The sequence below is a fragment of the Epinephelus lanceolatus genome, chromosome 7 (assembly GCF_041903045.1).
Source record: "Epinephelus lanceolatus isolate andai-2023 chromosome 7, ASM4190304v1, whole genome shotgun sequence".
Classification (NCBI taxonomy): domain Eukaryota; kingdom Metazoa; phylum Chordata; class Actinopteri; order Perciformes; family Serranidae; genus Epinephelus; species Epinephelus lanceolatus.
Window position 1 is genome coordinate 22,160,538 of NC_135740.1, and position 58,378 is coordinate 22,218,915.

A 58,378-nucleotide genomic window follows, 5' to 3' on the forward strand; every position below is an offset into this window, starting at 1 on the left:
ATGGTTAATCAAACTTATAGACTGTTTCAAACTGGACAACATAAACATTCTAAATGGGTCCCTTTGTATTTCCTGTTTGAATGTATGTTAACGCAGAAGCTGACAGGAAATAAACAGGGACCAAAGTTGTTGCCCTAGCAACAGAGAAGCAATGAAACGGTCCATACAGCTTAAACTTTTGATGATGCGAGACATAAGCAAAGGACTGTCATCTGGATGTAGGGAGCAGGGGTAAAATGACCCTATATGATAATGAAGACATAATGTGAAAGAAGGTGGAGTACAAATAAAACTGTATGACAGTGATGTTACAGGACAGAACTATTAAATCATACAAAGCATTGGAAACATGTCGCCTGGTCTGATGAGTCTGGATTTCTGCTGCCACATTCAGATGGTAGAGTCAGAATTTGGTGTAAACAACATGAAAACATGGATCCATCCTGCCTTGTATCAACAGTTCAGGCTGGTGGTGGTGGTGTAATGGTGTGGCGGATATTTTCTTGGCACACTTTGGGCCCCTTAGTACCAACTGAGCATGGTTTAAACACCACAGCCTACCTGAGTATTGTTGCTGACCGTGTCCATCCCTTTATGACCACAGTGTACCCATCTTCTGATGGCTACTTCCAGCAGGATAACGCACCATGTCACAAAGCTCAAATCATCTCAAAATGGTTTCTTGAACATGACATTGAGTTCACTGTACTCCAGTGGCCTCCACAGTCACCATATCTCAATCCAACAGAGCACCAAGAATTAAGGAAGCTCTGAAGGTAAAAGGGGGTCCAACCTGGTACTAGCAAGGTGTACCTAATAAAGTGGCCGGTCAGTGTACATCACAACACAGACGCTAATCGCCAAACAAACAATGGACACTCAGTGTTAACGAGTAGGGTAACTATACAGTGGAAATACAATAATCTGCTACTTCTTATAAATGCATTAACAGCGGCTGTGAACACAAACACGTACAGTAACGACAAAGAAATCCGTTGTGCAGGTGTAACGTTAAATCACACACACTCAGTGTCACTGTGCCCTGTAGCGCTGACCTCTCTGACCTCCTCTGAACAGTGACTTACAGCCATGACAGTTAATTTGTTTTGCACTCACCTCACGCATTTCTGGGAGTCTCGTGCACCTCAAAGTCCTCCTCCATCTGCTCCTTCAAGCTCAAAGATAAGATATACAGTTGACACAGCTTCTCTGTCCCACTGAGCTCCTCAATGTTTTCCAACCGAAGCTGAACGAGGCCCAGAAGTCCCAACTCTGACAGAGGTCACTGTCCAAAACCAGCAGAGAGGCCTCACACACCTGACTGAAGGTAAAAGTTCCTCAGTGAACACAGAAAAGTCCGCGGGAGGATTCACGGTGAGCGGCTTTTAGCATGTTAGCATGTTAGCTTGAGCAGGACGCACCTGTGGGTGTGTTTGATTTGGGTCACTCGCGTGCCAGCTGGGTGGTACCTTGGTACATTACACTGGTGATTCCTCAAAGCAGTGGCGCCCCCAAGGTGGGGCCAGGGGGGACGTGGCCCCCTAATAGGAAAATAATTAGAGGCCAACATCAGTCCAACAGCACTCTCATTAAGCTAGTGCTAAGCCTGTGGTATCTTGTGAAACTAGACATTTTAAGGCATCAATTGGTGCCAACCCTGTAACGCTCCAAACCTAGGCTACATTTTGGCTACAGAACCACTGGCAATGCCATTTTCACAGGGGCTCCTGGAACTCAAGATATCTGAATTAAAAATGGGTATGGGGACCCAAGAGTCTGCCCTAAACTTGAGGCTTGTTCTCAGTAAATGTCTTGTTACCATTGGGATATATGGACAGGGGGGTGACATTTTCCAAAGTGGGCCCCCTCCTTCACACCCATTGCACTTTTTGTGCAAAGTTTTATAGTTCCTGCAAATATAATCCAATATATTTCCACATGTCTTTATAATTCTTATTATTGTTAATAACATTATTATGCTGATAAAGCACCCTCCAGTGAATGATTCAATACCGTGCAGTGATTTTACTACACTGTAGGCCTATATAACATCAAATCATGGGTGAAAAAAGTCTACTTTAATCTAATAGTGGTCAAATTGTGTGCAGAACTGAAATAATATAAAGATTATGTGGTTGTAAACTCTCAATTTTCCAGTCAAACCCAATTTATGTACTTGCAAGACTGTTAGGGACCTGAGTGTGCAGAAATATTTAAATACACTGTTTTGAAAAATGGCAATGTTCCTTTTTCGCTTGCCAAAATTTAGTGTAAATTTGGAGCACTTTTTGGCCCCCCTTTCTGACAAGATAGCATATCATGATTGGTATAAACGGATGCCTAAGGTCCTTTAGTTTAATATGATACATGTATGTGTGTCAGCTTTAAAACTGGTTGTGTTTTAATGATAAAAATACACTTATTTATCATGTAGACCTTTTTATGGGCCCCCCTTGGCCTTGGGCCGAGGTCATCTGTACCCTTTGTAGTTATGGCTTTTGGTTTTGGTGAGCCACCTCAAGATCTTCACCCCTATGAAACATACCCAGGGGCATCACTGAGTCAAGGTAAGGTAAGATGCAACTTCTTTAACCTATGCTGAGATACAATAATGCTAACCTTAACCCATAATTTGTTATTACAATGCCTTGGTGCAATGTTCACAACTGGCCCAAGACATTCTCATCCCAAGTTGTCACATATCACTGCTTTGTCAATGGCCTTTCATGTCTGCATATTTTGTGCTAGGTATCCTCCTGCGTCTGCTGTTGACGTTCCAGGATGCTGCAACAAAGGCCGGGACATCAACAAAAGCATGTGGGTAGGTTTAGAAAAAAAAAAAATATGATTTTGCTCTACATTCATTCGGGAAGCAAACACCAGGCCCTTGGGTGAAAGTCCAGGGTTTCTTGGACCCATCCACCCTGCCCCATAGGGACTTTCCAGCTCCTTATATTACGTCATGACCAACAGCGTTTAACCTGACACCATCCAGCGGCATCATACGCCACGAAATGTGACTTTTGGCGTCAAACGAAAGTGACTGGCAAAGTGGTGGTATTTGACCACTTCGGAATAAGAACGGGCTGACTGGCCAAAGAACATTTAGCCTCCATACAGCATGTCCAGATTGTCACCTCTGGAGCTCTTACTCTGAAACTGATGCAACTTGAAATTTAGCAAAGACAAAATCCATATCTAAGTTAACGTAGAATTACTGATTCATCAAAATATTTAAAAAGTGCAAGTATACACACAAAAAACTCTTTACAGTAAAAAGAGTAAATGTAATCTGTAACTTCCATTCCTGCCATTCAGACAGAGCCAGGCTAGCAGTTTCCCCCTACTTCCAGTCTTTATGCTAAGCTAAGCTAACTGTCTACTGGCTCCAGCTTTATATTTACGGTATCAATCTTTGCATCTACCTCTTAGCATGAAAGCCATTAAACATATTTCCCAAAATGTCAAACCCATCCTTTACTAAACCACAGTACGAAGCATCACAGTGGTTGGCAGAGGTCACTGTTCTGCCATTCAGGTGAAAGCGCACCTTGGCAGACATAATGATGCTGCCTCCGACAACTGCCCACTGCTTATATCCTCCACTGATTTGCATTTTATTTTCTTTCTTTCTTGCCTGAACCGAGGCTCCCCATCACCGTCTCCTCTCACACTCATTAGGCTTTGGAAACACAACACACACACACGCACACACACACACACATAAACAGTAGCTGTCATACTCTCCTCCAGTCTTTGCCGGAGCCCGTGACCCACAGATGCGAGTGTACAGGCCTCGAGTGACAGACGAATGCTCCCCGGCCCAGAGAACAATTAGCACAGCCAGCACTGGAGACACAGAGAGACAGAGAGAGAAAGACTGTCACATGGAGGCAGCTCACTGGAGAGAGACGAGGGGTTGCGACCCCGCTCCAACGCACTGTGTTCAGTCGCCAGATGCTCCACACTACGAGACTTATTGACAAAGACGGAGGGAAACAGAGACAGTGACAAAAACGGAGCCGAGTCCAATTCTCACCTCTAATTTCTGGGCATCCGTGGAGAAGATTCAGGCCTCCCCTCGCCATTGACAACAGGTAGCCCAATCCCACAGAAGCCATGGCACACTCAAAACTGTCTCTGATAACTATGGGTCATTAGACACACACTGAGCCTGTCACCAGCTTCACATGTATATTTGCAAAAACACCCTTTAAGTAGTGCAAAGTCATTACCAGTTTTGCAACTGGCAAAAAAAAAAACAAAGAAAAAGAATTTACCATGAATAATTGTGAACTTTACCACAACACACAATCCATCAAAACAGTGACAAGAGAGCAGATCGTTGCAAGTTTGACCTCTCACACTTGGACCACAAATATACTCAGGAAACACGGCACATTGCATTGTTTTGAGAAAAATCAGGGCATGTATATTTTTTTTTCTTCCTTCTTTTTTTTCCCACAAAATAAGTGCTGTGAATTCCTGGCATGACTTCACAGGCACACGGCCTTGTTTTCCTCTGCTCTTTGTGGATAATATATGTTGGTGGTGGCAGGGGTGCTGCTGGTGTAGGGACTGCTCATGTGTGCTTGTGCAGGCAGGTGTGCTCGTCGGCTGGTGCATCCTCCATCTGAATTAGGTCTGTTTGTCTGTTTGCGCCTCGTCTGTCATCTGTCCAACATGTTAAGAGAGAAAATAAGCTGACCTCAAGTGATCCATTCTTAAAAGAAAATGCTAATATTTGTGATAAAAAATGACTAACTTTTCTCCTACCTTGATCATACAACCAGAGTTATGTAAGTCAAGGCTGCATCACTTTCTTCTGCTCGTATCAGCCTACTAATCTTAAAATTTCTTCAAACAGGTCTAGGAAAGCCTCATTAATTTTGAACCCCTTTGCATAGTTTATTGCTGTGATCACACTGGTTTTGTTTGTGTGGCATAAAGGAGCTACTTTCTTCCTTTCAGATAATCATTTTAATCAGGAGGAGCCACGATGGCATCTGAATTAGTGCATTCAGCACAACAGCGTTATTTACAGCGGGGATGACTGCTGAAAACATTAATTTCAGGAATACTGCACACCAAAGCAAGTCTGCAGGAAACATACTTACGTTTACAGTCTGTCTGCCTGGCACAGACATTTTATGATGTTCCTTTATGACCTATGACATAAACAGCACATGACATTTTAAAATATGTTAAAGGGAGCTCATCCTAAATCACAGCAATAAAAGTCTGCAATGGGAAATGGCCTTTGGATGAGTCAGAATAAAGGAACTGGCGAAAGGAAGTGGACCAAACAACAAATTGTTATTATTATTTTCTATTAAGCCCTAACTTTTTGTCACAAGTGAACACAACACTGCTCAATAAGAAGGCAGCAGTTGGATAATAGCTCAAGCTATGTTTCAGTTTCCTGGTCTAGTAAGTTTAACCTCGCTGCGCCCCTGACAGCAGGTGACTTCAGTTAATGCATCACATCTGGCCACCTGGCCACCCTGCTCTGACAGGAAGAAAGCCCTAAAAGTCACACACACACACACACACACACACACACACACACTCAAACACTGTAAAACATCAGACAGGAATCTAGTTTAGTAGAATCAACTACTTGTATCTTTAACTTAAATATCCATTTCATTCATTTTAAGTTAATGAAATGGATATTGGATATAAGTAAGCTTATTATTTATTTCTGTTCTGCCACCAACACCAGTTTTTAGTTTGTTCCAGGGTGTTGTCATGCACCTTTTCCTGTACCACCTTACAAAAACAATATGGTCAGAGATTATTTTGTCACACTTACACTAAGATCTGGAACGACATAGAGCAACAACCTGTATTACACATTTCAAATACGCATATAAACCCTCTCTGATTTTTTGTTGCATAACAGGAATCTGCTGAAAACCAGTTATTAACTGAGTCAGACCAGTTTTAACTGTAACACACAATGATACTTTTAATTCCTTTCCTGGACAAATGAATAAAATGAAATATTAGGTGAGGTTGATTGGTACCGAATGTAAATGACATAGGGGCAGACGTTTCTAGTTGCCTCTCTTTGTGCTGTAATTCGTGCTCTTATGTCTATTATGCAAGTGCTGGTGGTGCGGTTTGTGCTTGGCTTTGGAGGGTGGTGGTGGTGTTTGGGTCTGTCAAAGTCCAACCCCACGTCCATGTTGTGAGAGGCGGAAACAGCTAGAAGTACGGGATTGCCAGGCAGGGTGAAGTATGGAGGGTGGCCACTGAGGCCACCTGGGCCGCTATGGTAGCCATGAAGGCCTGCCTGGACCCACCCAGAAACACGCTGGCCAACGCGGCACTGGTGAAGCTAGGTGAGCCAATCATCCGCTTAGTGGATAAACATGATTACAGAAACATTCATGGAAAACATTCAGCAAGGTTTGGAAGTGGAAGGTGTCTCCCCCCAGACAGTGAACATCCTGGAATGAAGCAGAGAAGATCGCCCAACACCGAACCAGCTGGAGGAAGTTCATGAATGACCTATGTTCCCCAAAGAGCAAAAGGGTTTAAGTCAAGGTGGTGTGTGACTGCGAGTCACTCATCGGGATGAGGAAACAAGTCACCAGTCTGGAAACTCTCCTCCTGTTGACTTCTGCTAGCTAGCCAGCTCGAGGTTATCAATTGTAAATGTCACGGACAACATGGGCACCAGCTGAACTATCATCCTGCTAGCCATTGTACAGGCAGTGGAAAATAAACTGTAATTGCATCAGTTTCCGAAGGGGTATCAAGAACTGTAATGTCCTCTGATTCACTGAAATTTGGCTAAATCTCAGACAGCGCCATTCCGAAAGGAGGCTCTTTTTTACATGCTTATTCATGCTTTATGGTGAATCAGGACTGGTGTGACGGTGACAGTGTGAGGTGCTGTCCTGTTCCTGCTGTACAGCATTCAGAGGCGACTGCAGGGCCATGTGGGCGACCATCTTGTTGGGGTCAGGATGTGTTGACAGTTAAGTCATTCCACAATCATAACCATCTAGAAACATGAACACTTATAAAGCAGCAGCCAACAATGTAAGAAGAAACAAAAAAGGACATAATTACAGGACACAGGTTAAAGGAGATGATGGGATCACATTTAACTGGAGATGTACCTTGTATAACTACATGTGACAAATAAATGATTGATTGATTATTGCCTCCCCCTTTGCTTCTGCCGCTCAGCCTTCACATTTGTATTATTGTTCCATACCCGAGTGCACTTGCGTCAACATGTATGTGACATTTTTGTTGTACTCAACTAAACTCAACTTAACTTACAGACACGCAGCCCAAAGTGCTTCACATAAAGGATAACACAAACAACTGAATATAACGTTTTGCAAGACTAGAAAATTACCATAATAAGACAATAAAATATTAAAAAAGCAAACCAAACAAAACACAACAAACTAACAAAAAAGATGATTGAAACTCTAGAATAAAAAGAAAATAAATGAATAAAATTGCTTAAAAATAAACAGGATGGATAAAATAAGGTAAAAACCAATGGTTAAAAATCAAGACTGGAATTTTACCCCACATTAAAAAGCCAGATTAAAAAATATATGTGCTGCCTCGTGGACCGTCATCAAGGCAGTAGGGAACTTTCGTCTTTAAGTTAAACTAACTTGCAATGTTTTACAGTGCACGCCCTCTGTCCAAAGCTGCTCCTGGCCTTTACACATAACTCTCAGGTCTGCACCTTCCTCTCTAATAGAGCACAACCACACCCCTCGGTTTAACAAGAGCAATAAAATACACACACAAGCACTGACACAAGCATGTGTTGTTTTACAGACCAGCAAATGCTCAGGTGTTAGCCCCTCCACAGTAAAAGCTGTTGCCAAGCAATCATCATTTATTTCGGTCAAATTTATTCCAAATTGTTTCACACACCACAGGTTCACTGTTCTGAGGTGATCTCCACCGAGGAAAAAACATCTCAGGGTATTTCAGGTTGGAGCACAGGCCTGCTGTTTTGGCTGTGTGTCTGGTCTGGCAGGTCCATTCTCAGCTAGACACACACAGCTATATTTCATGTGCTCATTTCTGGAGCTTAACAACTTGAATCCACAACCATGGAGCCCAAAGAAGTACTCTGAGAGCATGTTAGGAGAAGTTGGCGGAACATCACACAGGCAACTGGCCTAGTAGTCATGCGCTCACACACACACACACACACACACACATACTTAGACACACTAGTGGGAATTTCAGAGGAAAAGGATAAAAAAGAGGATGGTAGAGTAGGGGAGGAGGAATAAAGGAGGATATAGAGAAGGACAAAAACAAGCAGGAACAAGAGAGGAGAGATAGAGGGAGTCTACATCTGCAAAGGACTTTACGGGCTTTGCAATCATGCTGCCACGTCAACACAAGACAGATAGTCCGCAAACATTGGGGTGAAGTAGAGAGGAATCTGTCTCTTCTCTCCACCTCCCCCTTCTCTCTTTCCACATGAACAACAAACTCTCTCGTTCCCTCTAATGTCACACAAACACACATTTTGACAGCTGTTCCTGCAAGAAAGTTCCATTTAAAACAAGAAGTAGTTCACGGCCTTAAGAAGGAAAATTGCCTCTTGGACAACCTTTGATATTCCCGTCCAACTTCCTAACTCTCATTTTAAACAGATTAACTGCACCGAATTAAGGCAGCATGTTTAAAAAGCCCTTGGTTTCCATGTGAGCACAATCAGGTTAGAATTATATTTACTGTCACAGTCCATTTCAGGATAATAACAGGAAGCCTTGTGGCTCTTTGCACACAACTTCTGCTGCATTGGCAGCATTACTGACTCTATGTATAGAAGTGCGTGCGTGTGTGTGCGCTACAATCCGACTGTGGATGTATTGATGGTTATTGTCCTGCAGAACTTCACATCTTTTATCTTTTACGATTATTTCTCAAAGGTTCGCTTTCACTTGTGCGTGAGTCTCAGGTTTCGTCTGCAACCACTTCATCATGTCCCGCATTTTTATGAAGGTGAGACGGTGGCTCACATCCCCGCAGGTCCGTTAACTGGTATTAATTTCATCGACACAGCTGCAGCAACTTATCGAGGAAGTCCACTGTGTTCTGCAAAAAGTGCCAGCCCAAGAGTTTGAAGAAAATGTTAATTAGTTTGCACAGTCAACAAACACAACCGATAGACTTCAGTGAATAAAGGCTGGACGTACAGCAATCCGACCTTTCATGGCAGGCTGAGCATGATGAAGACAGACAAGTGAAGTGTTGACAAACTTTCTGTTTCTGTTCAGATTTGGGCTGGAAATAATGGCCATTTACACTCTTAATTAATTATCTTAAGGGTCAAAAATGACCTGTTTAAGGGTTAACCAGCAGAGACACCTCCCCTCGATATATTTAATTCTTTTCAGCCAAAAAATGTGAAGAGTTTCCCTGAGGTGACTTTTAGGAAAAATGAATCACTACTATTTTTTTCACAAGCTCTACACCACACTACTTCTTACACCTGGTATTTATTTAAATGGTTTATAGACTGATCAAGTGTTTATATAGGATTTATAGCAGCTATAAAGCATAGCAAACAACACAATCAACCCGTGCCCCTTTTGTTGTTCAGCCATTTTTGTTTGATTTAAATAAACAGAATATGAAAATCTTGCCACCAAATTCAGACGACAAATACAATTCGGAAGCTTGTAAAGGTGTGATGACAAGACATGACACTTGTCCATTGCACTTTTATTAAATTATAAATGAAAGGCTTCATGCTATGTTAACAAAGCAGGGTCCAGGACAGTGGGTTTTCGTTGGATTTCAAGTAATAATAAAATGCTCTGTCGCCCCAGGTGCGGTGCCTGGTCCTGGGTGTTGGAGTCAGGAGGTTGGCATCAGAGGAGTGGAAGCTGCAGGAAGGAGTTTGGTGGTGGAGCAGGTCAGTGAGGTAGGAAGGGGCCTGGTTATGGAGGGCTTTGTAAGTAAGGAGGAAGGACTTTGAATTGGATGTGCTGTGGAACAGGGAGCCAGTGGAGGTCTGAAGGACAGGTGATGTGATCACGGGAGCAGGAATGGGTGAGCAACTGGCAGCAGAGTTCTGGAGCCCACCAGATCACCACTGCTGACCAGCTTGAGCTAGTTCTAAGCAGCTTAGCACTGTGCACCAACATATAATGTTAAATAATTTGTCAATAGGGACATGCTACATATTGTTAGCTTGGTTGGATTCTCCGCAATTCATTCTTTAAATTCATGAGCACCAAAGTATAATTCGTACAGATTTACCAACATGGTTAACAAGAGAGACAGAAACAGGTGCTGAAAATTAATTCAAGTTGTCAATACTTTCATGTGAAGTCCATTGCTAACTGTGTATAATATTTTCATTCATCAAATGGGCTGCAGTTCTTCTGATAGGGGAGGATGATATGGTCCTAAAACAATATCACCATATTTCAAGGTATTTTTGCGATAACAATATTCTTGAAGATTTGACAAGTTATTAAATTATTCTAAGTTTGCCTTCAAATATTAAGTAAAAATACCCTGGGATCTATATATAATCTATAAATCAACAGGTGATTTCCTTCTTTTAGTAAATACATAAATGACTGAGTTGTTTTGTTTTTTCCACCGGGACCTTTATGCTCTGCCATTTCTCCTCTGAACATCACGCTGTAACCTGTGACAGGCTGTTAGGCTACCACAGCTATCAAACATTTACATATATGTAGTTTTTTTTTGTTGAGCCGCAAGCGTCACATAGGTTTACATTACCAAAGGTTTATGACAAAATCACTTGACAACACTGACTCCTGTGTGCAAACGGTGAGAGAGGAGACAGAGAGACGCCGTGCTGCTGCCAGAGGAGCCGCTGAATGAGTTCCCTCTGGGCACTAAGTCAGGTTATTCAGGATGCGACATTTTATTCCACACTGCTGGAGCTGCTCATCTTTTTGGAACCATCGCGGAGTTTGTAATAATTTTGCTTTCAGCTGTGGTTGTTGTTGCCATGGGTGACAGTATGATGTCAACAAGTTATTAAAAAAAAGGTATTAAAGATTATACCAGTGTTATCATGAACAATATGAGATGGCACACTCCTATCTTCTGACTTATTTTCTTGTCTTCCTGCACCGTGATGCTTGTTTTGTTATATTGCTGACTAAAAAATAAAAGTGTCCCCAATCCTCTCTGTGTATTTTTCACAGTTCCTGGAGTACAGCATGCACTCCCTGTTTAAAAGGCCAGTGGGTCATGTATCTCTGCAGCCGCTGTACTGCAAACTTTGAAAGCCCTTTTCCTCTAAACCACCGCCCGGTGACAGTTATTATGTAATGTAATTTGGTCAATATTTGGAGTACAAAAACAACACTGATATCATTACAAAGCTAAGAATCTCTTCTTTCCATCACTGCCCAACCAGACCCGGATGTAGAGCTACAAGAGGTTAACGAGGGGGATGCATTTTGGTCATTTTGCGAACAAAGTGGAAGGCGTCCGCCCTCAAATTGCATACTGGTGAAGAACACATGCACACACACTGAGGAAAAGAAAATGTGTGTGCTTACGCTTGAGAAATCAAAACACATTCATGTGCATGTGCAGCATTGTCACCACCACACATGAGTATGAAAATTCTCCAACTTGTTGAATGGCAGGGTTTTTTCTTGACGCAAAATTGATTTCTGATTTGAAATTAAATTAATGGGCTTTATCAGAGGGGAGTGGCAAAGGCGTGTCAGTCTGCAGAATACAAGACATTGGGAGTGTCAGTTATGGTTTTGACTAACCTAGAAATCGTTTGTCTATAAACGGTGAAAAGAAAAAATAGTAAAGGATAAAAAGCCACTTACAATTTCCCAGAATTCTAGAAAAGTGTTGACAGAGGTTTTAAACAACATGCACTGTATACACAAACTCCTTGTAATCAGCATTTCTAGTTAGAATATCCAAGGGTGTAGGTTTTGTTTCAACATTTGGGCAGAGGGGACACATGTGAAACAGGGGCTTTGGGGGTCCTCCACCAAAAAAATTTTAAATGCTCTAATTTGTGCATTTCCATGATCAATTAATGGTGTTTTGTTGTGGTAAAAGGCCTCTGCTACATTTATGTTTTTATTGCAGGGGACAAGTGCATGCTCTAAATATTGACAGGGACACATGCCCTGAGTCCCCCTGACATCTACACCTAATGGAAAACAGTTATTTACTCCACTGCAACAAATGTTACACAATATTACATCCTACATACTCTATTGGCATGTGATAAAACCTTGGAGAATGATTACTGTTCTCCCACTGTGCTCTAACTCAACTTTCCTGCTCAGCTTTCTGTCTCACACTGTTCCTCTTTTCTCTAAATTCACTCCAGCTGATGAAATGAGCCACCGGTGACTCGTTCAGACCTGGCAACACCGCAACTCCTTCAGTAGATGACATGGACGGGTCAGTTTTCAGTGCCTGTTCGCAGCTGATCCTTTGGCTCCACCGTGTGTCCGCACATGATACCACACAAGCTGTCATCCCTGGGCTATTTTAGGTATTAAATGTTAATGTTAAACTTTATTGATCCCCAATGGGAAATTCTCTTTTCATTTGCCCTCCTGGAGGAAAATCAAAAGGTCAGGCTTGGCTACAGAACAGCACCCGTGCTGCTGATAATGGTTCAGTGTCTTACTAAAGGACACTTCAGGGGGGTGAGTGTAGCTGCTGACACAGAGGCTTCAACTGAGATGGTCTCTCTGACCCACTGGACGAATGTGTCACAGTGAGTTGTGAGTGTGCAGGTTTTAATTCCAACAGAACACCCACTGATATTCATATAATGCAATTAAACTGCTGCACAAGTGGGACAAAGACGGGCGTGATCTTGGGCCTCATTGCCCAGCCTCCATCACCTGTTTGACACAGTTGTATCTTCAACATCACCCACCACACAATGCTCAGAATTATAGTTTAGATCAGTGATTCCCAACTGGTGGGTCATGGGGCCATTCCGTATTGATCGCATTAGAACTCACGAACGTGTCACCTTTTTCTTTTAGATCAGTGAATTTCGAGCACAGAACTTTTATTTTCAAGTACCATTTCCTGCTGTAGAGTGAGTGACTCCAGCTTCCTGACAGAGATGGCAAACTAGCTCAGTGGCATGGCCAGTATGATGCTGAATATATTTAAGAGCCTGGACCTTGAGCTAATGACCAAGGAGAAATCTGGACCCCGTGGCCAGACCAGCTGGGAACCACTGGTTTTGATTGTGTCAGATGTGAGTCACTGAGCGGTGGGAACGAGTAGCTGGTTTGCTCTCACTTCATGTCTTCTACATTTGAAATGTCTGATGAGGTCACTGGACTGCATGTGGTGTCAAATCAAGTCTGAAAAAGACTGGAAAGAATCTGAGAAAAAAAACAAGGAAGCAAAAGGAGGCGATACAAGGAGAACAGATATAGAATTTATTTTCAATATCCATTGCAAAGAATAAGAGGTGACACAGCTTGAAACAGATAATATAGAATTTATTTTCAACCAGAAGTAGGAAAATACATAGGTAGGTGTAAAGGAAACAAGCAGAACCTGTAGTCAAAACAGAAAAAAATAAAAGAACAAAACTAGTCCAAAGAGAATCGAGAGGACGGCTAAGGGGTACAACAGAAAGCATTGTTTACCATTCAGTTTCTTTTTAAAACAGTATGTGTTGATTTGAAAACAGCTGCCTTGATTTCTCATCTGGATTAATGGACATTCTACAACATTGTGCAAGTGTTTTGTCATTATTCTTTTTTTTTTTCTTTTTTTTTTGCTGGTATTCCATGAATGGTAAACAATAGTTGGTCCAGTGCATAAACACAGTGACACAGATCAATATATGTACTCAGCTGACTACAGATAGACAATCCTGATCATTGAACAACTACTACTAGATCAGCAGGGAAGAAGGAGATGAGCAAATATACAAGATGGGTGATTAAAAAAGGGGGAAAGAAAGGGAACAAAAACAGTCTAGGAAGTTGAAGATGGAGAGTTCGAAAGCAAAAAAAAAATAAACGACCACAGTTGGAAAGATGAAAGAGCTACATTTTCCACATGAAATATTTAAAAACCCATTCTGAACGTTTCTGGGTATTATTGCCAAGTTTTTCTTGTTATTTTTTTTTTTGGAAAAGGATGCATTTTAAAATGAGTTGATGGATTGAGAAACCAAACCCCGACAAGAATATGAACATGGATGCGATGGGTTGATGTGATTCAAGGAAAAAAGGACAAAAGTACCTTGCTTTCCTTACAGCCCTACATTTCATGAAGACTATGATTCGGATAAAAATGCGACTGGTCGGTGAAAGAACTCACTCTACAACAGAGAACTGGACTACAAGCAGCTTTGGTGTGCACCATTACAAAGAGATGCAGCCTGGGAAATTACTCTATGCCTAAACAAGCCAACTATGAAACACAATGCAACAGTGGAAAAGCACAAAGCCAACAATGTGATCACTCGCCGAAGCTTACAGGATGACATAACTCAGCTCTGTGATTTGCCAGATTTTCAGTCAGAAGCCTTAGTCTGTGGTTTAACGAGAGGGTGATGAGGAGGGGATGGGGACGGGGGAACGGGAGGGCAGTCAACAACCAAAAAGACATGAGTCAAATCAGTGACTATCAATAGTAGCTAGCTAGTGTAACAGGTTTAACCACTGTGATGCACAAGAACAGAGTGAAATGGACTAGTAGTACTCAAAATCATCACAGGACCAGTCTAGCGACCAGCGGCGCTCCATTAGCTTAGTCTTACAAACACGTTTTACACCAGTCAGAACAGTGTTCTCTAGTACTGAACTGCAGCCACTAAGTAAGACAGCTCTGCTGCCCTAAACTACAGGCACTAGCACTCTCCAGCTAGTGCCATGCAACATCCAAAATAAAGCTGAAAAGCAAAATAAGACAGAAAGAAAAAACAAAAAACAAATTGAATATCCCTGTGCTGAAAGTTTTAACTGACACCAATGATGCAGGTACTTTTCCTTCGATAAGCTCTCAATAATTCCTTCCACGAGGCATCATCAGGAACATTCGACCCCTCTAAATCAACCCACCAAGACAACGTCTCATGATTTCTACAGAGGATTTGGTTTGTGATGGGAATAAGAGTATAGGTGGGGGGAGGAAAAAACATAAAAAAAATTAAAAAGTAAAAGTAAAAACAATGTAGCAAACATAACACCGTCATAGAATTCATGATTTACACATCAACAACACAATTCAATATCTTTTAGAAAGGAAACATGAGATACATCTTTTATTCACACTTTACAAAAAAAGCTAGCCTTTAAATCTACTACAATACTAATGCCATTCAGAAAAAAAAAATAATGTGGGGGGAGAGGGGGGGACAAATGGGACAAGAAATCTTGATCTGAGGACTAAACTTCCTATTTACTTGCTTCCCTCTTGCTTTAAAAAAAAAAAAAATCAACATATACATTGAAGTAAATTAGGTCTGTATTTGCTAATATGATGGGCCAGGGGGTGAGGGGAGCTGCATCTGGATCTACTAAGTGCTCATCATCTGGTGTATCTTGTTTGTTGAGATGTAACAAATTTGATCCGTAGCCACGCGCTTTGCCTGGTGCTCAGAAAGAATAGCTGAGCTCACTGCCCCTCATCCCTTGTTCATCCAAAAGCAGAGCAAAGTGGGCCTTCCACCTTTTTCCAATACAGAGGAAGGGGGTCCACAGATGGCACTATAGCTGCAGTGACAAGGGTAAGAGAACTATACAAAGTGGTTGAGCAAAGGGGTTTAAAAGACACAGCTTGAGTAATATAGTGGGTCGGGAAAGTCCGGGGTTTGGGCGGTTGAGGTTGAGTGGGGTGTAGGGTGATGGACAGGCTTAAGGACATTTCAGATTTATGGCCAGGGGAGAAGCTAAGGGCTAGTTATTTTGGGTGTCTGGGCATGGAGCTGTGCTAAGGTAAAAACAGGGAGCAAAACAATCTGAGAGTGGATTTAATAAAGATAAGACATCCTACTCATGTTCCATAAGGAGAGGACAAAGGGTCAGTGGAGAAAGCATACCTGATTACTAGAGAGCTCAATGAATAGGAAGGATATACACATCGTCATAACATTGTCACAGCTCATAAAAAAGGAAATCAACATTTATTGGTTTTGTTAAAGGACATAAAATCATCACAAATGTCAACAGTATTTAAAAATAAAAGGAGAAAAGGTTGTTCAGGCGTTCAAATCAACAGCGGGGGGGCGGGGGGAGGAAAAAAAATAAAAATACTGATACATTAATTACAGTTAATCTCTAAGGAGTGCAAAGTAGTGACAGTGAACGCCTCGAACAACCTCTTCTTACGTCTTTTGTACAAGCTGGTAATATCAATTCATCTTAACATTAACTGGATAAAAATTTAGCCATAGTTTACAATACAATCCTTTTTTTTTTTCAAATCTGATCATAATTTACTCTTCGTACAAAAAACGCCAGAAAACAGGTCTTTTGTGGTTCATATACAATCATGTAAAGACTGAGTCTAGATTTCTATTCTGTACAAACACTTGTGAAAAAAACCACTGCTTTTGTGTATGGAATTTATGGCTGGGGAAAGTCACTACTGGCCTCGGAGACAGTGCTACAGATCTGTCTGCAGATTACCTGTGTTGTGTGTGTGTGTGTGTGCGTGTGTGTGTGTGTGCATGTGTGTCTAAGCTTGCATGTGTGGAGTTGGATGGCAACTCCAGACAGTGAGAGGAATGCTGGTTTTACTCCTGTGTATCAGCCATTACTCACTCTCGCTGCCTAAAAGCAATCGAGACAAAGAAAAGATTCGTGAAAGCCCCTCATCGCTTTGCCCATCAGCCTAAATCCCTTCCCCCTTGCCCAAAAATGGGGGTGCGTGGGCCACATGAGCTCCTAAGCACAAGACTAGCCTAACAACTATACAAGCTGGGGTGAAAACAGTCCGCAAACAGAGTGGTAGCTGCCTTCAGTTTCTCACCACATCCTTCCTTCACATATTAACACTACACACAGCCCACGTGAAACTGGGCAACTGTAGTTCTCGGACGTCTGGTTCTCGAGGCATCTGTGGGTTTGGTAGCTAATGCACCAGGGCCGGGGTCAGAGGTGTAGACTATCTTGTAGCACCACGGGAGGCCGTGACCACGCAAAAAGGCCTCAGCACCACAGAATGACAGCAGGAAATCTCACCTCGTACGAGCTGCGCTACATCCACCTCGAGGGACGCTTAACTACCAGCTAAAAGCTGCTCTAACCCAACATCTGACTCGACAAATGCCTGCATCCTGGAAAGACTGAGAAAGTACGCCGGCTGCCCAGGGTACAGGGGAAGACAAGCACAAGCCAATGATGGAGGTCTGAGACTGACAAGTCTGCTGTCTTTGCTGGTTTCAGATTTATACAGGACAGACAGACAGGCAGACCATCAGCTATGGAGCTTTTCAGGTGAATGTCTTCCCCTCAGCCACTTCTCTAAGTTTCCCCCCTTGCTCTAAAACCAAACTGTGCCCCATACGACAAATCTGAATGAGCTACCATCCCCTCTAGTTTGAAAGACAGAAAGCAAAGTGGGTGGGTGGATTTGAGGAGGAAAGGGAGTCCAAAACACAAAATGATACACGGACAGGACTGAATCGAGCAGTTAAAAAAAGAACAAAAAAGAAAAACGGAGAAAGAAAAAAGAAAAATATAGAATATCTATAACATTATACGAAATCCCTGTCGGCCAGACCTCACTGTACGAATATTTTACAGGTTGTGTATTTGTCTTCCTCCTCCGGTGCGGTGGAGGGAAGAGCTGGTAGTGGGAGGGAGGAGGGTTTGAAAGGGAGAGGCTGTGGTTGCAGCTCCCCCTGGTGGTGTGGCAGGGACTCACTACCTGCGTGCAGGCAGATGGAGCCCGTTGACCTGGGGGGGCACGTTGGGCAGGAGCAGCTCCAGCTGGCCGAAGAGGGAGAAGTGGTCGGAGGGGATGTGGGGATGTGGGCAGCCGGTGACATTGTTCTCTACGAGCCAGTGGGGGTCCAGGGGCCCCAAGATACCCAGCACGTTCAGGTGAGGCTTGGAGTAGAAAATATAGTCGATGACACCCTGCGGAGAGAAGAAGAGCGGGGTCACCTCAGATGAATACATCCTTGATATCGCTTATAAACAAGCTTATATAACTACAACCACGTGCACACAATACAATTATCTGTGCTGTCAGTTTAATCACCTTGAAGTCAAAGGTGTAGTTGGTGTAAGGCATCAGGCCATTCTCGTAGGCGCTCTTCAGCTTGAAGCCATGCGTGATCCTGCCATTGGACGTGCTGTTCTTGCCATTGCAGTTGAATTTGGTTAGGCTGTCGCTATAACGAAGCTCCTTGAAGTCCTTGTGGGTGCAGTCCACCCCACCAGTACTGAGATACTCCACTACGCCTGCACAGAGGGGAGAGATTAGAAGCTGTCATTGGAAGAGTTACGGCTGTGACGGTATGGATTTTTTCTTACCGCCATGAAAAAGCAACACATCGCTCATTCGTGTACCCCCCACAAAAAAGAAGAAATTACGTCCTCATTTATTACTGCAGTTTATGGTCCACTTATGCCATTTAGAATCAGTTGATAATGGTCGGACACACACAAAGAAATCCCCCACGTTTAATGGACTGTCCTGTCTTTGCACCCCAAGCTGGATTGTCTAAACCGCAAATGTCACACCAGCGTCATGCTTGTATGATGAAGGTGTACATGCATCACTAAAGCAGCTGTCTTGTCTGTGAATTTCAAAGTGTCAGGCAGCAATGGAGCAGCTGAACTCTCTGCTCACTTTGCAATTTTCCTTTGATATGAGTGAGTATTCCTTTTCTAATTTCCCATCAACACTAGTTCACATGACTGCGTTGTAAGAGTAGCGTGAGCGTGTGGTTGCATTCAGAGCAGAAGAGTGCTGGCGATGGGAGCAGAAAGGTTTACGGTGATGCCGTCTAGTGGCAGTTAATGTACAGTGTCCATGAATTAACACTGCAGCTCCTCAATACACAAGAGGTTCCCAAGTCTTGCTCCCCAGCTGCTGGGCAAAACTGAACCACTTCACCTTCAACAGAGAGACTGACATGTAAAGAGAACAAAGTCACGGTGATTAAAAAGGAGCAAATCTCTCACGATAATGGACTGATGAATTAAATGCATGCAGGTGAGGTGGGTACAGCTGTTCTATCCATCTTAAGATGTCTGCACTACCACCTATTATTGGCTGCAGCTGAACTGATATTTACAAGATTTTGAGATTAAATGTATGCAAGAAGAGGGCTTTATCCCATGCTAACAAACTACAAAAACCATTACCACTGCAAATAATACTTGCATTATTGATTCATCTGCAGATTATTTTCTCCATTAGCTGATTGTTTGGCCCAAAAAAGTGAGAATGTAATGTTCCACCACAAAAGACTTACCTAATGTGTTGTTGGCATTTTAACCTTTAATCAACTGTAAAAAAAAAACTGTTGCAATTATGCCAATTAATATTCTGTCCATCGCCTAAACAACTGACAATCATGAACATTTTTTGCAATAAGGCTACAATACAGTCGTTTAAAAACAGTTGTTTGGGTACATTATTTGGGTGATACTCATTCCTTTTTTCTTGTTAAATTAACAAAGCAGCCGAGAGAGACACAATCCTGCTCATCCTGAGAAGTCTGAGATACAGTTTTCCTCAAGAGCATCTCAACACATTCTTAGGAGACGCTAGGAAACAAACTGTCACGGTAACAGGGGTCGTGGTCTGGTGCACCAAGTCTCACATAGAATACAGTTTGTAGATTAATGCGTAAAATGTGGAAAGAAAGTTCACAAGCGCAAGTTCCGCCTGGAAATTTTAGCTGTACGCTGTTAGCGAGCAGACCGGCGTGCCAGTCAGTCACACTATGGCGAGCAAAAATGAAAGGGCAGCGCTGGAAGACCTGCCTGCAGGGTCAGGGTCAGCTACGACAGCACTAGAGAGAGAGTTGAGTATGAGCTGAAGACGGTGCGTCAGTGTAGCACCACTGTTTTAGGGTCTCTGAATGGAAACACATCCAACATGCTAATGCATCATCCAGATGTGCAGATCACTGGGATAAGTACAAAAGCAACCCTTATTTTGTATTTTCAATTTCATAGCACAGCAGAGGGTTTTCAGTTTTATAGCCCGTTGTGACCTGTTGCCTTTAAAGTGTTTGTTCAGTGTCTGTACAGTGTATACAGATGTGTTCCACTTGCACTAAGTCTGATCCAAATAAATGAAAGGAAACATATCTTTATGCGTTTGGGTTTTTTCCCAGCTGTGACAAATTCGCATCAAACCTGTGCACCGTTACACCACTACCCACTGTTGTAGTGTCTTCAACATATGTACAACTTTTTATATTCATTCAAACTCTCTGTGGTCAGATAAAGCACAGCTCTGTTAGCCTTTTTGCCAACTTACCAGAGTCGGGCAAGGAGTTGAGGTCAGCGCACAGCACCAGTGGAATGGCATTGGTCTCACCAGAGACAGAGGCCAGCTTGAGGCTGCGTGTGGCCTTGTCCACTATGTTCTTCACTTCCGAAAGGAACATCATGGTCTGGACCAGCTTGACGTCAGAGTACTCTGGGTCCCAGTGCATGTGGGCATTAGCTACCAGGAGCAGCTGCTTCTCCATACCATGGAGTGACTTTCCAGCTATAAGGAGCGGGGGAAAAAAGTAGGGAGAAGTGATACAAAAATAAATTATGACTAATGAAATACAGCACTATGATAACAGTTATTTATGCACCACGGGCAGCTGCAACACCAGCTTCTCAGTAAAATGCAAACAAAAGTCAATCTTATTTAGGTGCCTTGCATCTCAAAAATTAGAATAGGGTCTACTCACAGGAGGCCTCCATCATCTCTTTGCGGACCTCGAGCAGTACAGCTACCCCGATGTTGTCCTTGGTCATTACCCTGTTCAGCATAGCCTCTGAGCCCTCGGAGTTAGCCATGGCCAGCTGGTTGAACTCCACTGTGTGCTTCTGAACTGCACTGAACCTGGAGATAAACAGAAGGAGACGAGGGGAGAGGACTTAACACAAGTTTTGCAAGCAGTGCTGGCAATAAATGAATGAAGACAAGCACATAATTTATGAGGTGCTGGAAATAGGTCCTGGATTCTAGCAGTTGCACTCCAGATTAAATCCTGAACTTCTGCATGGCAAAACAAAACATACAAACTGAGTAATGCAATCATCAGGCTTAAAATTGCTCAACAGCAACACTTTAATTATGTATCCCAAACCATTGAGATAGCTCCCCAGACTGAGTCACATTTGGTTAATTTGCCAAAACTCGATGCCTCTCAATATCAGAGCAAAAGGGACAGAGCAGCACGATTATTTGCCAATACAGGGCACAAATTCAATTTTCCTACTTGCCAATAAAATTGGGCATCTCTTTCATCTTTTCATCAAACTTTTACATAATAAATTTTCTTCATTTACTGTTTTTATGGATGTGTGGACATTTGATGAGGCTGATAGTGTCCCCGCAGCTTACTGGGGACTTATCCTGCTTCAGCAAAACAGAGATCAGTACTGCCAGCTGCTTTATGGACGAAGCTTCAACCTTCTGTGGGTTTTTAACTAATGTCAGAACCATGCTCTTGTATTTATTGCCGTCTATTTGCATTGCTTTTACTTCACCATAGGGCTGCCACTAACAATTATTTTCATTGTCGACTAATCTGTCGATTATTTCTTTGATTAGTCGACTAATCATTTCATCGAAAAATGTGTTAAAATGTTGAAAAATGACGGTCTGTCTCGCCCAAACCCCAAAATTCCATCATCTAATGTCTTGTTTCGTACTCACGCCAAAGGGTTTTAGTTCACTGTCATGGGAGAGTGTGTAAAGCTGCCAATATCTGAACATAAGAAGCTGCAGTAAGAGTATTTTGGGGTACTTTTGTAGTACTTTTCTATGAAAAATTACTAAAATAGTCACTGATTATTTTAATAGTCGATTAGTCATCGATTAGTTGACTAATAGTGGCAGCCCTACTTCACCAACACTTAAAGCTCCAGTCTCAGAACAATACTGCTATGGACTAATCAAAACTATACAATTAGGAAAACACTAGTATCAAATTTGAAGTCCTTCACACTGAACTGAACTTCTAACAGCCAAAATACATGGTGCACGGAGATGCAATATATGACATAGGTGGGGAGATTTATTTTAACCTGCCACACAAGCCCTTTTTACAGAGATTGCATTATGGGGCCGCTACAGAGTCCCTTATTTACACTATCTTTGCATTTTTACACTGAACCAAACAAGAAAGGAATGATGTCGCCCTCTTGTGATTTTAGATAGCATGCCAACATCCCAGCAGCAAAAGAGGCATGACGGGCGTGACATGCAACACAACAGTGGTGGCCTCTAGTGCGACATAAAATATGGGTCGACAACGCTTTCCAAACAGTAACAAAACATGGCAATAAGAATCATTTACAACCTTTGTATTATGGCAGCTGATCTTGTTATTCAGTAAAAATTAGTATTGGGCAAAAATAAAATTGCAGTGTTCTCATGATGTATTCAGTGTAATCTTGTAGAAGATTTTTTTGGGGTAAGAAAGTTAAATAAATACAGTTGTTAAAAAAAGGAGAAATTTATTAGTATGTTCACAGCAATATAAAGTAGGTGGTTAAAGGGAATTTATGATTTATATATATTTTTTTAAACAAGACTTTTTCATGGGAACGTTTATATTACAGTTACATTACATGTTTCTTCTCTTTCATTCTGAGAAAAGTTTTTATGGTTTGTTTTCACTGAGACTACGAACAAAACAGGAAACATCAACCAATAGGGCGCGTTCTGTGAGAAGTAAAACATCATCGGGTCATCATCTGCATGACTCAATACAGCGTCAATCAGTAGCACCATCACATTACCACAATGTTGCCTTATCAGGGGAAAAAATACGCAGCGTGCCCCCTAGATGGTAAATCACCATCTTCACTGACATGAGTGACTGCAGTATCTGCTGTCACAGCCGACATTAAGACAACAGGAATGTCTGTAGTAATATCCTACATATTTGTGATTTTGGGTGTATTTTATGAACCTTAAAATACAAGGTTATTTTCTAGTGCTGCTCCCCAGAAACCCTCTGTGCCATCCTGCCATCTTTACGAGGCAACGGCAGTACACCTAGCTAGAGAGCCGGGGATGACAGCAGGTGGGCGGATGGACAGGTGTCAGATCTGTCCAGGGCACCAGAACAAACACACCAACAAGAACAAGAACCAAGAACATCCACAACACCAGTTTCACTCTCTCTGTGCCATGAGAAATACTTAAAAAAAAAAAACTAACAGGTCTCAAGTTACCCCACGTTTGTTTCAACATGAATTAGTTGTTACAATCAGTCCCTCGTATCTACATCCAGGCACCTAGGGCTCCATCTGATTGGCCAAATATATACTGACATGCAGCATGTAAATGCTGGCACATGTAAATATGATAAATCTTTTGCAATACCTTTATCGCGATTAAAGTCATTTCGATATATTGTGCAGCCCTACTACATCACCCATGATGCAACTTGTCCATCAACAGTTCAGAGATTCTGCTGTGTTATGCTAGTAGTGGGTAGAGATGATGAGCAGCTACAGAGTTTAGAGGCCTGTATTTAGAGTTAGCGAGGTAACTTTAAGGTTAACCCTGGGTTTTCAGTGCGATGAAGCTGGCTCACTTTTTAGCAGGGTAAATCCCCATGGTAACTTGCGCTGAAAAGCTAACCTGCTCCTGAGTGACAGGTGACAGTTTGTGTTTACAGGTACGTAGAATAATTTTATTATTTCAGGCTTTCTATTTCCACTCCACTTTTAACACAGGGCTTCAATCAAACGGAGAGATTGTTAAGATGACTGAACACATGAAGAGGATTTTAGCTGCATTTTAACTGCGCATAGTCTATTGTACCCCAGGAGTGATATGTGACAGTGTGGCTGATTTTACACTGACTCCATCAGTGCAGCTCAGAATAATATGAGACACGTGTCATGACAATTGATAAAAAAAGATGGAGAATAATCCAAACACTGTTAATTGGCTTCTCTGAATCGGTCAGACCTCATCAGTCATTAGGCTGATTATTTTGCCAGTCTTTTCAGAAACAGTCTGGCATTTCTTTTAGGTGTTTTTATGTGACATATTCAGAGAAGTTTCTTCATCATTCAACTAGGCCATATAGCAAAACATACTCTACACATATATAATAATAACTACATGTATTTTAAGACTTGGATTACTTTCAATATTTGAAAGTCTTCTCTGTTGTAAGATTAGAGCCTATTGTTTACATTTCACTTCGATGAACATGACTTCCTGCTGTCCCTGAAACAAAAACATTCTCGTAGATTAATATAATCTCATATAATATGAAGCTGGCTACTACATTAATGATTCTGATAGTGTCGCTTGTAATTAACAACCTTGTCTCTCTTACATGAACACCCTCATGGCTGGATAGGAAAGCCCAGAGCTGACTGAGCTAGTTGATAACAAGTCTCATGATACCAGTTATCCAGAGAGTGTTAAGGTTAGTGGAGCCAGATAACCAAAAAATATCCTTGGTAAGTTGAACTGGCTTCTTAGTACAGGCCTCAGGCGAGCTGACTTTTTATAACTCCACACTACCAGAGTTTCATTTTCAACTCCAGGAATCACTTAAGGAAATTTATCAGACCTCACACGGCTCCCTCTGGAGCCACAAAAGGCTTTTGGGGGGGGGGCATTTTAGCCTTTAATTGATAGGACAGACAAGTGTGAAGGGGGGAGAGAGAGAGAGAGGGAGTGACATGCAGCAAAGGGCCACATGCTGGAGTCGAACCCGGGCCACTGCGGCAACAGCCTTGCACATGGGGCACCTGCTCTATCCACTAAGCCACCGACGCCCCGCCACAAAAGGCTTAATACGACTTTTTTCACAAATGCAGAGGTGCTCCCAAAGACCTGTAAACAGACTTTAGTGTGTGAAATCAACAGGACTCCCCTTTTATGTAAATCAAAACTAGGCACCCCTGATTCTTTGACCACGACTGACTTCCAGTCTAAAAGGCTTTCATGCAAAACGCCCCACTAATGCTGTGATCTGATGTGTGCCGGATTTTTTAAGTAGCTACAGCAGACTCATAAAAGCATGACACCACTTTCATATCCTACAACAAGTATGTGCTATAATATCATTCAGCAGTCAAATCTATGTGCTATGGTATAAACGGAGCCTAATTTAAAGGCTGCAGTCAATGACAATCCCTAGTATCCAGTCTGAAAATATACTATTGGTCTAGCTGTTGTTTTCAGCTGTTAATGCAGACGACTGGTGGTTTTACAGGTTTCCAAAGCTGCATTCATGTGTGAAATCTGAGTAAACATACAGATGACCTGACACAAATCTACTGAGATGAGTAAAATGTTATTGCTGTCTGAAGGCTGCACCAAAACAGACCATCTCATTTGCAGAAAAATCAAACTGGTTAGGTAGGTCAATGGTGGTAGCTCTGCCCAGCTGATAGGCCGCTCAACAAAACAAGACACCGTCAACAAACCGCAATAAAAACTGTAGCACAGGTTTCAGTTTATCACAGGCTGAACCAGGAGTGACAAGCTTAAAATGTAATACCTAATTTCTTTGTCAAAATTACTGCATCTGTTAAATGAAGGAAATAATCTCACTAGCTTAGTGATCGGCTGTAATTGCACCAAAATATCCACACACACACACACACACACACAGAAAACACTCAGGCAACAATATTAGGAGTTACCCATATCATATCCTCATTACCTTGGTTCAGACTGTCAACAATTCTGGCATTTAAACAAAAAACAAACCCTAAAAATAAATGTTTAACTGTTAAGAAGATTAAACAAAAAATTATATCTCCTACTAAGGTTAGTCAACAAGAGAGACAGCCCATAATTGCAAAAAATTACAAGTACGTACTTTTCTGTCTTGAAGAAAATTGCACAACCGTCCACGTGTTTGCGGTCCGACTCGGACATAGTCCTGGCTCGTGACTTTGGACTGAAGAACCCGTCGTATCCCTGCTCCTTCAGCTCAGGCAAGAAAAAATTGTAGTACTGCTCCGTCTCAACTTCCTGTAGTCAACAAGGAAACGGAGGTCAGGAGAGACAACAGGAAACACTGCAGGTCACGCAAGTATTAAACACCCACTCCCAAAGAGAAAAAAAAACTGCATTTCTAAATTAAACACTTTAATACAAGACTGAGAAAAGTAAAAGATATTATAAGATATCTTATCATTAAAATGACATATTAATTGTTCAAGTTGAAGCAGGATAAACAGCTGTTGATGTCTGAAAAATAGTGCAGAAAGGAGGAGAAGCTTAACAGCAAACACAGCAAATGTTTGGGGATAATTCTGCATTGTCTGCATGCTAGTTATTAGCCCTGCTCCTTGTTATACAGACACATAAAAAAATAAGACTTTTCCAAAATATTTAATATAATTCACATGAGTAATTCAAGTTGTTATGAACTTTTGCCTGTAAAGATACTAGGGATGTCTCGCGAAACGATGCTTGAGTACCAAGTAGACTCCAAAATTCAGTAAACACAATGGTACTCATTGTTCGGCAGTGCCATAGATATTGTGGATAAAATTCTTCCAGACCCAAAGGGAGCAGCATATATGCCTCAACGTAAACTATTCTGCCGTTAGATGCCAAAGGAAGATGAATAATGCCTGCCACCATGAAAAAAAAATAAAAACACATGGAGGATGGTGACTAGTGCAGATGCTGTAAAAGATCCTCCTTCACTGATCGAAAAGAAGAACTGAAAGAGTCATGTATGACAGTACTTTGCGTTCCAGGCAAACGTTCACAAAAACCTGTATGCAAATGGTCCCATTGAACTTTTCAGATGAAAAGAGGAAACACTTCCATCTTAGTAAAGCACCTCTGAGACAGATTTTCACCCTGGTAATAAATTGGATATGGAGAATCATGGAATTTCACTGATATTCTAATCAACTGTTAAATTTCTGGTATCGTGACATGCCTAAAAGAGATGAAAACAACTCTCCAAATACCAAAACAACTGACTAAGATGACAGCACCCTCTCACCCAAAATCGGTACAAGTCAGAATGTAATCAAATTCTGCCAACAGTACAATATTCCCTTCCTAATGAAAATTGCAAAGTATTTATACCTATCCCAGGTCAATAAAAAATGGCTACACATCAGTGGTCAGTGTTAACAGTGTCAACACTGGACACTGGGACTTTGGACAGTGCTTGACAAAGGGAGCATTTACTGGGCTGCATGACATTCTACAGGTGCTGCTTAACTTAATGCGTGGCCAAAAACAACCCGCTATTACCAAACAAAACTTAAACTTGGTGGATCTACATAGATGTACAAAAGAAATGTTAAGTCAATATCTGTGAAAACCTAAACACATGCTTTGACATCCATCACTCACCTGCAAACTGATGATGTCTGCATTGCAGCCCATTATCTCCTGCATGATGGATTTCTTCCTGTACTCCCAGTTTAGAGCCCATGAGGGGCAGTAGCCGTATAGCTGTCTTGTGGCGTACTTATCACACAGCACATTGTAGCACATCACGGAGAACAGTGCTGAGGGGAGAAACAGACAAAAGAGCAAATTTTAAGCTTGAGAAGCTGAGGGTTTTTTGGTAGGGATATTTCCACACTTGCTTAACTACTATATATACGGAACAGCTTCTTTTATAAAGAATAGTATGTGCATTTGTTCACTGTCATGTTTCATGTTTGCAGTCCTTACCTGAGGCCCGTGTTCGGTCTGGTTCCTGGAGTGAGATCCATGACCGGGCTGGGGGCTGCTCTGTCGGTACTGAAGAGAGGAAGAAAAGGGTTCGATATGGGTGACGACGTAAACACAAATGCCAAACAATGACTTCAACAAAGTTAAGGGCACATAAGCTGTTGGGTTCCCCATCTCTATCTACAAATGATCCTGTCTTCTGGGGAAATAAAAACAACTGGCAATATGAAACTCCTGTTCCAGCCTCAAAACTGCCAGCAAGAGGGGGGACTCACTGCGCTTGATAGCCCCTGCCAGATTGTCTAACAAGTAGTTGAGCAGTCTCCGCGTGCCATCAGGTTCCTGGTAGAGGCTCATAATTTCTTGTGCAAGTGGGTTTCCTGGCGAAGGAAAAGCAAAGTGGGTTGAATGACTGCTAAGACAGCGACGGGATTTCAAGGCTAGAATGGCTACAAAAAACATTGATGGGCCACTCACCTTTCAACCCCAGTGTTTGTAACTGAAACAGTTTCCCCAATTCAAATGGCAGAACCCGCAACTGGTTGTTATTTAAAAGCAGTTCCCTGTGGAGGACATGGGGAAATTGGATCATTAGACACCAGCCCTCCTGAAAAAACAACCATCTTCATTACCTTTCAAAAACAACTGTTGCCTCCAACTTAAGGTTCTTGTAAATGTGAACTTAATGTGGAAGAAAGCCTGTCATGATAATTACTTTCTGACTTACTGAGGTCAGCAAAAATTATCAAGACCATGTCCATGTATCGAACGATATTACCCTTGTGTTTACATACATCTTTGTTTACCTAAGAATGTCACCAATGACTCTCTGTGGCCCTGTGCCAAATGTTTAATATCTATTTAAGTGCAATTTTTGTCGACAAAGCCCATGAGTCCATTTTATTTACTGTTTTGGTTGTGTGGTTCTATTTTCAATTCTTGGGCCCAATCCCAATTCCTATCTTAACCCTCAGTCTCAAAAATCCGCGCTCCCGCGAAGTGCTAGTGCTGTCCCGATTCTCAGACTGTTGAGTTGAGGGTCAAGAATAAGGGCTGTATGGCCCTCACTTTTAAGATTTTCCAGGACCACCCTTGGCAGTAAGTGCTATCCCAGAATCCTTTGCGTATCATCCGCCGAGCTCGGCCGAACCCAGCCGAGTACAGACGATTCAGTCAATGCAAGATGGCGGCGACAAGCGTGAGGAAGCGGAGCTATCAATGTGAGTATTTTCCTCGTTAACAGTTGTTTTAAAATTATGATAACTATTGCATTATCTTAGTTTAACGTCATTTTATGGACTATAGACCACTTTGTAGCGTAACACACATATTTTTGGTCGCAGGTGACAGCTTGCCTGCCCCGCCGCACGTAACACCGGTTCTCTGATAACCGAGTATGCTGTCATTCAGTTACAAAAGTCTTTTCTCAGTGATAATGTAGTTGTTAAGATGTTTTAATATACGTGAAATGTTTGCATCAACATTTTTGTAAGATGACCGGACGGTGTCATCTCTGTAGCCGTAGAGTCTGACTGCAGCTGGTAACGTTACAGCTGCAAGTTAACGTTAGTGATCGTATTATGTGGTGACTTTCCGCTGAATAAGTTACGTCAGTTGTTGTGGTACGAGTTATTTGGTTGAATATCAACTTATAACACAAAGAGTGAAACGTTAACGTGGATGAAAGTCACCAGATAACACTTGTGTGACCGTGTAAACAGCCTCACCAGTTCTGCTGGATGTTGCCTACAGTATTCATTGTGATAATACTTGCAATACTGCATGAAACTAAACTAATAACTTAACAAATATCTGACAGGTAGCCCAAAAAAGTAAAAAATAAAAGAAAGTAATGTTGTTATCTCTGTTCCATTTCAGGGCCACCAGACAAAACACAAGCCCTGATCATTTCAGGGCCACCAATGAGGACAAGTTTACAAAAAGCACGCAGCTCCAAAAAAAAACAAAACTATGGGAGTGAGTAATTTGTAACTTGTGAACTGTTCATATTCATAACATAATTGTCAGTCACAATGGCAACTGTTCCCCTAATGATCAAGCATTCTGTTTCAATATGAAATCAGCACAGCTGCAGACGGCATTGTCGAAGATTGTTGTTTGGTCATGGTACATTTGTTTTGCTGCCCCTATACTGTCACTTTTTGGAAAGATTTTGTCGAGTATATTCGTTGCAACATTTATGTTCTATTTTCACTACTGTACAAAGACGTGCTGTTTGGATTTTATGATGTCAGCATTTCAAAACAAAAACAATTCTATATCATTAATCTATCTATCTATTATCTTAGTGAAATTCCATATTCATAAGAGAAAATTTTGTAACAGAAAACCCTTGTTCAAAATTTTTATCAATGAAATGCAGCAATACTTAGAAACCATTCAGCACTCCACAAACTCCAAAGCTATAAAGACTCTGAAAATATGTAAACAATTTAATTGTTTTAGCTGCTGAACTTTTTTATTTATTTATTTGTTTATTTTATTTCTTTTTCTTTTCTTTTAACCCTGGCATATTTGTTCTGTTCATGTCTGTCACTTCTTGTTTTGTACAAGAATTGAAATGAAGTGTTGGGAAAAAAAAAACTCATCACGTCTTTTTATTGACAGCTACTGATAAATTTCTTCTTCTTTGAACTGACAGACTGGGACAGACAGAGTTTTGGCATATTGCTGCTCCTGACAGTCTTAAGACATATTTGCCTTTGAGGGGTGTCCCATTTTAAAGTCACAAGATAGCCCTTAACACTTGGTTTTGAAGGTGAGATTTAAGCTTGAGAATTAAGATTGAGGGTTAAGATAGGAATTTGGATTGGGCCTTGGTGTTTTATTTAAGGATATTTCAATTTATTTTTTTTTTTTTACATTCTATTTTTGACGTGTGAATATTCCTAAGAATTAAAAGGTCATTACTCTTTGACAGGGTGTACCTGCATTATAATGCTATTATGTTATCATTCCAGTGACATAAAATGGTTTTAAAATGACAGTATCATTCATCGCAATTAGTTCTGGGACAATATACATATACATAGGCAGACATCCAATCAATCTATGATCAGCTGAAACAAATAACCATGATGAGTAGCGCCAGTGTGTACCATGTGTGAGAGAAAAAACAGATTCAATATCAACCCTGAGGCAGCTACTCTTTCCACTGTGCCCACATTAGGGGGCAAATGCAAAGCCTGGCTCACCTGAGAGACACCATGTTGCCGAGCTCTGCCGGCAGGCTCCTGATCTTATTGGATGAGAGATCCAGGTACACCAGATTGTGTAGTTTGGCAATGTCTGGCGGGATGCGTGACAGTGAGTTGTCACTGAGGTGCAGGGCAGTGAGGTGGGTGAGAGACCACAGGGCTGTGCTGAGACTCCTTACTCGGCCTGCAGTGACATTAGGAAAAAGAAACACAGTAGAGTTAAGCCCCAGTATCCAACTACTACCATCCTCGCAAAAAAAAAGGAAAAAACATTGAGTAAATGTTTCCCATTGTTATGAATGGGTAAACATAGATGTACTGATTTCACAAGAAACATTTAACGCTTGAGCATAATAGGCCCGTTTCCACCACAGGAACTTCGGTGTAATTTTACGGGGCCGGGGCCGTTGGTGCGTGTCTCCACAGCAGGAACCACCCCTGAAGGACAGAGTTCTGGAACTTTTACAGGGGCTAAACAAGTCCCTGCCTCGGAGTAGGTGCTCAGAATGGCCCGAAAGACCCCTGGCTGGGGCTTGGGGATTACTTGGTGTTGATTGGATATACTCAAGGAGGGATGTGATGACAACAGAAAGCAACAAAATAGCCGGCATTTTTAAAACTCAGCAGACGAGAAGTCGCATTTTTAAAAAGGAGTCGTAAGAAGAAAAGTTTCTTTGCTGTGTCGCCCGGGTCAAAATGGTTGCGCAACGATTACGTCACATCCAGAGCCATCCTCCTACTCTGCCCTCTCAATGGAGCCGAGCAAGAGGACGTTCCTGTAAAGTTCCTGCCCCCCCAAATAGTACCATGAACTTCTTCAGTGGAAACGGGCCTAACAACAGGGCTGCATTTGTTTCCCCAAATACCAAACAGACAAAATCATATTAAGACCGTCGATTACAACCACCATGTTGCAGCTGCAGGTGAATTTTTTTTTTCCCCACTGTGACCTATTTTAAACCTAGCAAAAATCAGGTTGGTATTAAAGCTAAAATTATTAGTCAAATAATCAATTAGTACATCAACAGAGGAAAAAACTATGATACTAGATAAATCATGAAAGACATATTTGAAACTATGCCCAACATTTATTGGTGCCAGCTTCCCTTCTGGTTAAAATGTGGACATATGCTGAATGTCTGAACTTTTATCTTTGTGTTTTGGGCTAAAGAAATCTGAGGACGTCACCTTGGGCTCTGCAAGACTGTGATGAACATTTGACATTATTTTCTGACAATTTTATGGGCCAGGTGGTTAATCAAGAAAATAATTGGCAGATTAACTAAATAATCCTCAACTGCAGCCCGGACAGTGAGTGAGGAGCTACATTGGTGAACCCATGTCTTATCTGAACAGTGACGAACTACCTGTGCTCAACAGTGATGAGATGAAAAGGCAGACCCACAACGACTACGTGTTCATGTCAGAGAAACAGTCCAGTAAGGTTACACATTATGGCAACATCATGGGTGAATTTAACACAACAAATTAAACTATAAAACTAGAAACTCCCTGAAAACACTCACCGCTGATTTCCAGCTCAGCCCAGTATGACTTCTTCCCGTTGGCTGCCTCCTCGCTGGACATAATTGTGTACATCCGCCTGGGATCCGGCGGGTCATATTTTTCCTTGGGCATTCCTATAACACTGCAGAAATAATTTGGATTTGTAAGTATCATTCATGAACAGAATCACAAGAACACCCAACATGCTATCAATTGCAAATCAATTAAGTAATTAAGTCCTGAGACTAAAGCTGGAATACTGTGGATTAGGTCAGATGTAGTGTAGGACTCTAGCTCATCAGGTAGGTTGATGGTAATCATATTTGCACTCTGATAATTTAACAAGGTACAACATGTACACGTATGCACAGGATATTAAATGTAACCTTTGCCAATCACAAAGAACAAGTTTTTGATCAAGATTTGGTTAAAGTCATGATATGTTCCTAGAAGTCTAATACGGTATAATTGACATTAAATTGTTTCCTATGAGGGCTGAGATTTCACTGGAGTTACATAATAATCAACATTAAAATCAACAGCGAAGTGCAATAGCTTTCCTGCTGAACTTAGCAAACTCTGGTGTACACTGTGTTAAGCTTTAATTAGTATAAGAGCTGAAAGAAAAAGCGTTTAAAAAAAGGAGTAAAAATAGCTAACACTAGCTAAGATTAGCCGTTTTTTCCTCTCGTTGTCGCTAACTGATTAGCCTAGCTTAACCTAAATAGGTAGCTATCAAACTATACATAACAAACGCTAAATAGCTAAAGCTAGCTCGTTTGCTAACTAGCGAGATGGGCAACGGATAAGCGAAGTTAGTGAAATTGAGCAATTTGTTGGCCGACTTCAACGCTTTGCCCGAGTGGGTTAGCTAACGAGAAACAAAATGATATTAAGAGATACTGCTCAATTGTTGTTTACATAATAGCAAAGCACTGACTTGCGCATTAACACTAGGCCCGAAGCAGCGCGTTGGTTAGCTGCTGCTAGCTTAGCCTCCAGTAGCCAGAATCACTATCGTTGAGGTAAACTGCGAGTAAACGAGCCCACAACGCTACACAATGCTGGGTTTGCGAGCAATTGTGAGAGCTGTTTAGCTTAGCTCGAGTTAGCTTGCTAGCTACAAGCTAACAGATCCCAATTATTCGGAGCTGACCCGACTTCCGATACAAATAAGACCTACTTTGGAGAACAACCACATCGCCTCCAATGTCTAAATAAGATTGGGGAGAACAGAGTGAAGACAGCTCAGGTCTAATAGGAAGGATTTCTTTATTACCTGCAAGAGCATACCAAATCGCGAGGACGACTGCGTGTTCTCTTTTGTTTTCTAGCTACTTCTCACCCGTTTCCGCTGCTATATCATGGCGACTGTAAGGATTTTTTTTCTCTGCCGATAACAGCGCTTGATCCTATTGGTCAGCGTGCAGACGGTCCAACCAGCTGTTGAACCAGAGTAAATAAAATCCTTAAGTGATGATGGACCATCAGATGGATGGATTGGACACAACTGTTCAATTTATTGTGGCTTATTTACAGATTATGCATAGTTAACAAGAGTAAAGTAAATGTTGTCAAAAATAATGACATCATGACTTCATTTGTATGGTGATCATGGGATGATTGTCCTTAATGAGAAACGGATATACAAAGATTAAAGCAATTAAGAGATGCCACGTCTTTATAATCAGACTGACCCAACAAGGCCTTTATTTAAAATACAAAAAAAATATTCAACTCGTGTATTTATTCAACTCTTACAAAAATATATAAATATTAAATTAGTACAATGGTTTATTAATCGTCCAAGAAAATGAACACACACACACATTTTTATTTTTAAAATTCAACACTGACAGACATCTAGCAGGTGATCCTGTAGATAGGTGAGGGACTCCTCCACGTGGAGAGGTAAAGCTTGGCCGATGTCAGCCTGGGATCTGGACAGGAAGGCCTCCACTGCCTCACAAATGGCAGGCTTGGATACGATATCATCTGGCTTGTAGACCAAGTTGACGACTCTGCCTCTTTGTTCTGAGACTGAGTTGCACAGATAGCCTGGGCGTAACAAATTAAAGAAGTTAGGAGTAAACCAAAGTGGGCTTATTGTTGAAATGTATATATTATTCAGGGATATGGTATGTTTTTATTAAAAAAATGTACAGTACAGGCCAAAAGTTTTGACACACCTTCTCATTCAATGCGTTTTCTTTATTTTCATGACTATTTACATTGTAGATTCTCACTGAAGGCATCAAAACTATGAATGAACACATGTGGAGTTATGTACTTAACAAAAAAAGGTGAAATAACTGAAAACATGTTTTATATTCTAGTTTCTTCAAAATAGCCACCCTTTGCTCTGATTACTGCTTTGCACACTCTTGGCATTCTCTCCATGAGCTTCAAGAGGTAGTCACCTGAAATGGTTTTCCAACAGTCTTGAAGGAGTTCCCAGAGGTGTTTAGCACTTGTTGGCCCCTTTGCCTTCACTCTGCGGTCCAGCTCACCCCAAACCATCTCGACTGGGTTCAGGTCCGGTGACTGTGGAGGCCAGGTCATCTGCCGCAGCACTCCATCACTCTCCTTCTTGGTCAAATAGCCCTTACACAGCCTGGAGGTGTGTTTGGGGTCATTGTCCTGTTGAAAAATAAATGATCGTCCAACTAAACGCAAACCGGATGGGATGGCATGTCGCTGCAGGATGCTGTGGTAGCCATGCTGGTTCAGTGTGCCTTCAATTTTGAATAAATCCCCAACAGTGTCACCAGCAAAACACCCCCACACCATCACACCTCCTCCTCCATGCTTCACAGTGGGAACCAGGCATGTGGAATCCATCCGTTCACCTTTTCTGCATCTCACAAAGACACGGCGGTTGGAACCAAAGATCTCAAATTTGGACTCATCAGACCAAAGCACAGATTTCCACTGGTCTAATGTCCATTCCTTGTGTTTCTTGGCCCAAACAAATCTCTTCTGCTTGTTGCCTCTCCTTAGCAGTGGATTCCTAGCAGCTATTTGACCATGAAGGCCTGATTCGCGCAGTCTCCTCTTAACAGTTGTTCTAGAGATGGGTCTGCTGCTAGAACTCTGTGTGGCATTCATCTGGTCTCTGATCTGAGCTGCTGTTAACTTGCGATTTCTGAGGCTGGTGACTCGGATGAACTTATCCTCAGAAGCAGAGGTGACTCTTGGTCTTCCTTTCCTGGGTCGGTCCTCATGTGTGCCAGTTTCCTTGTAGCGCTTGATGGTTTTTGCGACTCCACTTGGGGACACATTTAAAGTTTTTGCAATTTTCCGGACTGACTGACCTTCATTTCTTAAAGTAATGATGGCCACTCGTTTTTCTTTAGTTAGCTGATTGGTTCTTGCCATAATATGAATTTTAACAGTTGTCCAATAGGGCTGTCGGCTGTGTATTAACCTGACTTCTGCACAACACAACTGATGGTCCCAACCCCATTGATAAAGCAAGAAATTCCACTAATTAACCCTGATAAGGCACACCTGTGAAGTGGAAACCATTTCAGGTGACTACCTCTTGAAGCTCATGGAGAGAATGCCAAGAGTGTGCAAAGCAGTAATCAGAGCAAAGGGTGGCTATTTTGAAGAAACTAGAATATAAAACATGTTTTCAGTTATTTCACCTTTTTTTGTTAAGTACATAACTCCACATGTGTTCATTCATAGTTTTGATGCCTTCAGTGAGAATCTACAATGTAAATAGTCATGAAAATAAAGAAAACGCATTGAATGAGAAGGTGTGTCCAAACTTTTGGCCTGTACTGTATGTAACCTGTCTTAAAAGGAGTCTCCAGGACAGGAGAGATAAAATCAGCGGTTAAAAGACTTATCACAAATATAGTTTATATTTATTGATGACAGAAAAATCTTAATACAGGTGACTTTGAGTCAAAAAATAAACACATAAAATCTTAAGGACAGCACAGGAATGTTGAAAAAATATGTGTAACGTTTACCACTATTATATTTTATATCACTCAAGATGTTAAAAGTTTAGAGTTCATGCACAATAGTTGCCACTGATTAACCAAAGACAGAAATATATAAGTGGAAAATAATGGTGAATAATGATAAGTAGAGAGGACGGGGAGAGACGTTTAACCTCATAATCAGAATAATCTTGCTATTGTTTGATCTTGTTTAACCAAATTAAGAACACTGTCTTTTCTTTCTCTACAGCACACAAGAAGATCCTGATAAAGCAGCTCAGTACAATCCCATATGGCATCACACCACATATTGCACATTTACTGGAGTCTGAGGTTTCCCACAGGCTCCGAGCACTGTCTGCTTCCTGGCAGCAGGACATTCAAAAGCTGGCTTCTTCAGGAAAGATGTTGGTTTTGAAAAGATCACCTGAGTCCCCATATTTTTTTGTAATTTATTGAACTGTGGCTGTGTATAATGAGCACTTGTCTCATCATTCTCAGACAAGCTTATCTGTCACGACCAAAAATGATGTTCTCTTCAATTTAACATAATTTATAGGGAGCCATTTTATGATTATAGCTGTAGCTGCTGTTGTGCATTGTGTTGGAATTGACCAACATCTCACCTTTCATTGCTTTGTTGTAGCTGAGCAGCAGCATCCAGAGAAGATGGACCAGCTCTTCCCACTTGTGCCACCTTTCAGTACCGTCCTGGAGAATACAGTCATCGATCAGTTGCACTGAATAGCTAACTTTTAAGTGTTAGATTTCCCCATCGTAAATAAAAGATACATCCTAAAGTCTTAATGGGGAATTGTAAAAGTAAACTAATACCAGTAAAATAACAGTAATACCAGTACATCTGTGAATGTGGGGGGTATTAACTCAGAATCAATTGTTACATTAGATATGTTAACACCACTACATCCGTGAAGACCAAATGCTGGCCAAAAAGGTGACAGTGAGAACAAGATGCAAGAGTGATATTCACCGAAGGGTCTGGTGCCAAAGTGCAGAACTTCAGAAAGTGAAGCAGGAGACTGAGTGACATGGGCAGAGAGATTTTCATTGGGCATGCATAGTCCAACAGATGTTCCAACAGCTTACATCTCAGCAGCTTGCTCTGCAGGCTCTCGAGCAACAACATTCTGGGAGTCAGAAACAGATTAGTCAGTGATTGCTTGGAAAACTAGGGGAAAGAGGCACATTGTGCCGTTAGAATAATTATATATTGTTTCTGTGTTTCATCAGACATTACTTAAATTATACATTTAAAAACTATTTATAAAATGCTGAAATACATTGCCAGTTAAGCAACCATATTGAAATTATTTTTACATGAATGAAAATATATTTTAATATCCTTTTTGTTTGTCCATTCATTAAATGTACTAATTTCATAATTAAAAATCATAACTGACACCTGTACAAGTCTATGGTTACTCCAGTGGTACAATCCACAGGAAAAGGTAGGCTATATAGCTTTCCCTTGACGGTGATATCCTGCTTATCTTGCCTCCTACCCTCGTCTGATCTCTCCTCCTCACCTGTGTGCTCGTAGAGGTATATCGCTGATGAGCATATGGAAGAGCTCCTGGGACAGCTTGGCCGAGTTTAGAGCTGGAGAGCGGTCCACCTCCAGAGCCAAGGACAGCATCCTCTGGAAGATGAACACCATTCTGCATGGGACAATGGGACAAAAACTTGGAATTGGAAAAACGCAGACAGTGAAGCAGCCATAATGATATGATATGTATAGATATGAATTTAGAATTCACCTGATTTGTTCATCTCTCTCTTTGGCTGCTTCTTTACACTCTCGATGCTCTGTTGACTTTATAATGGCAGAAAAGAGCCACTTGATGACATCCCTGGAGAACAACACAACAACAGTATTACTATAACAAATGAAAAATATAAATTAAAAACTTGCACTGATGTTTATCTATGGACTGTAATGTGATCCGCCTGACATGAATTGATTTGTAATTATGTATTATGTCACAATTTGGCATGTATCTCATAGCGAGTTTAAATTTTTGGTGGTCTGCCTGTTTAAAATAACTATCTTGCGAACCATAATCTGAAATATCTGTTCTCACAAACCTGGTTGCTGACCAGCTGTGTTAACTCTTGCTTTCCTTCGGCAGCTATGAGTTTCATTTAGAGCACCCAGGAGGCTGGGTTTTTGGCAAACACCCAAGAACATATAATATCAACAGAGAAGAGCAGTGTATTTAAATTCAGAGGCCACTCCAAGACACACAGGGAAATTCCAACATTGCAGTGGCAGAAAGCACAGTCAGTGTAGATTACAACAGACAGTGTATAGGAACGGTTCTTTGTGTGTTAACATGTTTTGGTGCCTTGAAGTAAACATGCTATGAAGAAGTTTGCTGTGCAGTATTCCGCACATTGGGCTTCACTCACTAATATGTGTGTAGAAATGTTCTTACTGTGTGCACATAATAAGTGAGCATGCAAAGTTACCGTCTGATTCATGACAAGTGTGCACCGACCAATTTTGTTCTTACCACCATGGGTATGTTAGTGAGTTAGAATGATTCTAAACTGACAGGCGCATATCCACTATCTGCAATCAGCATTCTGCCACACCCCTATGTCTCTATATAAGGAAATATGCTCCAGCCTGATCTGCTATTTCCCTCTGATATGTCAGTGTAGCCAGGAAACCAATGGCAGACATGACTTGAACCTGAGAAGGTACTGAGTGTCCAATCACTTTGATGCTGTTCCAGGAAATTGCATAGCAGCAGCAAATCTTGTCTTGGCAGTCAGAAACAGCTGATAAGCCGTTTGTCACTCTCTCAAGTTATGTCCATCTCTGAAGACGCGCTCTCTACTGAACACGCTGACTGCAATATCTTACAGCAGGGCTAGATATTTTAACACCTGCTCGGAGGTAAATCAGACTCTTTTATATTAACCATTTGGCTAACAATTGACATTGGCTACATGTGTGTAATTTCATGGCTCTAGAAAGTGGTGGGAGTGGCTGATCATGATGGGCCAAGTCTATAAAAACTAGGGATGCTCCGAACGACTACTTTCCCTGATGTTTAAATGATGTTTAAATTAGACTAGTCGACTTGTCTAGAAGAAAAAGACAGTCAGGCCTTCATCATTTGTGTGAAGACATGGTCTGAGTCAGTTCTAAAGTTGTTTGCTGAGTACAAACAAATTCAGGTACGAAAATATTGATTAATCCCGGTTTAATATGTTTAGATACATGGTTAAGGAAACAGATTTGTGCACATGCACTATATGTGAATGAGACCCATTGAGAGGTGACATGTAAATGACAGTGGACTAATTAGTAACACCTATCAGTAATATACAATTAAAGAGTATCACAAAACTACAGCTTCCAAACAATGTCAACAGTATATTATCATGGTCATGTACACTGAAAACCAAAACTCTAAGGTTAAGTCCACAGTCAGCTGACTAACCCTCTAACTGCACTTAGCTATACAGGCCCCAGGTTACCATACTCACCTGATGCGATGGAACTGCTGATCACATGACAATACTTCCTTGGCGATGGAGCGGTTGAGGGCAGAGATGGAGCATTTGGCCTGGAAGTCATCTTCCAAAGTCTGCACAACATATTCCAGGAGCATACGCACAACCTCACATTGATGTCTCTTTGTATGGTCCTAAGGAAGCAAGAGGGGCACAGATGGACAAGTGCCGGTATACTGAGATCTGTAAATATGTTTATTCAATGCAACAATGTGACTTTGGTTCTTCCAGAAGATACTGACACACAAGAAAAGATTTTAAAAAGCCTATTTCATAATATAGCAACCAAAATCTTATCGAAAAACGATCTTGTTCAACAACACTGGTGGTGCCTTAAATTGCCGTGTATATTCAGTGGCAGTACCTGACTGGTCATGACTGAGGTCAACAACTCCCAGTCCCATGGAATAGTGGTTTTATCCGCCATGTGATGTCTGCAATTAGAAAGCAGATTTAATCTCTGAATTCAAAGATGGAAAGGGGAGAGATAAATGGTGGAGAGAACATAAAGGTCAGATCAAGAATTTCAATAGGAAAAGCTATATATAACACACTACTATTAACTCTTATTCCTATGGTTACCTCACCTCTGTGTCCTCATTAACAGATTAAAGGCCTGCACGCACAGGTGATAAGGACACTGTGGGTCGAGCAGAATGCCACGCAGCAGGTGGGAGGTGATATCTCTGGGGGGATAGTAACCAGGCTGTAGCAGGTCAGACAAGAGCTGCAAAGTGCCCTCTGGGTAGCTCTCATCGATGGTACTGTAAACCAGGCTCAGGCTCTGACGACACAGCACCTCTGGGGTTCCAAATCCCTCATCTTCCTCATTGAACTAAAAAAAAAAACAACAACAACAACAAAAGAAAACAAAAAAAAAACTTAAAAAGGAAAAAAAATGCTGTAAATTCAGCCTAGTACATGTGTGAAGAGAGCAGCAGAAAAAAAAGCAAAGATCTGGAGAAATGTCTCTTACCAGTGCTTGAGCTGGTCCAGACATTATTTTCCTGAGTGTAACTGGACACACAAATTGCCTGTCCTCTTTACTGGCTGCCCTGAAGTCCATATCAAATCTGCTCTCTTTGTTCCCTTCGTCTCCGTCACTCCCCTCTTGCCAAAGAAGAGACACAGGACTGTCAATGATCAGATCGCCTCTATATGTCCCGGCCCCAGATTCGTCATCCATGCTCTCAGATAAAGGAGGTTCACTGGGGATGCTAAAGCGCAAACAGTCAGAGCTGTTAGAGGCCTCGTCATCGTTTACCTCCTCCAATTGCCACTCAGACGTTTTCTCAGCTAGTGTCGACTCGGAGGTGGGCGCTGGGTCGACTTGGCTCATTGGGTTATGAGATATGGTACCTGTTTGGGACAGAGAGTCAAGGGTATAAGGCTCCGAAGGGTTCGGTAGAGTGGTAGGAAAGTGCGAGGATGAGTGATCAGAGAGATGGCTTTGACTGAATTCTGCTTTGTCTAATCCCAGTTGTTCCAGTTTGGAGGACAGGACTTCTCTTTGTAAGGAACTCTGTGCTTTATCCTGAGATGGAGAACAGGATGTTGGAGAAGGGATGAGCACAGATGAGCAAAAGTCATCCCTCTCATCTTCATGAGTGCTGTGCTCCTTTAAGGTTGCATCAGTGCCCCCTTTATCTGAGCAGGGGTGGTCAGCTGGGCTCTGTAGATGCTGAGATATATTAGCATTTAACTGTGTGTTTGTAAATTCATTATTGCTCTCTTGTTCCTCCTGTCTGATGAGACATTCAACCACCTTAGGAGGAGACTCATCTAATGAGGGATCTGTGTGAGGGCCATTTGTTGTGGTAGTTCTCAAATTACTAATGCATTTTGCAGTTTCACTTGTATTGTCTAGTTGACTAAGGTGCAGTGACATTTGTGTGCAATTTTTGTTTAAAGCAACATGAGTTTCAAGACAAGGCAATCGTCTCAGTTTTACAAATGCTGTGTGATGGTGTGCATTGTCAGCCTGCTCTTGGTGTTGTGTTTGAGAGTCCAGGCGCCTCTTCTTTGGCTTTAAGTTACTACAGTCCGGCTGTAGCGCAGTAACGGTTGGGTCTCTTGAAGAGCTTTTCTGTAAGTTAAAATCTTGATTGTTTGAAGTTTGGTTTTTGGTTGCACTTTCTTTTACTATTAGAGGGTCATCTGGTGGCAAATTAGCCGTCTCCCATTTTGTCTCATCATCTACATCGGCCTCAGTCAGGTCCACCACTGTCACGGCAGGGGATTTTCGCCTTGCACGCAACTTCAGCTCTGGAAGAGTCCATTTAGGATCCTTGAGGTCAATATAAAGCTAGAAAAGGGAAAAATAAACATATCAATAAATTATATGGCTGCTTATATAACTACAGAGTGTATGGCATCTGATACTGTCGGTATAAACACATTTCTCCTCGCCTATTCAAAGGAATATAGTTACTGACTGACCATAAATCAAAGTAAGTACAAATGCTACTGTAGCATTGCTTAGTTGTGAATTTTTGAACATGTTATGTGTGAAATTATAAGGTGATTCATTGCACTCTTTTTGTAATTTACATGGATCTGCTTTCTGAATATTGTTTAGTTGGCACAGATGTTTTACAGGCAAAGTCACAATGTCAAATCCTGAATCTTATTAATCCCAGAGAACCACCAACTGTCATTCGTATATTTATTGATGCTTATAACTCAGGAAGCAATAATGATTTAATAAGCAAGATATAACACTGTATCACATCACTGAGTAAGGACACTACAGACTATGTGAAACGATTGGAAAAAGAGCTGGACATTAGAGTGACAACTGAGGACATGTGGCTGAATGCCTGGGAAATACAGTTGACCTCCACTAACTCCCGGAAAAACCTGATTCACTTTTTCATCACGCCCAGACAGAAGTCTAAACAAAATGGCACCCAGCTATGCTGCTGGAGGGAATGTGGGGAAATCATGGTTGACCATGCTGATATTTTCTGGTCTTGTCCTTCTATTCAGACTTTCTGGAGGGAAATAGTGACAACCATCTCAAAAACTTTGGGTTTTAATATTAGTACAGCATTCACATCCCTTTACCTTGGACAAATTCCTGACAGACTAAGTACAGATGATACCTATCTACTATAGATCATGCTGGCAGCAAGTAAAAAGGCCATTACAAAATACTGGCTCCAGAAAAACAGCCCCACTGCTAGCCTCTTTGTTAATACTGTTACACGCTTAGATCTTCTGGAACAGATGACCTATTTGATATGACTTTAAAGAGTTGGGAGAAAAATGGTGGAGAAAATGGTGTGTTCATTAAGCTATTGAGATAGATCTCACATGATTATTGTATGCACCATATGTGAAATCCTACTTTAAATAAAGAAAATTTGTTATGACTTTTTAAACATCCCATGACCTCATATTGGTCCATTTTTCTTTTCCCTGTTTACTACTTTTCTTTATTTTCTTTTGTTTCGGTACTTATTGAATGTTAAAAATGTTCATAAATACAAAGTATTACAAAAAAAGTCCTGAATTTTACACAAACTTGTGTTTGTATGTTAGGACCCTTCCTCTAAGGCCTGTATTATGAAGCCAGTTTAACTTAAAAGTAGCCTAGTTAAAGACTGATGAGGTCTATCTGACATAAATGTCAGCCAATTAACACTGTGTGGATTCATTTTCTAATAAAATCTTTTGTTATTATTTCCAGTTATCATCACACAGGTGTCTTGTATTATTTTGAGCAGCAGTGATGAAATCAAAGTATAAATATAGCCACACTGTCAGCTATCACTCTGGGGATTAAAAAAAAAAAAAAACAACAACTTTGCTTAAGTTAAAATGCAGCTTAAATCATCATTATGTGTTTAGCGGTGTAAATGATCTCTCCTTTTGATAGAGGCTCTGTTTTAAAGGGCCAGTGTGTAAAATGGGTTGAAAACAGTGACATCAGTGGCCAAATTCTAGATTGCAGGGCTCACTCGCTCACCCCTCCCGTCGGGTAAATGACGGCGGGCTCGTAGGGACAAAAAGCCTTGCGCACAAGTTTTTCAGGAGTAGGTCTATCTAGCGACGAGGTGTATGTTTATTTAGAAATCTAAGCCATGTTACGATATTGTAATGAATCCCTCATGAGCAGGAGACCAGAGGAGCGTTCGGGAAAAAGGCCCGTTTATTTGAGCACTCCAGAAACTCCAGTAACACTCCACTCCGTCCCAAACTCTGACTCTTCTAGCGTAACAGACACACTTCATAACTTTACACACATACTCGTTTACAATACCAAGTGGGGACCCCCCTCCCCTCTCTGCTCCACCAATCTCCAGCCCGCACACTGACTGACAGCGTAGCTGGTAAACAGAGCTCAGCTGTTTATTTAGCCTATAGCCCTCCGGACTATAGTAGCTGCAATGGACGACTTTGAACGCGATTTTGAAGAGTTTCTTGTAGCGGACACAGACCCAGAGCCATACCTGTTTGAGCCGGAGCATACAGATGAGGAACTCTATGTGTTTGATGCTGAGCGGGCGAGAAGAGAGCCTGAATGCACAGAATGGGATTCGGTGCTACTGCTGTCATCGTTGGGGAGATATATCATCAGGAGGAAAAGCGCCACAGAGAGTGCATCACAAGGAGTGAAGTTGCGTCTTCTTTTCCTCGCAGATGACAGTTCGGGTTCATTCTCTCCTGTTGCGTGGTAAGTGTGGTCCATTCGCAAACTTTATAACTAAAAAAACTTTTCACTACTCTCTATCGACGAACTACTAACACTCTCTGCTGTTTCCTCCTCCTTCTTCCTTCCTTCCACTGTCTTCGTTGGTTTATTTATACACACGAAACACATTCTCTGGCTGGCTGGATTGTCCGCTCGGTCTGCCGTACATACATGGCGGCACAAGATGGCGACCTCTCTAAAGCAAGGCCCTTGCTATATATATATATATATTTATATATATATATATATATATATATATATATATATATATATATATATATATATATATATATATATAAAAGCATAACTATAAGGCTACGAAAACCAAATGAATTTTATTTTATAGCGATTATACACTTGTATAAACATATTAATGGGTAGAAGATTCAGATTCAGATTCAGATTGACAATAAACCATGTCAAATATTACACACTGGCCCTTTAAAACCAGAGTGTGACAAGAACCCTGGAACAATAAAGTGATTCTACTGACCTCTAACATTATATATGGGCCTACTCTTTTTTACCTGTCACTCTGCACTTTTGTACATGTCAGGACACTTGATCTGATTGGTCAGTGGTTGAGACGTTCACAGGTTGTGATCTGATTCTCTGAAGTTAACCTGCTCCAGAGCAGGTTAGCTGTTCACCATAAGGTATAGAGTTGTCACCTGTCAAAGAGTTTTCCATACCCTTATTACAGAGGAGGCACTCCCTTTTACAGTATGTGTCTGGGTGTATAAGGCCATTGTGGACAACAATGCTTATCAATGAGCAATATGTAAATATGGAAACAGAGTGCCCCACGGACAACGGATGTCTGTAAGCTGACACGGAAATAAGCATCACACAGGTTCCCTCGTCAAAAAGCGGATGGGATTTTTCCATAGTATTTTTGATTGTTGGTGAAAATAAGCTCTGTGGCAAACAAACAATTATGATACTTACACATTTGTTCAGCAAGACAATCTTCACAAATGAACACCACTTTTATGATTAGTGAAGCCTAAATGCAGTTGCCAGAAATAAAAGGCTATAAACAAACTACTCTACTGTCACATGACTGACAACGACCTTTTGTAAGAGGCACTGAAGCTTCAAAGTTCGTGAGTGGGTTTTTTACTGACGCATTTTATGTTGTGGAACAAACCGTGAACATTTCTTAAGCTAGTGTTAACCACAGACCTTATTTCAAGCATCTTAACAAAAACCCATTGACTTTGAGAGGAGGGAACCGGAAGTGCTAAAATGCTAACTCATTCAGGCTTTTAGGAGTAATTCCTGGGGGCACTCAATGTTAGCTAAAGTTAACAATGAATAAAATATTGAAAAAAATATTACATTAAGGAGTACAAACCATAACTAATATGGATATACACACTAACACAAATATTATCGCATTGTTTAACACACTAATTTAAGCTAGCCAGGTTGGGGCAGATAATGCTAGCAGCGCAGGGGCACATAGCTAGTGTTCAAATAATAAAAATATTTCATTATGACATGCATATAGGAATAGACACAGTACAAAACAAAGTTAAAATTTGTATAATGTTATTATATTAACACGAACAGCCCAATAACATGTCAGGTTTTAACCTTAAGGACTACTGTTAGCTTTACCTCACCGTGACGAGCCAGCGAAAATGGAGGAGATAACGTTTCCTTGCCTGAAGATGGCGCTAAGTGAGCAGGCTGTACCTGAGACATACCATATGGCTGTGTTTGTTGGCGTTTCTCTGTTTAAGCTGCGTTAAATAGCTAGCTAAGGTTTAGCTGCAGCGACATCTAGAGGACATTAAAAGTTAGCTAGTGTTAGCACCGGTTTCTACGCGACGGTCGAGTAGCAACGTTGTTAGCTTACCGGTGAGACGTTGATGTCGTCAACGTGCACTCGCACTGCTGTGAGAGGCAGAGGGTCATCTTTGGTCATGACGTTACTGTAGCAGCCGATAATCTCCACATCAGAGTCGTCCTTCTCGCTGTCAGAGCTGAGGGTGATCACATCAGCCATTTCTCCTCACTCTCTTCAACCTCTTACAACACGGAAACTTCAGCAGATAATGCGGGTAATATCCAGTATCACCTTAGGCAGAGCCATGGCAGTCGCCCCGGTCCTAAAGAAAGACAAGACGTTAATGTATGACGTTATCGTTAAAACACAACACAAGCTAACAGCTTTAGTAATGACATGTAACCTCAGGACGTGTGGTGGCATTTCCTTGTTTCCTTGTTCCTCGCCAGTGGTTTTGAATATGACTGTCTCTTCATGATTCCCGGGACGCAGCGAGTTAACTAACAAGCTTAAACCTTATGATACATCTGATAAACACAATCACTCCAGTGGCGTCCATGTGGTTGATTCAACTGTAAAACTGGCACATCTGAAATTTGACGCTTCCTGTTTTCTGTTGTCATGTTTCTTCTGTAGTTTGGCGGATGACAGCTAGAGACACAGCTGCACATACACCACCTACAGTACAGGAGGGTGAGGACTCCACCTGCCATCACTTCCACTAATAAAACTTATCTTCTTACTAAAATAGGGTTGAAAAAATCCAGAAATAATCATGTTGGGAAGTAATGGGAATAAAACAGGACTATGGGGGTTATTTGCTCAGGCTGTAGGTAGCATGTTGTACGCAGGGCTCCCAAAGTCATGGAAAGGTCAAGGAATCTCATAATCACATTTTCCAGGTCTGGGAAAAGTCATGGAATTTGTTGTGTGTGATGACATTGATACAGCATTCTTCCACAGGTAACCTTCCCTGCAGAGATGTAAGGTAGTTACAGTGGGCCCTAGTGCACGCTATCATGCACATATCTTCTCAGCACATGATAATTTCAACACTGTATATAATAATAATAATAATAATAATAATAATAATAATAATAATAATACATTTTATTTATAAAGCGCTTTCCAAAGTTCTCAAAGTCACTTTACAGAATAGGTTAAAAACACATCAAAAAAACAATAATAAACAATTTACAGCAAAATACATCAAAGACAAAGAGGAATAGTAATGGGAGTGAAAAACAAATAAAGAAATAAATGAATAAAAAAGTAGCAAAACATTAAAAGCAGAACGGAACAGGTGAGTTTTGAGCAGTGATTTGAATGATGGGAGGTCAGTGCAGTCACGGATGTGTTTTGGGAGGGAGTTCCAGAGGGTGGGGGCAGCAACGGAGAAGGCTCTGTCCCCCCAGGTTCTGTGCTTGGTCTTGGGGACAGTGAGAAGTTTGGCACTGGAAGAGCGGAGGCTGCAGGAAGGGGTGTAAGGGTGGAGCAGGTCTGTAACAAAAACTACCTTAGATAATAAGAAATTAAGAACTTATTAATTTAATTTAACAATTTCAATAGTTGATTTATAGTTACACAATATTTGATTTATAGAATAGTTAATTTATAGTTATAGAATAGTTGATTTATAGATCTATGTTAAATAGACGTTGTGTTATGGATGTTATATAGATGTGTTATAGAGGTTGTGTTATAGATGTTATATAGAGGTTGTGTTATAGATGTTATATAGATGTTGTGTTATAGATGTTATATAAATGTTGTGTTATAGAGGTTGTGTTATAGATGTTATATAAATGTTGTGTTATAGAGGTTGTGTTATAGATGTTATATAGATGTTGTGTTATAGATGTTATATAAATGTTGTGTTATAGAGGTTGTGTTATAGATGTTATATAGATGTTGTGTTATAGATGTTATATAAATGTTGTGTTACAGATGTTATATAGACGCTGATTAAGTTATACAGTTGTTTTTATATAGTTATAGAATAGTTGATTTATAGATGTTATATAGATGTTGTGTTATGGATGTTATAATGATGTTGTGTTATGGATGTTATAAAGATGTTGTGTTATGGATGTTATATAGTGTTGATTAAGTTATACAATTGTTTTTATATAGTTATAGTTGATATATAGTAGTAGAATATTTGATTTATTTAATAGTTAATGTATAGTTAATATAATATTTAAATTATAGAATAGTAAATGTATAGAATAGTTGATCTATAGTTATATTTTTTATAGTTATAGAAAATTTGATTTATAATATAGTTGATTTATAGTTGTAGAATATTTGATTTATAAAATATTTTATTTTGTAGAATAGTTAATGTATAGTTACAGAATATTTAAATTATAGAATAGTAAATTTATAGTTGATTTATAGTTATAGAATAAGCATATTTTGTTATAGATGTTTTTGACTATTTTACAAAAATTAAAAAACAAACATGACAAAGAGGGATTGCCATTTTCAAGGGCATCTTTGAACACAAGCATAAATCACCCATAAGGGCCCTTTCTCCCCCCAACACATTGTTGGAGAGCCCAGCCCCTCTCTATGGGCCCCCCACCTTTTATGCCCCAGGGCACCTGCACTGCCTGCACTGTCTATATTTACACCCCTGCCTCCCTGTAATGTAACAAAATGGCAAATTTACTTTCTGTAGCTGTCGACGCAACTTCGCACTAATATGTATTGCCATGTGTAATTTTGTTGACTACCATGGTCATTTTCTCTCCACGCTCTGTCTCTCCCTTCAGATAGAGCAAGAGGGGCAAGAAAAAATACAGGTCCTTGAAAAGTTATGGAAAAGTTTTGAAATTTTGTCAATGAAAATGTGTGGGAACCCTGCATATAGAAACAAACTCCTTACCATATCTTAAGCAGACATAATGCATTCATTTGCCAAATGCATTAAATAGTAGGAGTGTCCAAAATTAAAAAAGTTTACCTTCCCTTGGAAAGTTTGCTGAAATTTTAACAGACATTTACTGACCCTTTACAACCCGAGCCTACACCACACACAACTTTTGTGACACATTTTACTCATTTAATTTACCCAAACCACTCATTATATGCCCGTCTAGTGACTGGCTATCAAGTTCTGACTAAACCAGTTGAAATTCTCTCTACATCGTCACTCTGCAGACAAGAAATCTGTCACATTTACCGGCCTTGTAGTATTTTTGCATGTTTCATTGTGTATCCAATGGATTACATAGAGTACCCCAAAGATGGCGTTTTTCTGAAGGCCTATAGGGAAGTTAGTTTGATTACATCATCAAAAAGCCAATGGGATTTACATCCAATTTTCCATTGGATTTTGAATAACTGACGAAAACAAAAGTCTATACTTACACATTTTATTCTGCAAGATAGTCTTCACAAATGAACACCACTTGCATGATTATTGAAGCTTAAGTGCAGTCACCAAAAGTAAAAAGATAATGTTAGATTATAAATGAGCTACACTGCAATCGCATGACCTAACATCACCACCATAACAAGACTGTAAGGCCATGTTCGGCACAGCTTGGTGTGATGATGCTGTGTAGTCTTATTGAGCCACTTGTAAGCAACCGCCTTTCTTAAGACACAGAGAAGCTTCAAAATTCAGGAGTGGGGTATTTACTGACGTATTTTATGTCATAGCACAAAAAGTGAAAGACCCTGAGGCTTGTGTTAACCACAGACTTTATATCAGGCATCCAACAAAAAACCCATTTAAAAAAACCCATTGACTTTGTGACGAGGCAACCAGGAGCAGTAAAATGCGAACTAATTTCCTGGTTGTGGGACTCATTCCTGGATCACTCTATTGTGGGCTTCCTGAAAGAACACTTGCTCCCTGTGTAGATACAGGTTCATTCTTAGAGAACAAAAATACAAGGATGCTTAGTTTCAGGTGATAATACACATAATTATAAATATTATATTCAATTTCTGCCATTCAATCCCCACACTGGTCCTGTAACATGTGAGACAGAAAAAAATCCTCTTTAAACACATTTGCCTTTAACAACATGTTTTTTATTTATTTGTTGAAATTGTATTTTTATTTTTTTTTTTGTACAATATTTTTTTATCTTTTATTAAGTGAGCATGCTTCTGAATATAATACATTTCACATTTAATGCGTTACATAATCATTATTTCTTCAAAAAAAAAAAAAAATCCAATTTCATGATTCACTCCTGTTTGAGTTACTCATCCACAAATACAATGCATATACAGTTGTCCTCAAATGAAATGCTACTATTTAAAACATTTCCGCATAAACAGTCTCAGGTGCTGTGGAAGTGTTTTAAATAGTAAGGGTTTAGTTAAAATGCATGCATACCATGAGGAGGGGAGTAATTGATTTACACATGATCATTTTGGGGCTGAAGTATACCTCTAAATCACTGAAATGCTGGATGTGTTCCATGTGTGCCACAGGCTTAATTTGCTATTATAAATGCACAAAAAAATAAACATCAAATATCTAAAGTGAGTTTTGTGACACTGTAATCTCACATGCCACCACTGGAGTGCACTCATGCTGTGCAAAAGACTCTGAAATGTGTCAAATATATCCATGTAGCCTACACAGGATGGTTTGTAGCAATCAAACATCTGTGTATTCCTCATGGAAATTCGCCTAAGTAAACCATGAGCAGAGCATCTCAGAGAAAGACCTGCTTTAAGATTGGATGAGTTTCTATATGGTTGTATTCAACTTTAGAGCACAGGCAGGCAAATGTATTTTTCTCCCCTTTTTGTGTGCAAAGGTGCCGTCTGCTGCAGCTCTGTGATGAGTTGAAGTGTGGCACGTCTGCAGCTAATGCTTACTCCATTCTCCTCTTACTTCTCTGATCTCTGGGGATGCATTTCTAGCACTCTGTACCCACTGAGCTGTGTTACACAAACCCTTGTGTTATAATGACATAAACACAGTATCAGGGTTGAGTAGCAGGGAACATACGTAATGCATTTCTGTATTTGTAAGCCATCCACAGATGACACATGAAACCACGTCATACATGGTATTTCACAGCTTACTTTCCTGTTCCGAGCATGGGTGAGAGCTTTGAGTGTTTTGCGGTGCACAGCATCACTAAAAGCTGCTTCCTTTTGATGAGCTGAGACACATATACTGGTGCGTTGACTTGATAAGAACATTGTAATTGTGATAAGCACGTTGCTTACACTGGGGAATATGTGCACAGTGAACTGTAACTGTCAACTTACAGCCTTGTTTACAGCGTTACATAATTCGTCTTTAAAGCACACTTTCTCTACCTTCTGTTTGTTGTTCAAAATGCATGTGTTGTGGACAGAGATATTCCAGGACACGAGAAAATATTATCCTGCAGCTTGTTTTTCCAAGAAGTGTAAATTTTTTGGCCACCGCATTCTCATGTAATTGGATGACAGGAGCCATTAACCTCGTATGCCTCCAACCAGTGAACCTTGTGAGGGATATCAGGCAGGATGAGTCATCGTAATCAGACGTACACAACCCCCTGACACCTATTGAGCAATGTGAAGAGTTTACTGGGATGCTACGCAGAGAAAGAAATAAAGTGTTAAAGGTTTCTCTTGTGCGTCAGAAATCATCCTTACCCTTTGTACAGTCTTAATGCCATCAGTTCTGGAGCACACAGCACTTCAGTTTGAAAACAGATTCTCATTTTATTGTCATTTCTTTTTCTTAAATATATTAATTACCATTGTTTAAGGGAGCCTGAAACTTTGCCAACGACTGCCTCTCTGTAATTGTGGCGCATATGATAAATAAAGACCCCGAGCTTGAAGCACTCTGCTGCCCATACATGGACACAGACTAAGGACGGAATACTTTATCAGCAACAGAGCATGCATTTTCCTGTTTTAAGGGGTGAACAAAAGCACGTCTGCACTCATTAGTACTTACTTGCATTGGAAACCAGGGATATCTGATGGGAGGCCAACTGGCTTAAGATGGACGTGTCTGAGGAGATCTATGAATAGCACTGGACTGAAAATAGAAAAGTGTGGGCGTCTTTGTTTTTAAAGCACGCTATGAAATCAAAATTCACAATGTGGAATTCAATTGACCGTCAAAATATTGCAATAGGCTATGTTTGCTATGTTTGACATAGTGCTAGAGTCTATATGTGTTATACATGTACAGCTACCTTGCGTTTTTTTTGGGGGGTTATGTGCGGGACTATGTCCTGGCTGGGCACAGTGACCTTCTGTTGTTTCCCATCCATCACAAGAAAAAATGTTTGTATACTGTATGTTTTTTCAAAGCACAGATTCATTGCATTTGTATGTTATTTTGCAGTGGATACGTTGAAACTTTATGTTTCTTAACAGCACTGTGGTTGACGTGTGATTAGGTGTAGGCACAAAAAACACTTTGTTATGGTTTGGAAAAGATCTTGTTGTGGCTTAAAACGCCCATGCCACGTTTGGTGTCACAAAAACCGCTAGTATAGCAGGGACGGGTCGAATACGCCCAGGTTAAGTGGCTCAAAGCCCAGAGAAATGCAGCAAATGTTTGAAAAAAAAAGTAGTAGTGGTCTACAGCCTGGCAGGCATCTTGACTTGGGTGACATGCCATCTACCATTCCCTCCACCTCCCAATGACAAAGGTCAGCTAATATATTTCATCACTTTAGAAACATTGATATGATACGTATGGCATGTGCAAATGAAATGTATTCACATTTTCCTCTGGCGACTGGACTGCTCCCATGGTAACCCCAAGACTCCAGGAAGCCTGGCCAAGAAATGGCCCAACACATTCTCACTCCGACCTCGTCATATATTAACGTTTTGGTTATGGACTTTCCACGTCCTCATACGATATGCAAATTCTGCCTGTTACATGTATTGTTTTCTTTTGAGATTCACTTCCGCTTTCACTGGAAATATACTGTTTATATTCAGTCTTTTTAAAAATGAACGCACAACATTGGTACAGCAACGCCAACTGACGTTTGTTCCCTTCTCTTTAGGCAACAAAAGCATGTGGTTAGGTTTAGGAAAAAAGAACAGGGTTTGGCTTTAGAATCTTACGGGACGCAAACACCGCTCTCTCGGGTGAAAGTTGTTTGTTTTTTCGGACCTTAACTTTTGTCGTTGTCCCACCGCATTTCCCCCTGACGCCGCCTGGCACCGTTACACTTTAAGGGCAACCTGCCATGTAGCATGCCAACGTTAAAGGACGCCTTTTATCATTGGTTTCTGACGCCCGAGGTCACTGACCAAGCTCTGGATTTTGATGACCTTGGAGTGAGACCGGGCTCAATAGTCCCGTACAACTCCCCATGAAATGTTGTTTTTACACATCAGTCTTTGTATGGATTACAATATATATTGTGTGTGAATAAGTGAGCTTTAGAAGTGCTGGTTGGCAGATTTTGGTATCTTTGGACAGAGCTGTTTCCCTCTGTTTCCAGTTGTTATGGTAAGCTAAGCTAAACCCGCCCAGCCCCAGGTGTATACTTATGTTTAACAGACGGAGATTAGAGTGATATCCAGTTGTGGATATCACAGTTTACTAATGCACAGTTTCTCAAGTAATGTACTTAAGTACAAATTTGATGTCCTTTTACTTGACTTGAGTATTTTTTCTCATGCTACTTTCTACTTCTACTCCACAAAACTACAGAGGGAAATATAATACTCTTTACTCCACTACAGTTATTTGATAACTTTAGTTACTGGTTACTTTACAAATTAAGATTTTTGCACACAAACCATTTGAAAATATACAAGTAAAGAGAATGAGAGAAATGATTAGAAAATTATGCAAAGACACTTGATGGTGGCAGATGCTTGAGGATTTGCTGTTTTTCTTATCATTTTAATTACTGTAAATTATTAAATTGATTTCAGTGTTTCTGTGCTTTTACTTTTGGTACATAATTCTTCTAATGGATTACATACTTTTACTCAAGTAACATTTTCAATGCAGCACTTTTACCAGTAACAGAGTGTTTTTACAGTGTAATATTCATGCTTTTACTTAAGTAAAGGATCTTCCTCTACCAGTCATGATATCAGTCTTTTAATCTAACTTCCGGGAAGAAACCAAATAAACTTATTTCTATCCTGTAAGTGTATAGCAGCCTACTCTTTCAAACTACATTTTTCACAGGAGAGAAATTCTCAGGTTGTTGCTTGAGTTTTCTGTGCATCAACTTTTGATTGAAGGACAGACCATCAGTCTCAGCCCGCAATATGGTTAGTTCCACTTACTGTTTGTTCAGTGCACTACACATACTGTAAATTGGCAATCGACAGAATCCTCAGGCAGGTTGAGGGTACACTATGCAGGGTTCTTATGGAAAAAAATGTATAGAATCATCCCTCTTGATCAGAAGTTCTGACCTGGCAGAAATGTGTGGGGGTATATTTTTCTGCAGAGACTCAGCCCTCTGTATTTTCTTATTTTTATTTTGGTGTGTGCAAGATGTTCCTAAGCACAGTGTGTAGGTGAGTTGGGGACTTTATAAAGAGGTAGCAATCAGGTGCCAGACCATTCGCTGCATGTATCCAAGAGAGGGCCACAAAAATCGCAGACACAGTGCCCAAAAAACACAAATACAGCGAAGCCCATTCGCTTGCAATACTGCTCGCAAACAGTAGCCGACAATTCCTGCATAGCGTACCTTTAAGTTTCAGTCGTTATCAGCTGTCTGAAATACTTGACAGAGAACTAATGACACAAAAGAAAAAACGAAATGTAATTTTCCTGTTTTCCGTCGCTTTGGGCTGCATCAGCAGAGATTCTCACAGGATATGAAGGCCTACAAGGACAGGCTGCAAAGCATGCTGGGAACAGTTATTATCCATCATGAGTGCGCAGTAAAAACATCACAACTCCACAGAGTTTATTTTCAAGCGTTTTGAAAAGAGGGCTTATCTATAAGTTCCAGAAATGTTTAAAGAGCAGAATCAGGGAACGAGTATTTGCTTCAAGGCAAAAAACTTACTCTAAGTATAAAGGTTCTCCAGGGACACAAGGCACAAAAAATATCATTGTTCAACAACATGCCTGAGCAGAAAAGGTTGATAACAGCAATAGAGTCATCAGACAGTATGAGGGCAAGTCATTTTAATCTCAGATGGCAGATAAAGCAAGCAGAGAGGAGGGCCTGAAAAGACAGCTCTATGTGTGTATGGAGGAACTGACAACTCCTGTCCCAGACAGACAGACAGTCCAGGCTCTCTGTTACACTGATAGGGGAGTTAGCCAACACTCTCCGCTGAGGTAGGTCAGAGGTCACATCTGTTGTCTTACTACATTTAGCATAGAATGAATAATATTTAAATAAAGAACTGGGGATCAAGCATCTTCTCATGAAAAATCCACAGTCTCTGAAGAACACTGTCTTAACCGTTTTAAGCGTGCAATCAACATCATTAATACCTTGAGACAGACTGCATACCTCATCAAAGAGCTATAAATAAATACCAAATATTCTTGGCGCAGAGTGATAGTAGTTTTCAAGGGAGGAATAATATTTCACACTGTCTGAGTGACTAAGTCATAATACACAGTACATGGAACTGATATCCAAAAACAACAGACAAGGTGGAAGTAAAGAGCACCACCATGCAAAGCCTCCTTCCCAGAGTACATTATTTTCTATATTAGGTCTCAGCGTTTATTATCATGCCTATTAAACTACTATTTACAGAGAGATCACAGGCAGGCTGTGTTTAACAGTGGTGGAATAAGAACTCAGAGCTTTTAGTTAAGTAAAAGTACTTTATAAGGAAAATCTGGGTGGTTCTGTGGTGATTATTGAGGTTAACTCCTGTTATGCATTTTTATATTTTATAAATTACATATTTACAGTTTTCTTTCATCTTTTTTTTGTGGAAAATTAGATAATTTTACCCTTTTTGGCCTATTATTTTAATAAAACTATACAATGTCGTGTTCACACCAGACACAAATAAAACAGTTAGTGCAAGTGAATAACATGCAAAGTAAATGTAAAGACATGATGGACGGGACATGAATGAAGCAAATTAAGCAGCGCGATTGAAGTGAGTAGCATGATTCTGCATAATACGCTTATTCGTTGTTGAAAAATCTGAACTTCAACGACCAATTTGCGCCGTGCTAGCCAATCAACATTGAGATCCTTTGGGGACACATAATGCCAAAGATGTACCAGTGGAAGTTCATTCATCCATTCAGCGATTTCACACGAGTTATTCGTGTCAACGTAAAATATTCTAGCAATCAAACTCGCGCGAGTAACACAACACACGTTTGGTGTGAGCACAACATAATGGACGTGAACCGGGCGCAAACCGACCGGGTGCACGGGTGCGAATAAAACAATATGCGCCAGTGTATTACATGTAAAGTCAATGTAAAGATGCGATAACACGTGAATTACTACCAGGCCGGCAGCACGATAGAAGCGATATGAATGACACAAAATACGCGAACGAAGCTTTACACTTATTTGCAAGAGTTGAAAAAATCTAAACTTCAGTGACCATTTTGCGCCTGATAATCATTCAGCATTGAGATCCTCTGGGGACATATGATGCCGAGGATGTACCGGCGGAAGTTTATTCATGGGTTCAGCAATTACACATGCGTATGATGCAAGTTATTCACGCATATGAAGCAAGTCAACACAAAATATTGTAGCATTCAAAATCGGGCGAGTAACGGAGGGCTAATCACTGATTGGTGAAACTGCCTTCTTGTAAGTCAAAATAAGAGACATATGTAAGTGACATATGAAAAGTACAAATATAACATATTCTTGGTTTGCAGAAACATACAATGCCAACATTTTCTTATTGCTACTGCTACTTTTAAAGTCTGCTCATGATCACTTAAACCTGTGATTATGTTATTTTCAGTGAGAGTTATAATAAACAGCATCAAGTGGAAGAATCATTGCCATGGTTGCCTATAATATCTATATTTACATGGGATGATAATGGTCACCAGGCTCTTGCCAGGGTCACAGTAGCTTTTGGACACAGGTGCATGTAGGCAGTGTATCCTGTGGTCCTGTGTGATTACGCAGAAAGAGACATGAGCACTAGAGCCACAGGTTTGTTGCCACAAAGCAGCATGGCAAGGGAAAAGGGCTGAGCATCCTAAAAAACCCCACCAGATGGTCAGGGCAGAGAGCCCCATCTCATGGAAATGAGCCGTGACAACAGGGGAGAGGGAGGCAGGTAGAGGAAGATGGAGGGGTGAAAGTGAAACAGCTTACAGATCCAACAAGTGTCAGCTGTCAACGCAAAACCGCGAAAGAGACAACAAGAGAAAGAGGTCTGACAAAGTTTGACAGGGATGGCTATCACAAGGACGCTGTCTGAGAAGTCTCCAGCAACCACCTCCTCACTTTTTTGTTTTGCTGTCCACATCCATGTCATGCTCTTAAGCTGTTTAGACCATGCCTGCCACACATCCCGCCATCAAATCCAGGACTATGTTAGTCACTCTCTTTCTGTTTTTCTCTCTCTGGTTGAGGAGCAGTACAGTACCCCTAACAAGGTTCATTTGACTAGCAGAGCGTGCCAGGTCCAGAGACAGAGGAGGCTGATGGTGGATCAGAGCCCGATGACTCACGCTGCAATCTGTGACCTCCGAGGCTGATGGATGTCACAACAGGATCCTTCAGTGGACAGCTATGTATACTGGTTCTAAGAACTACCGGGCACCATGTCGGGGTGAATGAAAAGATATTTTGGAATCTGCCATTTTGTAAACACCTAAAAAAAAAATCAAACATGTCAAGTGCAATTTTTAACATGCCTTATTCTGCTGCCATGCCTCTCT

General features: G+C 40.9%; 2 protein-coding genes across 2 annotated transcripts; both read right to left on the reverse strand.

The window, feature by feature from the left end:
• Window positions 1-16,585: 16,585 nt before the first annotated feature.
• Window positions 16,586-33,975, reverse strand: cnot6a (CCR4-NOT transcription complex, subunit 6a). Its single transcript, XM_033633012.2, has 12 exons — window positions 33,847-33,975; window positions 32,588-32,709; window positions 31,059-31,245; window positions 28,321-28,406; window positions 28,119-28,223; window positions 27,844-27,912; window positions 27,517-27,674; window positions 26,012-26,166; window positions 20,891-21,045; window positions 20,464-20,697; window positions 18,226-18,428; window positions 16,586-18,101 (listed from the first exon to the last, which is right to left on the reverse strand). The coding sequence occupies exons 2-12, from the start codon at window positions 32,697-32,699 to the stop codon at window positions 17,886-17,888; spliced, it is 1,680 nt and encodes a 559-aa protein (XP_033488903.1). The 5' UTR covers window positions 32,700-32,709; window positions 33,847-33,975; the 3' UTR covers window positions 16,586-17,885.
• Window positions 33,976-34,247: 272 nt separating this feature from the next.
• On the reverse strand, window positions 34,248-47,188 carry simc1 (SUMO interacting motifs containing 1). The gene is made up of 11 exons (XM_033632505.2): window positions 46,964-47,188; window positions 46,630-46,882; window positions 41,046-42,374; window positions 40,657-40,904; window positions 40,434-40,503; window positions 40,043-40,203; window positions 38,302-38,394; window positions 38,071-38,202; window positions 37,515-37,671; window positions 37,150-37,234; window positions 34,248-34,625 (listed from the first exon to the last, which is right to left on the reverse strand). The coding sequence occupies exons 2-11, from the start codon at window positions 46,777-46,779 to the stop codon at window positions 34,414-34,416; spliced, it is 2,637 nt and encodes an 878-aa protein (XP_033488396.2). The 5' UTR covers window positions 46,780-46,882; window positions 46,964-47,188; the 3' UTR covers window positions 34,248-34,413.
• Window positions 47,189-58,378: the final 11,190 nt, after the last annotated feature.

Bases quoted from the DNA above. Each gene is read 5' to 3' on its own strand.
- simc1 (XM_033632505.2), bottom strand. From the start codon at position 46,779: ATGGCTGATGTGATCACCCTCAGCTCTGACAGCGAGAAGGACGACTCT. The intron at 38,203-38,301 runs GTGAATTCTAAA...TGTCCCATGCAG, and splicing joins GAGAGAGATGAACAAATCAG to AATGGTGTTCATCTTCCAGA. The intron at 34,626-37,149 runs GTGAGATGTTGG...TGTTACGCCCAG, and splicing joins CTACAACAAAGCAATGAAAG to GCTATCTGTGCAACTCAGTC.
- cnot6a (XM_033633012.2), bottom strand. From the start codon at position 32,699: ATGCCCAAGGAAAAATATGACCCGCCGGATCCCAGGCGGATGTACACA. The intron at 27,913-28,118 runs GTGAGTCCCCCC...TCCTCTCTTCAG, and splicing joins GGCAGGGGCTATCAAGCGCA to TACCGACAGAGCAGCCCCCA. The intron at 21,046-26,011 runs GTACGTACTTGT...GTTTATCTCCAG, and splicing joins ATTTTCTTCAAGACAGAAAA to GTTCAGTGCAGTTCAGAAGC.